Source organism: Equus asinus, chromosome 2 (assembly GCF_041296235.1).
Source record: "Equus asinus isolate D_3611 breed Donkey chromosome 2, EquAss-T2T_v2, whole genome shotgun sequence".
Taxonomy (NCBI): Eukaryota; Metazoa; Chordata; class Mammalia; order Perissodactyla; family Equidae; genus Equus; species Equus asinus.
Genome location: NC_091791.1, coordinates 117447795 through 117519883, shown reverse-complemented (window position 1 = coordinate 117519883; position 72089 = coordinate 117447795). Strand labels below are relative to the sequence as shown.

General features: G+C 35.2%; 1 non-coding gene across 1 annotated transcript; it reads right to left on the bottom strand.

Annotated features, from left to right (window-relative positions):
• Window positions 1-22973: 22973 nt before the first annotated feature.
• LOC123283662 (small nucleolar RNA SNORD109A) lies at window positions 22974-23040 on the bottom strand. Its single transcript, XR_006524338.1, has one exon. It is a non-coding gene; the product is annotated as a small nucleolar RNA SNORD109A (small nucleolar RNA).
• Between the last annotated feature and the right edge of the window lie 49049 nt (window positions 23041-72089).

The window sequence follows — 72089 nt, the reverse complement described above, 5'->3', positions numbered from 1 at the left end:
CTGGCTGCTCTGTGACCTGGATCACTGCTGCTCAGGAGGGGGTGGTGTCCACACACCTAGTTCTACTGCTTCCTGGGGATTCAGTCCACCCACCTTCAGATGTATTGCTGCATGGATCTCTCAGACATCCCATTGTGCTATGTAGGAAATCCTTTGTTGTATAATGAATGTGCATTTAGTTGTGACAGAGAGGAGAGACAAAGGGAACAACTCACTCCACCATGATGCTTTTGTCACTCTTCATTTTCCTTTCAAATTAAAACTAATTTATTTTTGCTTCAAGACTTTGGGAACATTTTCAGAACACCAGGTTACCAGGAAGTTAGCAGAACACAGAATTCAGTGGCCACACATGACAAAGATATGAACTTTCAAAAATTATTTTAAAAGTCACTAAACAAGCAAGCAACAACACACAACAAACAGCAACAACAAATATTAAGGTGGAGGGAGTATCTGATTTCCAGAATGGCCACAGTAAAATACTCAAAATATCCAGTTTCAAAAAAAATCACATAGGCCATTCATAGGAAAAAATTAATTAAAAGAAAATACCTTTGAGGGAGCCCAACCATTAGACTAAGTACACAAATATTTTTAACCAACTGTCTTAAATATATTCAAAGAGCTAAAGGGAACTATAGGCAAATAATTAAAGGAAACCAGGAAATGATGTCTCTCCAAATAGAGACTATCAATAAAGAGATAGATATTATAAAGGAACTAAATAGAAATTCTGGACCTGAAAAGTACAATAAACAAAATAAAAAATTCACTAGATGGATTTGAGATTTGACCAACAGAATAAAGAACAAGTGAACTTGAAAATAGATCAATTGAGATTATCCAGTCCAGCAGACAAAAGAAACTGAACAACGCCTAAGAGACCTGTGTACATCATAAGCAAGTATGATTTACCCCGTGATTGCAAAGGTGGATCAACATACAACAATCAGTCATATAATATACTACATTAATATAATGAAAAGATACATAATACTCAATGCAGAAAATAATTTCACAATATCCAAACCCCTTTCATGATAAAAACACTCACCAAACCAGGAATAGAAGGGAACTTACATAACATAGCAAAGGAAATTTAACAAAAACCCCCAGCCTACATATACTCAATGGTGAAAGACTGGAAGTTATGCCCTTAAGATAAGAAACAAGACAAGGATAACTGACTTTTCATTTCTATTCTACATTGTACTAGAAGTTCTATCTACAACAATTAGGCAAGAAAAAGAAATAAAGATATTCAAATTGGAAAGCAAAAAGTAAAATTATCTCTATTCACAGATGGCATGAAACATTAAAGAATAAAAAAACCTATTACAGATAATAAATGAATTCAGAAAAGTTGCAGACAACTAGATCAGCATGCATTAATCAGTTGTATTTATACAGTGATACATGGAATAAACAATCTGAAAGTGAAATTAATGGGACAATTCCATTTAAACAGTGTCAAACAGGATAAAATACCTAGAAATAAATTTAACCCAGGAGGTACATGATCCAACACTGAATATTACTAAACATTGCTTAAAGAAAGGAAAGACGTAAATAAAGGTAGAGGTACGTTATGGTTATGCATTGGAAGACTTAATATTGTTTAGATAACAATACTACCCAATGTGATCTGTAGATTCAATGTAATTGCTATGAAAATCCCAACTACCATTTTTGCATAAATGGAAAAACCAATTTTGTAATTAATATGGAATCACAATAGACCCTGGATAGGAAAACAATATAGAAAATGACAAACAAACTTGGAGGATACATACTTCCCAATTTCAAAACTTACTGTACAGCTACAGTAATTAAAATAGTGTGGTACTGGCATGAAAATAGACATACTATCAATGGAATAGGATTTAGATCTGAGATAACCCCATCCACCTCTTGTCAATTGATTTTGGACAAGAGTGCCAGACCACTTAATGTCTCTTCAAGAAATGGTGCTGCAACAACTGAATATTCACATGTAAAAGATTGAAATTAGACCTCCTATATCACAGTATATGCAACAATTAACTCAAAATGAATCATCAACCTAAATGTACAGGCTAAAACTATAAAACCCTCAGAAGAAAACAAGAATTCTTCACAACGTTGAATTGGGCAGAAGCACAAGCAACACAAGAAAAACCAAATTGGACTCATCAAAATCTTGTTAAATGAAATAAGCCAGACAGAAAAAGACAAATACTGCATTATTACACTCATATGTGGAAGATAACAAATACATGGATAAAGAGAACAGATTAGTGGTTACCAGAGGGGAAGGGGGTTGAGGAGTGGGTGAAAGGGACAAAGGGGCACATATGTATGGTGATGGATAAAAATTAGACTACTGGGGGTGAGCATGATGAAGTGTATTCAGGAATTGATAAACAATAATGTAAAACTGAAATTATACAATGTTATAAACCATTATAATCCCATTAAAATTACTTAAAAAGTCACAAAAGTGAAAAGACATCCTATAGAATGGGAGAAAATACTTGCAAATCATATATATGATAAGGGTTTAGTGTCCAGAATATATGAAGAACGTATAAATTTTGCAAGAAAAGAACAAACAACCTAATTTTTAAAATGGGTGAAGGACTTGAATAGACATTTCTTCAAATAAGATATACAAATGATCAACAAGCACACTGAAAGATGCTCAACGTCATTAATCATTAGCGAAATGCAAATCAAACCACAATGAGATACCACTTCACACCCACTAGATGACTACAATAAAAAAGTGGAAAGTAGCAAATGTTGGTGATGATATGAAGAAATTGGAACCCTCCTCTATTGCTGGTGGGAATGTAAAGTGATGCAGCCACTGTGGAAAACAGTTTGGCAATTCCTCAATAAACTAAACACAGAATTATCATATGACACAGAATTCCACTAAGTATAAACTAAAAAAAATTGAGAGAGGTATTCAAACATAACTTGCACACAATTGTTTATAACAGCAGTATTCACAATAGTCAATAAGTGGGAAAAACACAAATGCCAATCAAATGATGAATGGATAAAAAAATGTCATGTAGCCATTCCATGAAATATTATTGAGCCATACAAAGAAATAAAGTATTGACACATGCTACAACATGAAGAAATCTCAAAAACATTATGCTAAGTGAGTAAAGTCAGATACAAAGGTCACTTATTAATTCAATTTACATGAAATATCTAGAATAGGTGAATTCATAGAGACAGAAAGCAGCTTAGTGGTTGTCAGGCGCTGGGGCAAGGAGAAATTGGGATTAACTATTTATTATGCCTGGAGTTTCCCTTTTGAGGTGATGAAAATATTTAGGAACTAGACAGAGTTGAGGTTGCACCAAATTGTATATTACTAAATGTAACTGAATTGTACATTTTAACAAGCCTACTTTTATGTTATGTGAATTTTACCTCAATATAAAAAGATAGAGATTGGCAGAGGGGATGAAAAAAACATGATTCAGTAATGTGCTGTCTATGAGAAACTCACTTCAAATATAATGACATGGATAGGTTGAGAGTAAAAGGATGAAAAACATATGTCATGAAAACATTAATTTTTTAAAAAGAGTGGCTATATTAATAAAGTAGATTTCAGAGTAAACAAAAATACAAGAGACAAAAAAGAGACACTATATAATGATAAAAGAATTAATCCATCAGGAAGACATAATTATCCTACATGTGTATGCACAAAACAACAAATTCTCACATGCACGATGCAAAAACTGATAGAACTGAAAGGAGAAATAGACAAACCCAGAATTATAGTTGGGGACTTCACTTTCCACTCTCAGCACTTGATAGAACTACTAGACAAAAATCCACAAAGATGTAGGAGAACTTAGCAGAACCATCAAACAACAAAGTCTAATAACATTTATAAAACAATAGCACAGAACAGTCATTCTTGTCTATTTTCCATGGAATATTCACCAACACAGATTATATCTAGGCCTTTTTAAAAAATTATATCTATAAAATAAATCTCAACAAATTAAAAAGAATTGAAATCATACAGAGTAAGTTCTCTGAACAAAATGGAACCCAAACTATAGGTAAATGACAAAAAGAGACCAGGTAAATGACAAAAAGAGACCAGAAAGTCCATAAAAACTTTGGAAATTAAGCAATACAATTCTAAGTAATCCTTGGGTGAAAGAGAAAGAATCAAAAGAAATTTTTAAGAGACACATAGAACTGAATGAAAATGAAAGTAGAACACACCAAAATATTTGTGATGCAGCTAAGGCAGTGCTGAGATGGAAATTTATAGCACTAAAGGTTTACTTTACATTAGAAAAGACAAAGGTCACAAATCATAATCTTAGTTCCTACTTAAATAAACTAGAAAGAAGAGCAAAATGAACCTAAAGCAATAAGAAAGAAGGAAATAATAAAGAGAAGTAATGAAACTAAGATTTGTTATGCTCCTTCTGGAACCATAGACCAGATCTCACTCTGAGAACATGGGCTTCCAGTTTCAAGACTACTGCCAAGGTAGGGAAGGGAGTGGGGTGAGGGTAACAACATCATAAAGCTTTCCTATTCTTTTAAAGTTGCCTTTTTCTTGATTCAACATCTGCTTCATTGCTGAACCATTTGACTATTTAACAGAATTCTGAAAAAGTTTATTCTGACAAATTTTGCTTTTTTTTTAGTGTTTCTGTGGAGGGACAGGTCCTTGGATGTATCTACTTTGCCATTTCCCTCTCCATTTTTGAAGGATAATCTCATTGGATACAGAATTGTAGGTTGATGGGCTTTTACTTTCAACATTTTAAATATTTCATGCCATTCCCTTATTGCTTGTAAGGTTTCTAAAGTGAAGTACATGTATTTCTTATTTTTGTTTCTCTATTTGTGTTTTTTCTCCTGTGACTGCTTTCAACATTTTCTCTTTGTCTTTGGTTTTGGCAGTTTGAAAATGACATGCCTAGTTGTAGATTTTTTTCTGTGCTACTTATTCTCCTTTATGTTCTCTAAGCTTCCTGCATCTTTGTTTTAGTGTCTATCATTAATTTTGGAAAATTATCTGCCATTTTCACTTCAAATATTTCTTCTCCTTTCTCTTTCTATTCCTACTGGTATTCCCATTATGTATATGTTACACCTTTTGTAATTGTCTACAGTTCTTTGAGATTCTGTTCTGTTTTTAAAATTCTATTTTCTTACTGCATTTCAGTTTGAGAATTTCCTATTGGCATACCTTCAAACCCACTGATTCTTTCTTCACCCTTGTTCAGTCTACTGATGAGTCCATCAAATGCATTCTTCATTTCCATTACAGTGTTTTTTATTTCTAGCATTACCTTTTAAATCTTTCTTAGCATTTTGATCTCTTCACTTACATTACTTATGTGTTCTTGCATTGTAATTTTTGTTCAGACAAAAAATAATATATTGAATAGTAGGATCTGAGATAATAGCTCTTTGTGTGAGGCTTTATGTTGATCTGGTTAGAGGTAATGCTATGTTTAACATTTGCTGTAGCTATAGGTGTCAGAAGCTTCAATATCACCAAGTGTCTTTGTTCTGGTCTCTTCTATTGTTTTTGGGTTTTCCTAGACATTTCTTTTCAAATAGAATCTGTGTCCTGTAACTCTTCCAGTAGTGATCTACTATTATTATACTGGAGGCTGGTTGATGTGGTGGTAAAGTATTAGGGAGGAGAAGTGTTCTGTAAGCTTATGATTAAATCTTCCTGGGCTGTGACTTTCAGAAGAGAGACTTAGCCTATTTTTTTCTTCTCCTATGAGAGACAGGGAGGCAAGATGGGGCTCAGGCCATCCAGTTGCTTTTCCCATATGTCAGACAAAGCTCATGGAGCATACTTTCCCCAGAGGGCAGGCTGCTGCCATGGGGTACAGAATGCTCTGAGAGTATTTAAAAATGGCTACTTTCTCCTAGGCATATTTTGAAATGGTTGCTTTTCACTTCCCCATGACTGAAGCAAGAGGTGGTTTTCCTGCATCTTTAGTGTGAGAACCTAGTGGGGCTCCTGGAAGTAAAGTCCACAAAAATGTGGGAAGCTAACACTCGGCCCTCAGAAGTTTTTAACTCTCCACATAGTCTACACTCCAGTAGTTCATCAATTATTATTTGTGTTCCTACTAGTACAGAAGTTTCCTCTCCTGGCAAGCTGTGATTCTCTGTATTTACTTCTCTCTCCAGCTTTGGAGTGGTGGTTTGCTTTATGACCTCAATTCTCTGGTTAGTCTAAAAAGAGTTATTGATTTTACTTTGTTCATTTTTTTTTCTCATGAGGACTTCCAATCTCTGGACATGTCAGAGCAGAAACTCTAAGTCTGTAGTTTTCTTTTCTTGTGATGTCTTTTGTTTTGGTATCAGGGTAATATGGGCCTTATAGAATGAGCTATGAAATGTTCCTCCCTCGTCTATTTTCTTAGAAGAGTATGTGAAAGATTAATATTAATTCTTTAAACATTTGATAGAGTTCAAAGTTTTTAAATTGTAAATGGCCCATTTTAATTTTTCTGTGGTTTCAGTTTTGGTAGTGTGTTCCTTTCAATGAATTTGTCCATTCCATATAATTTATCTATTTTTTTTGACATTCATTGATTCACAATATTCCTTTATTATTTTTTTTTGTTTCTGTAAGGTGAGCATTGATGTCCCTACTTTCATTTTCTATTTTAGTAACTTGAATATTCTTTCTTTCTTGCTCAGTCTAGCTAATGGTATGCCAATTTTATTGACATTTCCAAAGAACCAACTTTCATTTCATTAATTTTCTCTATTGTTTTTCTTTTCACTGTTTATTTCTACACTACTTTTTATTACTTCTTCCTTTTGCCTATGTTGGATTAAATTTTCTCTTCTTTGTCTGTTTATTATGGTGGAAAGTTAGGCTATTCATGTGAGATCTTTTTAAATATAAGCATTTACTCTTGTAAATTTCCCTTTAATCAATGTTTTAGCTGTATCTACAAAATTTTGGTATGTTGTTTCTTCAATTCCACTCATTTCAAAATACATCTAATTTCTCTTGTGATTTGTTCTTTGGCTCTTTAGGTTTTTAGGAATGTATTATTTAATTTCCACATCATTGCAAATTTCACAAATTTCCTTCTGTTATTGATTTCTAATACATTATCTATGTGGTTGGAGAATATAAGTTGTATGATATCAGTTCTTTTAAATTTATTGAAGTGGGTTTTATGGCTTAACATACGATTATCCTGGAGAATGTTCAACATGCACTTGAGAAGAATGTATATTCTACTATTGTTGGGTAGTGTATTCAACGGATGTCCGTTAGGTGTTGTCTGTTAGGTATTGTTAAGTTTTCTCTTTCCTTCTTGATCTTGCCTTATTGATCTATTCTTTCGTTAAGGCTTTGTGGAGGTATAATTGACAAATAAAAATTTTATATATTTAAGGTTTACAATGTGATGGTTTGATATAAGCACATCTTGTGAAATGATTACCACTAACAAGTGAATTAAAACATCCATCATCTTGTATGGTTACCATTTTTTTTTTTTTTTTGGTGTGGTGAGAACACTTAAGATCTGCTCTCTCAACAAATTTCAAGTATACAGTACAGTATTTTTTTTTTTTACAGCATCACTGCTTCTTTTTTTGTTTTGTCCTCTGCTTTAGCTCCTCAAACCCCCCAGTACACAGTTGTATATCTTAGTTGCAGGTCCTTCTAGTTGTGGGATGTGGGACGCTGCCTCAACGTGGCCTGACGAGTGGTGCCATGTCTGCGCCCAGGATCCGAACCCTGGGCCACCACAGCGGAGCGCACGAACTTAACCACTCGGCCACGGAGCCGGCCCCAGCAGTACAGTATTTTTTTAGTTAAAAAAATTTTTTTTTGAGGAAGATTAGCCCTGAGCTAACATCTGCCAATCCTCATCTTTTTTCTGGGGAAGACTGGCCCTGAGCTACCATCCATGCCCATCTTCCTCTGCTTTATATGTGGGATGCCTACCACAGCTTGGCTTGCCAAGTGGTGCCATGTCTGCACCCAGGATCCGAACCAGTGAACCTTGGGCCACCAAAGCAGAATGGGCTCACTTAACCACTGTGCCACCGGGCTGGCCCCTGTGGTACAGTATTAATTTTAGTCACAATGTTGTACATTAGATTACCAGAACGAATTCATCTCATAACTAGAATTTACTATCTTTTGACCAATATCTGCCCTCCTTCCCCATCCCCTGGTAACCACCATTCCACTCTCTAGTTCTATGTGTTTGACTTTTTTAGATTCTACATATAGGTAAGATCATATAGTATTTGTCTTTCTATGTCTGGCTTTTATCACTTAGCATAATGTCCTCCAGGTTCATCTATGTTGTCACAAATGGAAGGAAATCCTTCCTTTTTATGGCTGAATAATATTCCAATGTACATATATACACCACGTTTTCTTTATTCATTCACCCTTTGACAGACACATAGGTTGTTTCCAGATCTCGGCTCTTGTAAATAATGCTACAATGAACATGGCAGTGCAGCTATCTCTTTGAGATTCTGATTTCAATTCTTTTGGATAGATAACCAGTAGTGGGGTTGCTGGGTCATATGGTTGCTCTATTTTTAATTTTTAGAGGAAACTCCACATTGTTTTCATAATGGCTGTACCAATTTATGTTCCCACTAACAGAGTACAAGCATTACAGTTTCTCCATATCTTTACCAACACCTGTTGTCCTTTGTCTTTTTTATAATAGCCATCAAAACAGGTGTGAGGTGATATCTCATTGTGGTTTGGTTTGCATTTCCCTGATGATTAATGATGTTGAGCACAGTTTAACATACTTGGATATAAAAGGTATATGTATACCCTCTTTGGAAAAAATATCTATTCAGATCCTTTGCCTATTTTTAATTAGATTATTTGTGTTGAGCTGTGTGAGTTCTTTATATATTTTGGATATTAACTTCTTATCAGATATATGTTTTGCAAGTATTTTCTCCCATTCCATACGTTGTCTTTTCACTTTGTTAATTTCTTCCCATGCTGTGCAGAAGCTTTCAGTCTGATGTAGTTCCACTTATAAACTTTTGCTTTTGTTGCCTGTGCTTTTGGTGTCATATCCAAGAAATCATTGCCAAGACCAATATCAAAGAGATTTTTCCCTATGTTTTCTTCTAGGAGTTTTATGGTTTCAAGTTTTATGTTTAAGTCTTTAATCCATTTGAGTTTATTTTTCTATGATTAAGATAAGCATCTAATTTTATTGTTTTACATGTGGATATCCAGTTTTCCCAAAACCATTTATTGAAGATACTATCCTTCCTCCACTGTTTATTCTTGGTGCCCTTGTCATAAATTAGCTGACCGTATATGTATGAGTTTAATTCTGGGCTCGCTATTCTGTTCCATTGGTTGATGTGTCTGTTTTCAAGTCAGTGTCATACTGTTTTGATTATTATAGCTTTGTAATATAGTTTGACAACAGGAAGTGTGATGGCTCCAGCTGGGTTCTTCTTTCTCAAGATTTCTTTGTTTTTTTTGTGGTCTTTTGTGGTTTCATGTAAATTTTAGGATTTTTTTTTCTACTTCTGTGAAAAATGTCATAGGAATTTTGATAAGAATTGCATTGAATTCGTAGATTGCCTTGGATAGTAATGGACATTTTAACAATATTAATTCTTTCAATCCACTGAACATGGATATCTTTCCATTTGTTTAGGTCTCATTCAACTTCTTTCATTAATGTCTTAAAGTTTTCAGTGTATGGATATTTCATCTCCTTGGTTAAATTTATGCCTAAGTATTTTTTGTTGTTGTTGATGCTATTGTAAATGAGAGTTTCCTAATTTCATTTTTTGGATGGTTCATTGTTAGTGTATAAAAATGCAACTGATTTTTGTGCAGTAATATTGTGTCCTTCAACTTTACTGAATTATTTAATAGTTCTAGCAATTTCTTGGTGGATTCTTTAAGATTTTCTATGCAAGATTATGTCATCTGCAAAGAGAAATAATTTAACTACTCCTTTCTAATTTTATTTCTTTTTCTTGCCTAATTACTCTGGGTAGAACTTCCAGTACTATGTTGAATAGAAGTGGTGAAACTGGGCATCCTTGTCTTGTTCCTCATCTAAGAGGAAAAGCTTTCAGCTCTTCCCCATCAAGTACGATGTTAGTTATGGACTTGTCATACATGGCCTTTATTATGTTGAGGTACATGCCTTCTAAACCTAATTTTTTGACAGCTTTTATCATGAATAGATGTTGAATTTTGTCAAGTGATTTTTCTGTGTCTGTTGAGATGATCATATGATTTTTATCTTTTATTTTGTTAATGTGTTATACTACACATTAATTTGTGTATGTTAAACTATCTTTGCATCCCAGGCATAAAGCACATTTCATCATAGTGTATAATGATTTCAATGTCCTGTTGAATTTGGTTTGCTGTTTTTTAAAGAATTTTTGCATCAATTTTCATCAGGGATATTGGCCAGTAATTTTTTTTCTGATAGTGTCCTTATCTGGCCTTGACGTGAGGGTAATGCTGGCCTCATTAAGTGAGTTTGAAAGTCTCTCCTCCTCTTTATTTTTCCTGAAGAGTTTGAGAAAGATTGGCATTAATTCTTTAAGCATTTGGTGGAATTTACCCATGAAGCCATCTGGTCCCAGAATTTTCTCTTTGGGAGGTTTTTAATTAATGATTCAAGATCCTTACTCATAATTGGTCTGTTCAAATTCTCTAATTTCTTCATGATTCAGTTTTGGTAGGTTGCATGTTTCTTGGAATTTATTCATTTTTTCCAGGTTATTCAATTTATTGATGTATAATTGTTCATATTGGTCTCCTATGTTATTTCATATTTCTCTGTTATCAGTTGTAAAATTTCCTTTTTATTTATGATTTTATTTATTTTAGTCTTCTCTTCTTGGTTAGCCTAGATAAATATTTGTCTTTTCTTTAATCTTTTCATAAAACCAACTCCTAATTTTGTTGATTTTTTTCTATTGTCTTTCTAATCTCTATTTCATTCATTTCTGCTCTAATCTTTATTATTTTCTTCCTTCTGCTAACATTGGGTTTAGATGGCCTTTTTGTATTTCCTTGAAGAGTAAAGTTAGGTTGTTCATTTGAGATTTTTTTTTATTAATGTGTTTATTGCTATAAATTTCCATCTTAGAACTGCTTTTGCTTCATCCTATAAATTTTGGCTTGTTGAGTTTCCATTTTTGTTTTTCTCAAGATGCTCTTGATGTTCCTTTTGATTTCTTCTTTGACCCATTGGTTATTCAGCAGTGTTTTATTTAATTTCTACATATTTGTGAATTTTCCAATTTCCTCCTGTTGTTGATTTCTAATTTCAGGCCATTGTGGTTGGAAAAGATACTTGATATAATCTCAATCTTCTTAAATTTGTTAAGACTTCCTTTATTGACCAACATGTGATCCATCCTGGAGAATGTTCCATGTGCACATGAGAAGAATGTATATTCTGGTGCTGTTGGATTAAATGTTCTGTATATGTCTGTCATGTATTTGACCTATGGTGTTGTTCAAGTGTCCTGTTTTCTTATTGATTTTCTGTACAGATGATCTATCCACTGTTGAAAGGGAGGTATTGAAGTCCTCTACTATTATTGGATTGCTGTCTATTTCTCCCTTTATTCCTGTTAATGTTTTCTTAAATAGTTAGGTACTCCAAAGTTGGATGCATATATATTTACAATTATTATATCCTCTTCATGAATTGACCCCTTTATCATTATATAGTGACCTTTGTCTCTGACCAATTTTGACTGAATGTCTGTCTTATCTGATATAAGTATAGCCACTCCTCTCTTTTGGTTATCATTTGAATGGAATTTCTTTTTTCCATCCCTTCACTCTCAGCCTATGAATGTCCTTAAAGTTTAAGCAAGTCTCTGGTAGGCAGCATATAGTTAGTATTGACTTTTAAAAAAATCATTTCAGCCATTCTATGTCTTTTGATTGGAGAATTTAAACCATTTAATTTTGAGTAATTATTGATAGGTAAGGACTTACTCTTGCCATTTTGCTATTTTCTGACAGCTTTATAGTTCTCTTGTTCTTATCTCCCTTTCTTGCTGTCTCCCTTGTGATTTGATTTTTGTGGTGGTATGTTTTTATTTCTATTTATTTTTATGTATCCACTAGGGTTTTTTCTTGTGGTTACCAAGAGACTTACATAAAACATATTATTGCTATAACAATCTATTTTCAGCTGATAAGAACTTACCTTCAATCACATACAAAAACTCCATATTTTTAGTTTTTCTCCCCCCACAGTTTATGCTATTGACGTCATACTTTGCATCTTTTTATATTGTGCATCCATTAAAAAATTATTGTAGCTATAGTTGTTTTAAATTCTGTTATCTTTTAACTCTTAGGCTAGAGTTAAAATGGGTTTATGCAACAACATTACAGTATTAGAGTATTCTCAATTTGAGTATATATTTACCTTTACCAGTCAGTTTTATACTTTTATATGTTTTTATGTTGTTTCTTAATTTCTGCTCATTTCAATTTGAGGAACTGTCTTTTGGCTTTCCTTTTAATGCAGGTTTAGAGGTAATGAACCCTCTCAGCATTTTTTGGTCAGGGATTGTCTTTATCCCTCCTTTATTTATGAAGGAATGTCTTGCTGGGTATAGTATTCTTGACTGGAAGTTTTTTCTTTGAGCACTCTAAATATATCATACCAGTCTCTCCTGGCCTGCCAGGTTTCTGCTAAGAAATTAACTGATCACGTTCTGGGGGTTCCCTTATATGTAATGAGTCACTTTTGTCTTGCTGATTTCAAAATTCTCCCTTTGTCTTTGACTTTTAGCAATTTGATTATAATGTATCTCAGGCTAATCTTGAGTTGATCTTTCTTGGGTTCCTTTGAGCTTCATGTACCTTTATGTCCAAATGTCTCCTAGATTTGGGGAGTGTTTAGCCATTATTTCTTTAAATAAGCTTTCTTCCCCTTTCTCTCTCTCTTCTCCTTCAGGGACTCTAATGATGCATATATTTGTTTGCTTGATGATGTCCCATAATTCACATAGGCTTTCTTCATTCTTTTTTCTTCTTGTTCCTTTTATTGGATAATTTCAAATGATCTGTATTTGAGTTTGCTGATTCTTTTTTCTGCATTATTGAGTCTACTGTTGAAGCTCTCTGTTAAATTTTTCAGTTCTATCATTGTATTCTTCATCTCCATGATTTATTTGTTTTTTTCCCCTGCGGTTTGTATTTCTTTATTAAAATTCTCATTTTGTTCGTGCATCATTTTCTTGATTTTGCTGAGTTGTCTATTGTGTTCTTTTTTAACTCAATGAGCTCCTTCAAGATGATTATTTGGAATTCTTTGTCAGGTAATTCATAGATCTCTATTTCTTTTGGGTCTGTTAGTAGAGCTTTATTGGTTATTTGAGACTGATTGATTGATTGTCTGATTCTTCATTGTTTGTGTAGCCTGCATTCACATCTGCGCATTTGAAAGAGAAAACACCTCTTCCAGTCTTTCCAGACTGTTTTTGGTAGGGAAAGACTTTCTCTTGTAGATTTCCTGAGCTGACCGAATTACCTAGGGAATTTCAGTCAAACTGGGTTAGAGCAAGGTCATGAGACTGTTGCTGGGTCTGCAGTGGTATTTGCAGTTGGTGATCTTGTTACCAGGTGTTCTGGCAGGCATGGATCCTGTCTAGTCCATGGGGTATGAGATTGTCTCCAGGACCTTTTTCATTACAGCTGGCACTGGGAAAAGCATCCAGATTTGGGTCCACAGACGATAGGTCTGCTACCAAGTGTGTGGAGAGGTGTGGCTCACATCAGGTCCCTGGGAAGACTCCTGCTATGTCACTGGGTTGGCAAGACTGGCATTGGACCATGGCTGAGAGGGGCTGAACTGAATCCAAGGGCTGCTTCGAGGTCCACATCTGGGACTGAAGTTTGGAGGACAGACTCTGGAGGTATGAGTCAGGTATCCCTCATCAGTCTCTGGGCAGGATTGCTCCCTGGCCACAGCTGGTAGGGATAGAAGTCAAGTTATAGGACCATTTCAGGATTTGCTGTCAGACCTTAGTCTGTGGGCTTATCTCTAAGGTCATGAGTGGACATGTCTCCTGCTGTCTCTGGGTGGACTGGATTGCTTGAGGACTATAGCAGGGAGCGGCTGGAGCTCAGTTACAGGGCTGTTTCAGTATCTGTTGTTGGATTGAGGTTAGCTATCTTTCCTCCAGGGGCACTAACATGTCTTCCGGTGGGTCCCTAGGCTGACTGGACTGCTTGCAGAGTATGACTAGGAGTATCTGGATCTGAGTCATAGGGCAATTTCAGGATCTGCCATCTGACTGAAGTTGGCTGGCCTGCCTCCAGGGACACTGACAGGTATGTCTCCCAGTGGGTCTCTGGGCTGGCAGGGCTGATCATGGATAGCAGCTGGGAAGGACTGAAGTTGAGTTACAGGGTTGTTTCAGGTCTCCAGGAGTGCAGATGGGTGTGTTCCCGGCTGTTTCCCGTGGCTGGCAGGACTGCTCACAGATGAAGCTAGAAGGAGCTGGAGCCCAGTTATGGGGCCATTCTAGTATCTCGGTGGACATGGATGGGTGTGTCTCCTGCCAGCTCTCTGGGCTGAGAGTACTGCTTGAAGACCATGACTGAGAGAGGCTAGAACTGAGTCATGGGCCACTTCAGAATCCACACCAAGAACCAAGGTCTGTGGGCCAATTACCTGAGGCACAAGCAAGTGTGACTCTTTCCAGGTCCCATGGCATATGGTGCTTCTGGCAGGACCAAGGCCAAATGGGCTTATAGCTGAGTCTACAGGGGAATGGAGCTGTTTTGAGTTCTGTAGCTGGGACTATAGTTGGCAAGTCAACCCCTGGGTATGATCCTGCCTTCTCAAGACAGCTCTCCCTGCTCTTGAACCCCACTGGCATTTCATAATCTCCAACCTGGATCCCAAAGCTCCCACAAAGCCACTTTTGTCTCTGAATGGTGGCCAAATTATTGTTTCAGAGGGAGGATACACATTGTCTTGCTGAAATCACTTTGTTCTTCCATTATTGAAAATTGGGTTTTGAAGTCTCCAACTGTAATAGTTGAATCATCTATTTGTCCTCTCAATTCTAACAGTCTTTGCGTGTTTTCAGCTTTGTTGTTCAGTGTATAGGTTAATAATTATGTCTTTCTTATCAATTGATTATTTATCATTTAAAATGTTCTTTGGCTTTAGCAACAGTTTTTGTTAAAGTCTCTTTCATCTGAGCTGCTCCAACTTTAATTATAGTTTGCATGGTATATCTTTTTTTCACCATTTCATTTTCAACCTATTTGAGTCCTGACTCTAAGGTATACCTCTTCTACACAGCTTATGGTTAATCTTTTTCCCCCTTAATTTGGACAACCTCGTCTTTTGATTGTTTATTCCTTTTACATTTAGTCTAATTACTTATAGGGTAGGGTTTATGACAGCCAATTTGTTATTTGTTGTCTATATGTCTTATGTGGTTTTTTCCTGTATTTCTCCATTATTATTTTTTTTGTTAAATAGATATTTTCCAGAGTACCATTTAAATACTATTATTTATATACATGTGTACAAGACATATATATGTTTTAGTAGTTGCCCTGAGAGTTCAAATTAACATCATAACTTAAACAATCTAGGTTGGATCAATAACAACTTAATTTCAATAGTATATAAAAACTTTGTTCCGATATAGCTCCATTCCTTCCCATCAATTTGTCTTATTGTCATACAAGTTACAACTTTATACATTAAGGACCATAAGCACAAATTTATAATTGAAATTACTTTTTAAATCAAACAAGAGGAAAAAAATGGTTGTAGACAAAACACGTTTATATTTTGTTTTTATATTTATCTATTTAGTTACCTTAACTAGTGCTCTTTATTTCTTCATGTGTATTTGGGTTACTCTCCAGTGTCTTTCTATTTCAGACTGAAGGAGTCCCTTTAGCAGGTCTAATAACAGGTCTAATAATAAAGAAGTCTCTTAGTTTTTATTTGGGAATATTTTAACTTCTCCTCTTTTGAATGATGGTTTTGATGGATATAGAATTCTTGGTTGAGTTTTTTCTTTCATCACTTTGAGTATGTCATCGTCTTCCCTTCTGGCCTGCATAGCTTATGGTGAGAAGTCAATTTTTAAACTTACTGAGGATCACATGTATATGTTGAGCCATTTTTCTCTTCTCTTCAAAATTTTCTCTTTGTGTTTATTTTTCAACATTTTGACTATGATGTGTATAGATGTGGATCTCTTTGAGTTTATCTTATTTGGAGTTTATTACTTTTCTTGGATGTGTAGATTAATGTTTTTCTTCAAATTTGGAAAGTTTTTAGCCACTACTTTTTCAAATATTTCTTTCTCCTTTCTTTCTTCTCTTTCTAGGACTCCAATTTATGAGCATATTGGTATGCTTGATGGTGTCCACAGTTCTCTGTAGCTCAGTTGATTTTTCTTCATTCTTTTTCCTTTTGTTCCTTATGTCAGATAATCTCAACTCACCTATCTTCAGGTTTATTGTTTCTTTCTTCTGCCTGCTCAAATCTACTGTTGGAAGCCCTTTTAAGTAATTTCAATTTTAGTTATTTTAATTTTTAGGCACAGAATTTTTATGTGCTTCTTTCTTATAATTTCTCTCTCTTTATTGATATTCTGTATTTTGTGAGACATCATTATAACACTTCCCATTAATTCTTTAGACATGTTTTAACTTTAGTTTTTGAGTAGCTTTTTGTTCCTTAAAGATTGGCACCTGAGCTAACAAATGTTGCCAATCTTCTTCTTTTTTACTTTTTGCTTTTTCTCTCCAAATCTCCCCAGTACTACATAGTTGTATATTTTAGTTGTGGGTCCTTCTAGTTGTGGCATGTAGGATGCCATCTCAACATGGCCTGATGACCGGTGCCATGTCTGCACCCAGGATTCAAACCAGTGAAACCCTGGTCTGCCAAAGCAGAGTGCACAAACTTAACCACTCAGTCATGGTGCTGGCCCCTGAATAGATTTTTAACAGTTAATTTAATGTCAGTGTCTATTAAGTTGAACATTTGGCCTTCTCAGGGATATTTTCTTTTGACTTCTCCTTTCCTGTGCATGTGCCATACTTTCTTATTTCTTTTCATGTCTTGTAATTCTTTTTTGTTGAAAATTTGACCTTTTATATATGATGTGGCAATTCTAGAAATCAGATTCTCCCCCTTCCAAAAATTTATTGTTGCTACTGTTTGTTGGCATTGCTGTTTGTTTTAAAAATGATTTTCCTAAACTAATTCTATAAAGTCTGTATTCCCAGTAGTATGTGGACACTGAAGACTGCTCAGTTATTCTAGTGGTCAGCTAATCATTGGACCAAGATTTCCCAACCAAGACTCTAATCAGTATGTCTGCTACCCTTTACAAAGAGGCTTTGTGTGTGTGTGTTTGTGTGTGTTGGGGCTCACATTTAGTACTTAGATAGTTTACAATTCTTCCTTAGCTTTCACCTCCTGCTTGTACAGGTCTTCAAGGAAAGCCAGAGGTAACCAATTAGGACCTTATCAGGTATTTCCTGTGCAGGCATACAGCTCTGCACATGTATGTAGACTTGAGGTCAAAAGAATATATTGGAACTTTTCTTGACAAATTAGTATTTCTAGAACAGAGTTACTTGTCTACAGAGGTATTATTTTTATTAAGGAAACAATGAACACTTCAGCTTAAGTTTATTGAAGCTGGTAATATGGCAACCTGATAAGCTTCTGCAAAACAACTTCTCTCTATGGGGATGGCACAGTTTGGGATATGGCAATCTTGACAAACACACAAATTAGAACAGAATAAATAATTTGGCAGGAATTGATTTTCAAGATTTACCACTTAGATTATAGGAGCAAAAAGAAATCAACACCAAAATAACACCTCATATAAACTTGCTTTCACCACAGCCACTGTGGAAAACAGTAGGGAGGTTCCTCAAAAAGTTAAAAATAGACTACCACATGATTCAGCAATTCCACTGCTGGATATTTATTTGAAGAAAACAAAAATAATTTGTATTTTGTTGTTGTTGTTGTTGTTGAGGAAGATTCACCCTGAGCTAACATCTGTTGCCAATCATCCTCTTTTTGCTTGAGGTAAATTCACCTCGAGCTAACATCCATGCCAATCTTCCTCTATTTTGTATGTGAGTCGCTGCTGATGAGTGGTGTAGGTCTATGCCTGGGAATTAAACCTGGGCTGCCAAAATGGAGTTCGCTGAACTTAACCACTGGGCAAAAGGGCTGGCCCCCAAAAACAATAATTTGAAAAGATATATATACCTCATGTTCACAGCAGCATTATTTACAATAGTCAAGATATGGAAGCAACTTAAGTGTCCATCAACAGATGAATGGACAAAGAAGATGTGGTATATATATATACAATGGTATATTACTCAGCCACAAAAAGAATGAAATCTTGCCATTTGTGACAACATGGATAAACCTAGAGAGTGTTATGCTAAGTGAAATAAGTAAGACATAGAAAGATAACTACTATATGATTACATTTATATGTAGAATCTAAAAAACAAAATAAATGAACAAAAAACCAAAACAGAAATAGACTCACAGATACAAAGAACAAACTGGTGGTTGTCAGAAGGGAGGGGGGTGGGGAGACAGACAAAATAGGTGAAGGGGATTAAGATGTATAAACTTACAGTTATAAAATAAATGGGTCATGGGGGTGTGGTGTACAACATGGGGAATATAGTCAATAATATTGTAATAACTTGGTGTGGTGACAGGTGGTGGCTGGATTTATCATGGTGATTATCATAATGTATAAAAATATCGAGTTACTATCTTGTACACCTGAAACTAATATAGTATTGTATGTCAATTAAATTCAATAAAAATTTAATTCATTAAAAAAAACCCTGCTTTCAGCAACTTTGTCTCTCCTCGGTATCCTAAGCAATATTTCTTCACTTTGCAACAATAATATTACTGCCAAGTGCCCATCCACTAATTGCATTCCTAGATCTAACTCTATATTTTCACTCAATCTGCACTTATAGTTCACATCCTTCTTTAATATTCTGTCTCCACTAATATTTAAAAAATAATTTTTCTATTTAGGAACAACAGCTCATATTCCTCTTCCACAAAAAAATTAGCTAAACTCTCTAGATAAAAGAGTCATATCAATGCTATCCTGCCGTATGTGTTTTTCCAATTTTCTCTTAGATCTGCTTAGCCAAACCAAAAGAATTATTAACTACCCTTCAGTCTCTATCCCATCATGCCCATTTTGCCACAGCCTCTCAATATGATTATCATTTTTTTGTATGAAAGTAACTAAATAATGAGTTTACTACATACTGGCCTGGAGAAATGACCTTGGATTTATCTTCACACAGACAGTATACTTAGAAAATATTGACATAAAATAATTGTGCAAAGAGACTTTAACCTGCTATGTTTACTGGGAATGTTTGACCTGTAGGCTCACTGCAGAGTTGGGTAAGCCATGTTTGATATGCAAGTCTGAGTCAACATGACCCTAACCATATATATACAACCACACTGGCAACCAGATGTTGTTTGTCTGTGTCAAGTTCACAAACGCACTCACACACAAACACACATCTAGGCTTCTATCTGAATAAGCCACAAAATGTTCATAGGGTGGTTGGTGCAAAACAAAATTGTGTGCATCAGTAGTTATTAGACCTTTCGATGAGATAATAATAATGTCCATGCTATATATCCCATTCTGCACGCTTTTATAAAGCTAAGTAAACATTATGCTGGATTAAAATTCTTTGTTTCCTGTGTGCTTAATTTACTACTTCAACCTGGGACCATAACTTAGGGCTTTATATTTATTTCCTTATTGGTTCACTCTCAAGCATGCATTACCAGCACTAAGGTCAAAGAAATAAAAAGAAAAACTCATATACCAAATATAAATCTGCTCAAATTATCTGGAAAGAAATACATATAACACAAGAATCTTAAAAATTTCTACTATGGAAGCTATCCTGATTAATTTCTTCATGTTAACACTTTTTTAACTCAATGTAATCAATTTTGCTTTCTCATCATCCTTGCATTCATTATCAGAATATAAATTACTATTATTAATAAAAACTGAAACCTATATGACTTATCCAGACAATGGCTTTTTCAGAACATCTGAATCTTAGTATACAAATTATGCTTTGCAATTAACAATAGTATTTAAGTGATAGGAAATGAAAAGCTGTCCTGGTATGGCTGTCAGTGTTAAATACTACTTTAATGTTTGATTTACCAAAAATGTCTGAGAATACTCTTGACCTAACCTGAAGATATCAATCATTAGGCCCAAAATAATACATTATCAACTAGACAATATTCCTAGGAAATGTATTAGCTAATATTCAGACTATTTTAATGGGATATTTTAAACTTTCTAGTGAAATATAATATATGTGTAGAAAAGTACATCCACTAAAATTGTACAGTTCAATAAATTTGCACTATCCAAATACAGCAACTAATCAACATAGAGATCAAGATACAAATATTGCAAGCATTCCAGAAGCCACCCACGTCTCATAACTTTCCATGACTAACTCATTTTCAGATTGTAGATTAGTAAATATGCAACAGGTATGGATGAAGCAATTTCAAACTGAAACTGGTATGTATAAAACACAGCATGTACAGTGATATAATTACATGCTAATGTAATGATAACTTCAAATTGAATATTTACTAAATTCTACAATACCCTGGGTCATTATAGACATGTAAAATTACTTGAAAGAAATGAAATAAATTCAAAGTATGTTTTTTCATCATATGGAATTAAGTTAGAAATCAGTAATAAGAACCAATAGAAAAAGCCCAACTGCTTGGAAGTTAAGCAATGCCCTTCTAAACAATCCATAATTCAAAAATAAATTAACATGGAAATTAGAAAATATATTTATATGAGTAATTGAAAAATGCCAAACTTGTGCTCATGCAGCTGAAAAGTGCTTACAGGGAAATTTAGAATGAAAATCAATATATTAGACTTGAAGAAGGCTAAAACTGAATTAATTATATTTCATAAGAAGCTAGATAAAGCAAAACAAATCAAACTCCAAAGAGTATAAGGAAAAATTAGTGAGATTAAGAGCAGAAATCAGCAAAATAGAAAGCAGATGTATAGTGGAAAAATACAAAAATCTGTAATTTGAAAAAATTAATATGATCGAAACCCTCCTAGCAGGATTAGTCAAGAATGAGAGATAACACAAAATATTAATATCTAAGACGTGAAAAATAGGAAGAGTATATTATTAACAAACTTACAACAATGAATTTGATGTTTCAAATAAAACGTTCGATTAGCAATAATCTTGAGGAAATGATGCAGTTACAAAGAAAACAAAATGATATAATCCTATTTTTATAAGCTATGAAAAATCAGGTAAAAAATCAAATATATTTTCAGAAGGGGCAGCATTTGGGGAGAAGATGCTGAAGCTGGTCATAAGAGAGGGTTTTATTATGCTAGTCGTATTCCACTTCTATGTCTGAGTCCTGTACTTTTGTAAAGTAATAATTTACTGAATTTTAGTTGTTACTCAGCTCTTTATAATTATCTTTTATGGTTCTAGAGAATAAATATAAATAAATGAACAATATGTAATAAATGAATACAAAAATAAGTACTATTTGATAAGATTTGTGACGGAACTTTGACAAGAAAAAAGTTTACCTATCCTTAGGACATTCCTAGCTCCCAGTAACCCAAAATCTTCAACACGGCTTGCCAAGAAACATATGGACAACTCTTAGTGATGCATATTTCAGGGCTTAGTAAAAAATAATGATGCCATATATGATATTTCTCTCTCTCTCCATTTGATATGTCTAACATAATACCTTTCTTAGCCCAACACAGTATTGAAAATTGAAATATTTTGTGTTTCAAAAGAAATATTGCGAATTTTATCATATAAAAACTTCATGGTCTTAGCGAGATCTGAAAAAATTTCACGTACAACTTATGTTGCAAAAATGAGAAATAACTAATTCATGTCAATCCTTAAAGTTTAAAGTAGAAATAGAAATATAATATAGTGTGACCACAAAGACATTAGGAATCATAGAACCTCTATTCTGAAATCTCAATAATTAAACAGATGAAGAAAATCTGATAATATTTTGGCACATTTGGATTTCACTACAACAATTTTTTGATCCAATATGAAATTGCCAAAAAACTCTCTAAAATTCTACATTTTTCCATCAAAGCAGAAAAGAGTTCAAATGAAAGAAGAAATTATAAGGATTAAATAATGTAGGTAATCTTGGTGAGGGTCTCAATGAGGAAAAGGATACATCATTAAAAATATTCTCAAATGTCTCTGAAAAGATGAACACAGAGACCTTAGGACCTGGCATGGAGCACATGACATATGAATTTCAAAGGATTTTGGTATAGTTACTCACCCCTGTTTTCTGAAGTGGAAGACCTGATTCCAGTTTTCTATCTCAGCAAAACATGGCAGAAAGAAAAGCAAAGACAGAGTCTCAGAAAATATTCAATAGTAAAAATAGCAAAGAACTAGTTGATTTCATTGTCATTATTTAATATAGTCAGGCAGTATTCTCTTCTTGTAGTCCAACATGAATGAGACTTTCAGTACCCATCACAGTTGCTTGTCCCCCTCTTAATTCAATCTTTTTTCATTTCCCGATTCATTGCTGAAGAGCATATTTCTTATGTACAAGCATTTATTTACAACTCTTTGTTCAAAGTGAGCAAAATGAAGCAAGTCTTGGATAACTGATCATATCTAAAGGTGCATACTGCCTTATAATTTAGGACACTAATGCTCTGTTCTGAGACAAAGAAAAAGCATGATAACAGTGGTATTATGTTGTCACTGAGGGGTCAGCAAATAGAGCCAGGCTCTGAGAGTCTTATTTGTACTATTAGAGGGCCACTAGTCTGGACCTCAGATTGACATCTGGAATGAGTCCCTCAGCATCCTCAGACAATTATGCTCATCATTGATCCAGACAAGCACCCTCCCAACAAATAAGCATTTCAATAGCCAGGCTTGTTGTGTGTAGGCTTATCTACTACATTATAAATAAAGAACAGTAAATGTGCAGCAGACATTTATCTAGTACCTGAACAATGGAACTCTTATATATATAGCATGAAAAAAAGATAACCTTGGATTATTGTAATAAAATTAGATAAAATCTACTGGGAAAATTAAAAATCCTTTAATCAACTAAAATTTTAAAGAGTATATGAGGTCGTAAAACTAATACAATATTATTAATACAGTACAAATATAAGTAGAAGCATCTATGTTCTGAATGTTTCAGGTAACGATAAAAAATCAATATTTAGCACATTTGGATTTCACTACAAGTTTATTTTCTTCCTCTGCAAAATGGTGAAAAAGGAAATATGGCAATGATTCCCCAAAATTATTTAGATTACTTGAAAAAGAGATTTTAAAAAGGAAAGAAACAATAATGACGATTCCTTGAACGATGTAGGGACGCTTCAGGAGAAAATATCTATCATAAAAATATTCTTCCTTGAGCATCTGAGAGAATGAACTCACAGACTTTGAAGTATTGATCACTGGTTATAAAATACGTAAGAATTTCCAAGGCACCAGGTTAGCTGCTCACCTTTCTTTCCTGAAAGTAACTTGTTCACTTGAAAGAAGAGTAACTTGTTCTAGCTTTTGACCTGCAGCAAAACATCAGAAAAAATCAAATCAGAACACACAATGCATTAAATTAATTTAAAATAAAGCATAACACTGGTTCCATTTAAATTAATCCTACAAGTATCTCTTGCCACAAACATCACAGTTGCTTGATTATTTGTTATATTTTTCATTTCATTTATTCACTTGTTTCCTCTCTGAATTCTTTACTTTGAAAATAGCCAGCAACCATCTCTACTGAGCTATGCAAATAAGTGATACAGCAGTTATCTCCTGGATGGAAAATTCTAAAGTTGTATTCCATCCAATAAAGACTATGAAAACACCTTGTGATGAGAAAAATACCCTGTGATGTGAAAAATGCAAGGTGCATGGTATGGCTATTTTGAGATTATTGAGGAAGTCATCAATTGAGCCAGTTCTGAAAGTATTATTTGTCTTATTAGAAGGCCACTCAGATGGACCACAGCAACCTCAGATACTTATGCTTACCCTTGATTCACACAGGACCACTACCAACCAATAAACATTCTTCACATCACATTAATGCTCTTAACAATTTACTACTTGCCTTCAGCTTTCAGTGGAAAACAGCACAGGTCGAGATTTGACTTGACTTTAGGGAATCTGGTTATAATGGCAACTCTAGAAGTTTTCCAGGATCATTCTGTCTAGAGTGATATTGCAGTGGAGTAGTTTTCAATGCTGATATATTTACTCCATATCATAGAAACAAAGAATCAGGAGTTAACTTGAAGGTGGGTTGTATCACTTAAAAGATTATTGAAGTATGTTAGGATCTATCTGACAACAGCATACAGTGTGATACTCCTTTCATCTCATTAGTCTATAGTACCTAGCCAGAGAAGATATAGGTTCATGTTGAAACCATAGGATCATTACTCCACACCATTCTCCATTTTATCTGACTAAGAGAAACTTTATTTCAACACATAACACATACAAACCAATTCTATTTCATGAATTCTTGCCTTCATTAACTTGCAAATACTCCCAAGTATCTGGATTTTTTATTAAACTTGTTTCTTATTACTATTTTGCAAAATACATATCCTTTCAGAGCCATGTAAAATCTCTTTAAAAAAGAACGTTTTTGTCATTTTCCTGATCTGGCTGACTTCCTAACATCTGAGTTCTGTTTAATACACTATTACTAGCAAGAACAACAAAAGCTAACAGTAAATAATTGGAAACAAGAAATAGATATAATAAATATGTATGATTAATACATGTAAAATATGAATCACTACATTCATCAAATGAATGAATTATCAATAATTATATTGATTGGATAAAGACTCAAAATACATTAAGAAAGCTGTTAAATTTCAAATCAAAATTTCTCAAGATACCAAGATATCTGAAGAGTTAAGATAATATTTATGATATATAAATATAACATAGACACAGAGAGGAATACAGATGTACTTATAAGGATAAGGAGATGGTATAATATAAAAGCTACTCTTTGGTTCCAGATAAACTTGACTTATGGTGAAATTTGAGTAACTTCTTCTCCCTAGCCACGAGATACTCTCTGAAAACAAAGCAAAACAAAATATAAGCACAGTGCAAATGTGTCCTACTCAAAATGTTGGATGTACAAAAATAAGAATAAGATGGGATAAAGCAAGAAAATATAACCCATAATCCTTAAAACTGACAAACAGATAACTTATATTTTAGAAAGAGTAGAGAAAAATTTAAAAATCTATTCTAAATAATGCATAGGAGGGGCTGGCCCTGTGGCTGACTGGTTAAGTTGGTGCACTCCACTTTGGTGGCCCGGGGTTTTGGCAGTTTGGATCCTGGGCATGGACATGGCACCACTCATCAGGCCATGCTCAGGTGGCGTCCCACATAGCACAACCAGAGGTACTCACAACTAGAATATACAACTATGTACTGGGGGGCTTCAGGGAGAAGAATGAAAAAAAAAAAGAAGATTGGCAACAGTTGTTAGCTGAGGTGCCAATCTTAACAAAAGCAAAAGAATGCAAAGGAAATGATGGTGGGAATGTGTTAATAGATTATAATCTCATAAGAAAAATGGAAAATATAAAAATTAACCCAAATAGGTATTCTAGATATTAAAACTACAATATCTTTAATTGAAAAGACATTAGATGGAGCAAAATGACAGAGAAAGAGATCCCTAGTTCATGTCCTCCCAGACAATGATCTGATGGCCATCCATGGATAAAAGTGCCTTTGTGGGAACTTCTTGGATCCAGTTGGAGACTGACACTCCAGTGAAGCCCAAGACTGAGGAAAGCCACTTTGAGAAGAGTGACCTGTGCCCTGATGGTAGGCTTGCTGAACACCATCCTGACTGCAGACTGAAATCAGTCTCGTCCCCCTATGGATTCAGCTCCAGCCCTGCTTGCTATTGTCCTGCAACCAGCCCCATTCACCAAGGGACCCTGGAGGAGCTACACTAATTTGTAACCCATTTGGTAGCCTGCAAACCTCAGATCTATCTGTGGATAGTGAAGCAGTCCTGTGACCCAGCTCCAGCCCTGCTTTACCACAGTCCAGAGTCATTCTTGTCCACTCAGAGACATGGCAGAAAACATGCCCATTTATGTCTCTGGTAATAGGCCCACTGACCTTAATCCCAGCTGTGGATATTGACACAGCCTGAGACTCAGATCCGCTTCTGCTCTACTGTGGTCCAGAGTCATCCCTGCCTGCCCAGGAGCCCTGTGATGGCTGTTGGTGTCCCTGGTAGCAGGCCCACTGATATCAGTTTTGACTATGGACTCTGAAACTCAGTTCCAGCCTCACTTTGCCACGGTCAGGGGGCCATTCTGCCTCCCCAGGGAATCTGCAAGAAACATGCCATCCAAGTCCCTAGTAAAAGGCCTATCTATAGACTTGACTGTGGATCCAGAAGTAGACCCATGGCCTGGCTCCAGCCCTATTAAACTATCGTCCCTGAGGCAATTCCATCCACCTAGTGAGCTAGCAGGAACCATGCCTGCCTTAGCCCTTGGTAATAGGCCTGCCAACCATGGACACAACTGTGGACTTGGCAGCAGCCACATGACCCAGTTCCAGCTCTGGTCAACTGTGATCCCAAAGGTAGTTCCATTAGTGTGGAGATCCAGCAGGAGAAAGTTTTCACCTGCTGAAACAAGTCTGTAAAGACAGGAAGAAGTTTTTGTTCCTTCAAATGCACAGATATCAGTGCAAGGGTACATAGACCATGAAGAATCAGGCAAACATGAAACCACAAAGGAAACTAATAAAACCCCAGTAACCAACCCCAAAAATATGCAGATATATGAATTGCCTGACAAGGAATTTAGAATCATTGTTTTAAGGAATCTCAGTGATTTACAGAACACAGACAGACAACTCAATGAAATCAGGAAAATAATACATGAACAGAATGAGAAGTTCAGTGGTGATAGACATCATAAAAAAGAATCAAGCAGATATTCTGGGATGGCAGCATCATGGCAGAATGAGTTGTTCCCTTGGTCTCTCCCCTTGAAGTTAGAACTAAACAGACATTCATTAACCAGCAAAGGATTCCCTATACAGCAAAACAGGACACCTGAGAGATCCACACAGCCATACATCTGAAAGGGGTGGACTGGATCCCTAGGAAGCAGTAGAACTAGGTGAGCAGACTCCTCCCCTTCCCCAGTGGCAGCAATCCAGGTCACAGATCCTCACAAAGCAGCTGGTGTGACTATAAGTGGAGGCAGGGGCAGCCCAGCCCATGCATGAACACTTTCAGAGTGGGGAACTGGCCCACAGAAGCACCTACCACACGGCAGCAGCCTCACCTGTGGGAATGTTCCCCACCAAGTGGCAGCAGCTCAAATCCCATGAAGGCACCCTGTCCACCAACTGCAGCAGCTCAGCCAAATTGCCTGCAAGCACAGCGTGGGCCTGCATGGAAGGAAGCACCCCTCCTGCCTAGTGCAGCAAATCAGTCAGTCTCCTGCAGAGCTCAGTGGCCCTGCCTACATGACAGCAACCTGACATCTGAACACAGAGGCCCTGCCTGCTGAGTGCAGAGGCCCCCTGAGGTGAGCACAATTTGCCAAGTGACTGTGGCCAGTCTGTGCAAATGCAGAGCAGCTCTACCAGCACAACTACCAGCAGATGAGGCAGGATCAGAAAACACAGCTCCTGCCTCCCCCAGCAGTGGCAGGTAGAATATGTGACCTGATGCTACCACAAATGCACCAGCAAAGGATCAATTCATCAAACACCATGCAGAACTACAGTAATACTTCAGAACAGAAGAAAAAATGACAAGTCTCCAGAAACCAAACCTGAGATCACGGAAATTTACAATCTAAATGACAAAGAATTAAAATAGCTGTCATGAAGAAACTCAAGTTCCAAGAAAACTGAAAAAGACAGTTCAATGAGCTCAGGAACAACATTAATGAGCAAAAGGAATATTTCATCAAATAGATTGAAGCCCTTAAAAAAAACTCTACAGAAATTCTAGATATGAAGACCATAATTAATGACATAAAAATAATCTAGAAACCATAAAAATAGAGCTGATGTTATGGAGGACAGAATTAGTGAATTAGAAAATAGAAATATAGAATTGCTTCAGGTGGAGGAGGAGAAAGAACTAAGTTTTTGTAAAAAATGAAGAACTTCTTCGAGAAATATCCAACTCAATTAGGAAAAGCAACATAAGGATTATAAGTATTCCAGAGGGAGAAGTGTGGCAGAAAGGTGCAGAGAGCTTGTTCAAAGAAACAATAGATGAGAAATTCCTAAACTTGGGCAAAAAACTGGACTTACAAGTACATGAAGCCAATAGAACTCCTATAGAACTCCTAATTACATCAACAGAAAAAGACCTTCTTCAAGGCATATAGTAGTAAAACTGGCAAAAGACAATGACAAAGAAAAAATATTAAGGGCAGCAAGGCAGAAGAAAATAACCTACAAAGGAACCCCTATCAAGCTTTCAGCATATTTCTCAGCAGAAACTTTATAGGTTAGGAGAAAATGGAATGATATATTCAAAATACTGAAAGACAAAAACTTTCAGACAAGAATACCATATCCAGCAAAACCATCCTTGAGATATCATGGAGAAATAAAACCTTTCCCAGATAAACAAAAGCTGAGGAGTTCATTGCTACTAGATTAGCCTTACAAGAAATGGTGAAGGAAGCCCTCCTACCTGAAACAAAAAGGCAGAGGTTTACAAAGCTTTGAGCAAGGAGCTAAGTAGATGAAATAAAAAAATTTCAGGTCTCTATCAGAACAGGTTAGTAAACATTAGAGAAAAAGGGAAGATAAGCATCCAAAATAACTATGAGCACTTCGATTTTAGCCCATAACACAAAAAGGATAAACTGTGACAATAATAACTCAGAAGGGGAAGAGAAAAAGGATAGAAACTGGTTAGGCTAATGTAGGATCTTTAATGTAGGATCTATGAGATCTTTTTTTTTTTTAAAGATTTTATTTTTTATTTTTTTCCTTTTTCTTCCCAAAGCCCCCTGGTACATAGTTGTATATTCTTCGTTGTGAGTCCTTCTAGTTGTGGCATGTGGGATGCTGCCTCAGCATGGTTTGATGAGCAGTGCTATGTCCGCACCCAGGATTCGAACTGATGAAACACTGGACCACCTGCAGCGGAGCGCGCGAACTTAACCACTTGGCCATGGGGCCAGCCCCACCTATGAGCTCTTTTATACAAACCTCACGGTAACCACTAAACAAAAAATTAGAGCAGAGAGAGAAATAAAGACAAATAAAGAGAAAAATAAGGAGAAAATCATAAATGGGGAGACAACTGAGAAAAGCATCAGAGAAAACCACCAAACTGAAATGGCAGTCAGAAATACAAGGGAAAAGAAACAATGGAAATATAGAACAATTGGAAAACAAGAGACAAAATGGCAGTATTAAGCCCTCAAATGTCAATAATCACTCTAAATGAAAATGGATAGAAATCTCCATTAAAAGACACAGAGTGGTTAGACAGATTAAACAACAAGACACAAAAATATGCTGCCTCCAGGAAACACATCTCAGCTCTAAAAACACACATAGGCTCAGAGTGAAGAGATGAATATATATGCACCTAATACAGGAGTACCAAAGTATATAAACCAACTACTAACAGACCTAAAGGCAGAAATTAGTAATATAATAATAGCAGAAGACATCAACACCCCACTTACATCAAAGGATAGATCATCCAGACAGGAGGTCAACAAGGAAACAGTGGACTTAAATGAAACACTAGACCAGATGGACTTTACATATATATATATATGGAGAGAGAGAGAGAAAGAGAGAGAGAGAGAGAGAGAACATTCCACCCAAAAATAAGAGAATACACAATCTTCTCAAATGTACATGGAGCATTATCAAAGATAGACCATATGTTGGGAAACAAGGCAAGCCTCAATAAATTTAAGAAGATTGAAATCATATCAAGCATTTTTCCAACCATAATGCTATAAAACTAGAAATCAACCACAAGAAAAAAAGCTGGGAAAATGAATAAATACATGGAGACTAAACAACATGCTCCTGAACAACCATAGGATCAATGAAGACATCAAAGGAAAAATTAAAAAATGCATGGAGACAAGTGAAAAGGAAAATACTACATACCAACTCCTATGGGATGCAGTGAAATTATTACTGACGGGGAAATTTATAGCAGTATAGGCCTATATCAGCAAATAAGAAAGATCTCAAACAAATAATCTTAAACTACACCTAACAGAATTAGAAAAAAGAAGAATTAACAAAGCCCCGAGTTATCAGAAGGAGAGAAATAATAAAAATTAAAGCAGAAATAAATAGAGACCCCATTTCCCAAAATAACAGTAGTAAGGACCAATGAAACTAAGAGCTGGTTCTTTGAGAAGATAAATGAAATTGACAACCTTAGCCAGACTTACTAAGAAAAAAGACAGAGGGCTCAACTAAATAGAATTAAAAATGAAAGAGGAGCAGTTACAATGGATAACACAGAAATACAAAGGATTATAAGAGTATAGTATGAAAAACTTTGCTAGCAGATTGGATAACCTAGAAGAAATGGCTGTTGGTGTCCCTGGTAGCAGGCCCACTGATATCAGTCTTGACTATGGACCCTGAAACTCAGTTCCAGCCTCACTTTACCATGGTCAGGCGGCCATTCTGCCTCCCCAGGGAATCTGCAAGAAACATGCCATCCAAGTCCCTAGTAAAAGGCCTATCTACAGACTTGACTGTGGATCCAGAAGTAGACCCATGGCCTGGCTCCGGCCCTATTCAATGGATAAATTCTTAGACTCATACTATCCCCCAAAACTGAATAAAGAAGAAATAGAGAATCTGATTATACGAATCACAAATAAAGAGATTGAAGCAGCATTCAAAAATCTCCAAAAAACCAAAAATCCAGGACCAGATGGCTTCTCTGGAGAATTCTACCAAACATTCAAAGAAGGTCTAATACTTATCCCTCTCAAACTATCTTGAAAAGTTGAAGAAGATGGAATGTTACCTAACTCAGTCTATGAGGCCAATATTAGCCTGATATCAAAACCAGACAAGAACAACCCAAAGAAGGAAAATTATCCCTGATAAACATAGATGCAAAAATCCTCAACAAATATTGGCAAATTGAGTACAGCAATACATTAAAAGGATCATTTACCATGATCAAGTGGAATTTATAGCAGGGAGGCAAGGATGATTTAACATCTGCAAATCAATCGATGTGATGCACCACATGAACAAAATAAGGAATAAAATTCACATGATCATCTCAATAGATGAAGAGAAAGTATTTGACAAGATCCAACATCTATTTATGATAAAAACTGTCAAGAAAATTAGTATAGAAGGAAAGTACCTCAACATAATAAAGGCCATATATGACTAACTCATAGCCAACACCATACTTAATGGTGAAAAACCGAAAGCCCTCCCTCTGAGAACAGGGACAAGACAAGGGTGCCCACTCTCATTACTCTCATTCAACATAGTACTGGAGGTTTTGGACAGACCAATTAGGCAAGAAAAAGATATAAAAGGATCCAAATTGGAAAAGAAGAAGTAAAACTCTCACTGTTTGCAGATGGCATGATTCTCTATATAGAAAATTCTAAAGAATCCACTAGAAAACTGTTAGAGATAATCAACAATTACAGCAAAACTGCAGGGTACAAAATCAACTTAGAAAAAATCAGTTGAGGGGCTGGCCCCGTGGCCAAGTGGTTAAGTTCGCGTGCTCCTCTGCAGGCGGCCCAGTGTTTCGTTGGTTCGAATCCTGGGCGCGGACATGGCACTGCTCATCAAACCATGCTGAGGCAGCGTCCCACATGCCACAACTAGAAGGACCCACAACGAAGAATATACAACTATGTACTGGGGGCCTTTGGGGAGAAAAAGGAAAAAAATTTTAAAAATCTTTTAAAAAAATCAGTTGCATTTCTATACACTAATAACAAACCAGCAGAAAGAGAAGTCAAGAATACAATCTCACTTACAATCACAACAAAAAGAATAGAATATCTGAGGGGCTGGCCCCGTGGCCGAGTGGTTAAGTTTGCGCGCTCCGCTGCAGGTGGCCCAGTGTTTCGTTGGTTCGAATCCTGGGCGCGGACATGGCACTGCTCATCAGACCACACTGAGGCAGCATCCCACATGCCACAACTGGAAGAACCCACAACGAAGAATACACAACTATGTACCGGGGGGCTTTGGGGAGAAAAAGGAAAAAATAAAATCTTTAAAAAAAAAAAAAGAATAGAATATCTGAGAATAAATTTAACCAAGGAAGTGAAAGCTCTAGACAACTAGATCTAGACAAAAGATCTAGACAAGAAAACTATAAGACATTACTGAAAGAAATTGAAGAAGACTTAAAGAAATGGAAAGATATTCTATGCTTATGGATTGGAAGAATAAACATGGTTAAAATGTCCATTTATCTAAAGGAATCTACAGAGTCAATGCAATCCCAATCAGAATCCCAATGACATCCTTCACAGAATTAGAACAAAGAATCCTAAAATTAAATGGAACAACAAAAGACCCCACATAGACAAAGTAATCCCAAGGAAAAAGAACCAAGCTAGTGGCATCACAATCCTTGACTTAAAAATATAGTACAAAGCTAGAGTAATTAAAACAACATGGTACTGGCACAAAAAACAGACACATGGATTAATGGAACATAATTGATAGCCCAGAAGTAAAGCCACACATTATGGACTGCTAATTTTTGACAAAGAAGCCAAGGATGTACAATAGAGAAGGGAAAGTCTCTTCAATAAATGGTGTTGGGAAAACTAGACTGCCACACACAAAAGAATGAAACTAGATCATTATCTTACACCATATGCAAAAATTAACTCGAAATGGATTAAAGACTTGAACGTAAGACCTGAAACCATAAAACTCCTAGAAGAAAATATAGCCAGTACACTCTGATATCAGACTTAGTCACAACTTTTCAAATACCACATCTACTCAGGCAAGGGAAACAAAACAAAAAATAAATAAATGGGACTACAACAGACTAAAAGCTTCTTCAGGGCAAAGGAAACTATGAACAAAACGAAGAAACAATCCACCAAGTGGGAGAAAATATTTGTAAAGCATATATCTGACAAGGGGTTAATCTCCAAAATATACAAAGAACTCATAGAACTTCACAACAATAAGAGGAACAACCTGATCAAAAAATGGGCAGAGGATATGAACAGCCATTTTTCCAAAGAAGATATACAGATGGCCAACCACACATGAAAAGATGTTCAGCATCACTATTAGGGAAATGTAAATCAAAAGTACAATGTGATATCACCTTGCATCTGTGAGAATGACTACAATTAACAGGACAAAAAATAACATATGTTGGAGAGGATGTGAAGAAAAGGCAACACTCATACACTGCTGATGGGAATGCAAACTGGTGCAGCCCCTATGGAAAACAGTATGGAGATTTCTCAAAAAATTAAAAATAGAAATACCATATGATCCAGCTATCCCACCAATAGGTGTTTATCCAAAGAACATGACATCAGCAACATAAAGAGATTTATGGATCCCTATATTAATCACAGCATTATTCACAATAGCTAAGACATGGATGTACCCATGAACTGATGAATGGATAAAGAAGATGTGATATATATACATACAATGGAATACTATTCAGCTATAAAAACCCCCCAAATTGTCCCATTTACAACAACATGGACGGACCTTGAGGGTATTATGTTAAGTGAAATAAGCCAGACAGAGAAAGACAAACACCATATGATTTCACTCATATTAGGAGGATAAACACATGCATAAGGAGAACAGATTAGTGGTTACCAGAGGAGAAGGGGTTGGGGTGATGGGCGAAAGGAGTAAAGGAGCATATGTGTATAGTGACACACAAAAACTAGACTACTGGTCATAAGCACAATGCAGTCTTTACAGAAACTGATATGTATAATAATGTACACCTGAAATTACATAGTGTTACAAACCAATATGACCTCAATAAAATAACTAAAAAAAAAAAAAGCAAAGAGATTCTGGACCTAAAGAATACCATGAATGAAATGAAAAATTCAATATGGAGCTTCAATAACAGACTTGACCAAGAAGATATTAGAATCAGTGAAGTTAAGGACAAGTTATTTGAAATTATTAGTCAGAGGAGAGAAAAAAGAAAAATGAATAAAAAAGTGAAAAAATCTATTATATATATGGGAGACTATTTCAGTTCCTTTGGGTTGCTATAAAAAATACCATAGACTGGGTAGCTTATAAATAATAGAACTTTATTTCTCACATTTTGGGAGCCTAGGAAGTCCAAGATCAGGGCCTCAGTAGATTTGATACCAAGTGACATTCCTATTCCAAAAGACAGAAATATTATAGAAAAAAGTAGTGACAATTCTCAAGTCCAAAACCTAATATGGCAAAAAAAATTAAATGTTAAGGCTCAAGAATAAATATGTGATTTGATGCTCTGCCCTCCAGGCTCACTGTGCCTCTAGTTCCTCCTTCTAGACATACTGGGGCAGGGATTGGGCCTCCAAGGCTCTGGTTGAGATTGCCCCCAAAGCATTGGGCAGCCCTGTCAACACGACTTTGCTGGGCAGAGCCCTTGCCACAGGTCTCGTGGGTTGGAGTCACGTGCTTGTGACTCTCCCAGGCTGGAATCATATGCTAGAGACTCTACTGGTTTGGGGTTGCACACTGCACTAGGGCCCTCTGGAGCCACATCTGAGGCAGCTGAGGAATGCAATGATGGAGTGTGGAGAGTAGAACTGCTGTTGTGAGACAGTGCCAGGTACCTGGAAGAAGACCCTTCTTTAAAATAATTCTGTGCCCAGGTCCCCACACTCTGGGCCTGTAACAGGAGAGGCAGTCCTGATGACTTCATGGTCATCCTTCCATCATCTTGGACAATAAGCCTTGGCTTCTGTTTAGGTGACTGATTAATCTCCCCATTGTCTTGATGAATAGCTCATAGCATCTGTTGAGAAGGCAGAACCATAATAATTTCTTTATCAAATTTGACCACACCTGTGTATTCTCTCCCAAACAGGCTTTCTTATTTTTTCCAATATGGATAGGCCAAGAATATTCTAATTTTTAAAGTTCTGCTTCCTTTTGGATTAACAATTCCTTCTTTAAGTCATTTCTTTCTTCTTGTATTTCACTTTAGCAGTTAGGAGGAACCAGACTGCAACTTCAATGCTTTCCTTAGATGTTTCTTCATTAGATGAAATATCCAATTTCATCACTTGCAAGTTCTTCCTTACACAAAACACAAGGAAACAAACACAATTCAGCCAAATTATTTGCCACTTTATAACAAGGATCACCTTTCCTCCAGTTTCTGATAGCATATTCCTCATTTATACCTGAGACCTCATCAGAACGGCTTTGAGTGTCCATATTTCTAACAGCATTCTCCTCAGGAATACTTAGGTATTCTCTAAGGATTTTGAAACTTTCTTACAGTTCTCCTAATTTCTTTCTGGGCTCTCAGCAGGATCACCCTTAACAGTCTATTTATGGCAATGTAAGCCTATTCTAGCATGCACTGCAAAACCCTTCCAGTCTCTACCCATTACCCTGTCCCAAAGCTCCTTTCATATTTTTAGGTTTTTGTTATAGCAGCATCTCTATGTCTCAGTACCAATTTTATATGTCAGTCCATTTGGGTTTCTATAACAAGAATACAATAGACTGAGTAGCTTATAATCAACAGAAAAACTTATTTCTCACATTTCAGGAGACTGGGAAGTCCAAGGTCATGGCACCAGTAGATTTAGTGTCTGATAAGGACCCACTTCCTCACTGATGTCCATCTTCTAACTGTAATCTCACAAGGCAGAAAGGACAAAGCACATATCTGGGGCCTCTATTATAAGGACAGTAATCTCATTCATGAGGGCCCCACCCTCATGACCTAATAACAATCCAAAGGTGCCATATCCTAAACCATTACTTTGGGGGTTAAGATTTCATCATAATGACTTTTGAGAGAACACAAACATTCAGTCAATAGCTGACTCCATTAAATGACCTAATTTATGCATTATGGGAGTCCCAGAAGGAGAAGAGAGGGAGATAGGGGCAGAAAGCTTAATTACAGAAATAATGGCTGAAAATTTCCCAAATCTTGGGAGAGATATGGATATCTACATTCATGAAGAATGAACATCCCCAAATAGGATCAACTCAAAGAAAACTACAAGACACATTATAATAAAATTACAAAAGTAAAAGGCAGAGAGAGAATTTTAAGAGCTGAAAGAGAAAAGGGACTCATCACGTATAATGGAAACTCCATAAGGTGATTAGCTGATTTCTCAGCAAAAACCTTACAGGCCAGGAGAGAGTAGAATGACATATTTAAAGTCCTGAAAGAAAAAACTGCCAACCAAGAATACTATGCCTGGAAAAACTCTTCAGAAATGACGGAGAGATAAAGACTTTTTTTTGACAAACAAAAGCTTAAAGTTCTTCAATACTAGACCTGCCATACACAAAATGCTAAAGGGATTTCTTTAAGTTGAAATGAGAGGATATTAATCAGTAACATGAAAACATAACAATATAAAACTCGCTGGTAAAGGTAAGTATATAGTCAAATTCAGAATATTCTAATTCTGCAATGGTGGTTTGTAAATCACTTTAACTCTAGTATAAAAGTTAAAAGACAAAAGTATTAAAAATAACTATAGACACAATAATTTGGTAATGGATATGCAATATAAAAAATATAGCTTCCAGTTCAAAATGGTGACATAGGAAGACCCTGAACTCACCTCCCATGAACACATCAAATCTGTAACTATATATGAAATAATTTCCTCTGAAAACAAAACCCTAAAAACTGGAGGACAAACACCTCCACATCAGGAAAATAAGAAGAAAACACATCAAAGTGCATAAGAAAGTTTGAGGCACAGTCTTGCCATAAACACCATGCCTGGTGCAGCAACCTGCAATCAAGAGGGAACTCAAAACCCAGAGTTTCTCTCTGAGGAGCAAAACATTTGCACCCACATTAGGCATCCCAACTTTTAAGAGCAGCACCTGACAGATGAGCCCCCCAAAACATCTGGCCTTGAAAATCAATGGGTCTCATGCTCACAAGAATCGTGTCACTGCAGCAAACTGAGAAATGGCTCTTAAAGTACTAGCACACAGACTCCTCTGCACCAGGGCCCAATGCAGAAGCTGCCTTTTGAAAAATACGCAGACTTTATGTAAAAAAATAGACTCATCTGCTAATTTTAAAGCATTTGTCTGAGGAACAAGGGCTTGCTGGGAAACTCTCTGGGTACATAGGTTGGTGGGTACCAACTTCCTGCTCTCCCTTTGCCTTGATAAAGCATATGAATGCATTTATTATATGGTGAGCACCATATTCTTTTTTTTTCTTTTCCAGTGAGTGCCATCTTTATGCTTTAGCCAGCAGGTGCCATCTTCCATGCTCTCGCTCTGCCTTGCTAAAACTAGCAGGTGCTTTTTTCTTCTTCTTTTTTTTTTAAAGATTTTATTTTTTCCTTTTTCTCCCCAAAGCCCCCTGGTACATAGTTGTGTATTCTTCATTGTGGGTCCTTCTAGTTGTGGCATGTGGGATGCTGCCTCAGTGTGGTTTGATGAGCAGTGCCATGTCCGTGCCCAGGATTCAAACCAACGAAACACTGGACCGCCTGCAGCAGAGCGCATGAACTTAACCACTCGGCCACGGGGCCAGCCTAGCTTTTTTCTTCTTTTTATTTCTCTTCTTTTTCTTCTTTTATATTCTTTTTATTTCTCTTTTAAAATTTTCCTTGTTTATCTTTTCTTTTCTATTTTCAAAGGGTGCCATCTTTGCACTCCTCTTCTGCCTTGCTTAAGACAGTGGGAACCATCTTTGTGCTCTCCCTCTGCCATTCTCCAGAGAGCCAGTGTCTCCTGGAAGGGAGCTTCTACACAAGTCTGGAGCCCCATGTTCCATATCTGAATACTGGTATTTGTGGTTGCCACCAAGGAGATGATTCTTGATCTCCTAGCTCTGGAGGCCAGAGGGGCTTATGTTTCTGTATCCTATGGGACTGTAACAATTGAAGAGCCAGTTCTCAGCAGACCACCACTCCAGGGACATTGCACAAATAGCAGACTAAAACACACCCCCAGTCTTTCTGTCAAAGAGGCCTATTTGCTTGTTCAGGAACTTTGCCTGAGGGGCAGGCTTCTGGTTTGGCACATTTATAGGGTCCTATGGAGGTGCTATGAGGAAATGGAGGCTGATGGACACAATCTTTGTGCTCTCCCTCTTCCTCTCTCCAGCTCACTGGTATTTTCCAGAAACGAGCTTATACCCTTGTATGGTGCCCTGATTTTTACAGCTGCTGCTGGGGGATACCTCTATATTCCCTGGCTCTGATGGCCAGTGGATCTTATGTTCAATGAGTCCCACAGAACTATAACCAATGGAGAAAGAGCTCTTAAACAGCTACCATCCCCAGGGCACAGCAAGAGGCAACAGACCCAGAAACTCAGCAGTCTTTCTGTGAAAGAGGCCTATTACTTTATCATTATAACTGCAGTCTTAAGGGCAGGCTTCTAATTAAACATACATCTAAAGGCTGACTATAACCTTTCCTGAGACCTTGGAGAGTGGGCACTGTCTTCATGCTCTCCACCAACACACTTGAGAACACTGGCATCTCTTGAAGGGGAGCTTATATACCTGTTTTTATGTCTGGAACCCTGGTTTTTGCAGCTGCCACCCAAAGGATACCCCTTGATTGCCTGGCTTTGGTGGCCAGGGAGGCTTGTGTTCCTGGGTCCCATGAAACTGTAACAATTGTAGAGACAGTTCTTAGCAGGCTACCACATCCAGGGCACCGCACAGACACTAGACTGAAACACTCCCCTAGGCTTTCTGTGAAAGAGGCTTACTTGCTTGTCCCAGAGTTTGACCATAGAAGCAGGCTTCAGGATTGGCACACATCTAAGGGCTACAGACGTGCTCTCAGGGAATACAGGCTGGGAAATTCCTCTAGGTGCTCTCATCTGCCTTGTTACAGTACATTGGTATATCCAAGAAAGGAGATTATACACTCATCTGGAGCCCTTTGTTTTGAAACTGCTAACTGGGAGACACCTCTGTATTGCCAGACTATGGTGGCCAGTGAGGCTTATGCTCAAGGTCCCACAGGACTGTATATATTGCACTCTTTAAAAGCTGCTTCGTGAGGATCTGGCTTCCAATCAGCCTGATTTTAGGTGCTGACTGAAATACTCCCCTTTGGGACACTGACAGGTTTTGGCACAACCTCAACAACTGGAAGCTATGAAAAATAAAATAGTCTACTTGGATAATCTCAAAGGTTTGAAAGACAATCAAGAGCTAGGGTAGGGTTGAACAATAGAGTTCATCACCTACACAAGGCCAACACTTCAAGACTGGGAGAGGTGGCTGCTTCATCTAATGCATAGAAACCAAGACAGAGAGTCAAGAAAAATGAAGAAACAAAGGGATATGTTCCAAATGAAAGAACAAGACAAAATCTCAGGAAAAAACCTTAATAAAATGGAGATAAATAATTTGCCTAATAAAGAGTTTAAAGTGATGGCCATAAAGATGCTCAATGAACTCAGGAGAAGATGAAAACTTCAATGAAGAGTTAGAAAATATAAGAAAGTACCAAAAAGGAGTCACAGAGTTGAAGAACATAACAACTGAAAAATACTTTAGAGGGATTTGACAGCTGACTAGATGAAGCAAAGGAAAGAATCAGTGAACTCAAAGACAGAGCAGAGGAACTCAATCAATCAGAGCAGCAAAAAGAAAAAAGAATGAAAAAAAGATAGCTTAAAGGACTTATGAGACAATGTCAAGAAGGCTAACATTCACATTATAGGATCCCACAAGGAGAAAAGAGAAAGAAAGGGCCAGAAAACTTACTTGAGAAATAATGGCTGAAAACTTTCCTAACCTGGGGAAGGAAACAGACATCCAGGTCAAGGAAGGCAAGAAAGTTCCAAATAAGATGAATCCAAAGAGGTTCACATCAAGACATATTATAATTAAAATGTAAAAAGTTAAAGACAAGGAGAGAATCTTCAAATCAGCAAGAGAAAAACAAGTTGTTGTGTACAAGGGAACCCCTATGAGACTATCAGCTGATTGTTCAGCAGAAATTTTGCAGGCCAGAAGGGAGTGGCACAATATCTTCAAAGTGCTAAAAGGAAAACCTTCCAACCAAGAATATTGTACCTGGTAAAGTTATCATTCAGAATTGAAGGAGAGACAGAGTTTTCCAGACAAGGAAAAGCTAAAGGAGTTTATCACCACTAAACAAGCCTTACAGGAAGTGTTAAAGAAACTTTTTCAAACTGAAAACAAAAGGTACTAATTAGTAACAAGAAAACATATTAAAGTAAATCTCACTGGTAAATGTAAATATATGTTAAAGGTAGTGGATTAATCACTTATAAAGCTGGTATGAAGATTAAAGGACAAAAGTAGTAAAAATAATTGGAACTACAATAATTAGTTGAGATACAAAAGATAAAAAGATGTAAAATACAACATTAAAAACATAAAATATGGGGAGGGAAAGTAAAAATATAGAGCTTTAGAATGTCTTCAAACTTAAGTTATCAACTCAACATATTCTTTATAAAGATAAGTTGTTTGTGTAAGCCACATGGCAACTACAAAACAAAAACCTACAGTAGATACACAAATGATAATGAGAAAGTAATCTAAGCATACCACTAAAAAAAGTAATCAAACTACAAAGGAAGAGAGCAAGAGAAGAAGAAAGGAACAGAGGAACAACAAAGAATCCAGAAAACAATTAACAAAATGGCAATAAGTACACACCTATCAATAATTACTTTATATGTAAGTAGACTAGATTCTCCAATCAAAACAGATAGAGTGGCTCAATGGATAAAAAAAAAAAGAGACCCATTTATAGGTTGGCTACAAAAGACTAACTTCAGACATAAAGACACACACAGACTGAAAGTAAAAGGATAGAAAAAGATATTCCATGCAAATGGAAAGCAAAAGAAGCTGGGGTAGCTATACTTATGTCGGACAAAATAGGCTTTAAAACATAGACTCTAATAAGAGACAATGAAGGACATTACAAAATGATAAAGAGGCCAATCAAATAAGAATATATAACATTTGTAAATATTTATGCACCCAAAATAGGAGCACCTAGATATGTAAAGCAAATATTAACAGACCTAAAGGGAAAATTAGACAGCAATACAGTAGTAGTAGGAGACTTTAGTACTCTATTTACATCAATGGATAGATCATCCAGACAGGAAATCAATAAGGAAATGTTGGTTTTAAATGAAATGTTAGATGAGATAGACTTAACAAATACAAACAGAACATTCCACCCAAAAGCAACAGAATATCCACTCTTCTGAAGTGTACATACAATATTGTCCAGGACAGATCATATGTTAGGTCACATAACAAGTCTTAACTAATTTATGAAGACTGAAATTATATCAAGCATCTTTCCTGACCACAATGGTATGACACTAGAAATTATTTACAAGAAGAAAACTTGAAAATTCACATACATGTGGAGATTAAAAACCATGCCACTGAACAACCAGTGTGGCAGAAAAGAAATCAAAAGAGAAATTAAAAAATAACTTGGGACAAATGAAAATGTAAATACAACATATCAAAACTTATGAGATGCAGCAAAAATAGTTCTAAGAGGGAAGCTTATAGCAATAAGTGCTTATCTCAAGAAAAAAGCAGTTCTAAGAGGGAAGTTTGTAGCGATAAATGCTTACATCAAGAAACAAGAAAAATCTCAAATAAACAACCTAAATTTACACCTCAAGAAACTATAAAAAGAAGAACAAACAAAGCCCAAAGTTAGTAGAGAGAGGAAAACAACAAAGATCAGATCAGAAATAAATAAAATAGAGGCTAAAAAGACAATTTAAAAAGATCAATGAAATCGAGAGCTGCTTCTTTGAAAAGATAAACAAAATTGACAAACTTTTAGCTAGACTACCAAGAAAAAAAGACAGTACCCAAATAAATAAAATCAGAAATGCAAGAGAAGATGTTACAACTAATACCACCAAAATACAAAGAATCATAGTAGACTATTACAAACAATTATATGCCAACAAATTGGACAACCTAGAAGAAATGGGTAAATTCCTAGAAACACAAACTTCTCAAGTCTGAATTATGAAGAAATAGAAACTGAACAGACTGATTACTAGTAATAAGGTTGAATCAGTAATCAAAAACTATCCAACAAACAAAAGCCCAGTGCCACATGGCTTCACTGGTAAATTCAACCAACCATTCAAAGAATTAATACGAATCCTTTTGATATTCGCCAAAAAAATAGAATAGGAAGGAACAATTCCAAACTCATTTTACAAGGCCAGCATTACCCTGGCCACACAACGTCACCACAAGAAAAGTCAATGTTCCTGACATAGATGCAAAAATTCTCAACAAAATATTAGCAAACTAAATTCAACAATAACTTAAAAGGATTATATGCCATGATCAAATGGAATTTATTCCAGGTATGCAAGGATGTTGCAACATCTGCAAATCAATCAATGTCACCACATTGACAAAATGAAGCATAAAAATCATATGATTATCTCACTAGATACAGAAAATGAATTTGACAAAAGTTAACATACATTAACAATAAAAACTCTCAATGAAGTAGGTATAGAGGAAATGTATCTTAATATAATAAAGGCCATATATGATAAATCCACAGGGAGCATCATATTAAATGGTGAAAAGCTGAAAGTTTTCCCTCTAAGATCAGTAACAAGATAAGGATGCCCACTCTTGTCACTTTTATTCAATATAGTACTGAAAGTCCTAGGTCAAGCAATTAGGCAAGAAAAAGAAGTAAAAGGCATCTAAATTGGAAAGAAAGAAATAAAACTATCACTATTTGCAGATGCTCAGACATTATATATAGGAAAGCTTACAAACTTCAGCAAAAATGTTAGAAATAAATGAATTCACTAAAGTTGCAAAATATGAAATCAACACACGGAAATCGTTTGCATTTCTATACATTAATAAAAAACTATATGTAAGAGAAATTAAGAAAATAATCTCATTTACAATAGCATCAAAAAGAGTAAAATACAAGGGCTGGCCTGGTGGTGCAGCAGTTCAGTTCACACATTCCACTTTGGCCGCTTGGGGTTTGCCAATTTAGATCCTGGGTGCAGACCTATGCACCACTTGTCAAGCCATGCTGTGGCAGGCATCCCACATATAAAGCAGAGGAAGATGGGCATGGATGTTAGCTCAGGGCCAGTCTTCCTCAGCAAAAAGAAGAGGATTGTCAGCAGATGTTAGCTCATGGCTAATCTTCCAAAAAAAAAAAAAAGTAAAATACCTAGGCGTAAATTTAACCAAGGAGGTGAAAAACCTCTACATGGAAAACTGTAAGACATTAATGAAAGGAATTGAAGAAGATGCAAATAAGTCGAAAGATATTCTATGCTGAAGGATTGGAAGAATTAATATCATTAAAATGTCCATACTATCAAAGTAATCTACAGATGATTCAATGCAAACCCTATCAAAATTCTAATGACACTTTTTCAGAGAAATAGAATGAACCATCCCACAAAAGACCTTTGTTAGCCAAAGCAATCCTGAGAAAGAAGAACAAAGCTTGAGGCATCATGTTCCCTGATTTCAAACTATATTAAAAAGCTAGAGTAATCAAAATAGTATGGTGTTGACATAAAAGTAGACACATAGATCAATGGAACAGAATAGAAAGCCCAGAAATAAACTTATGCATATATAGTCAATAATCTATGACACAATGGAACAGAATAGAAAGCCCAGAAATAAACTTATGCATATATAGTCAATAATCTATGACAAAGGAGCCAAGAATATGCAATGGGGAAAGGACAGGTTCTTCAATAAATGGTGCTGGGAAATGTAAAAGAATGAAGTAGACTGATATTTTACACAATATGCATTATTAATTCAAAATGGATTAAAGATTTGAATATAAAATCTGAAACCATAAAACTCCTAGAAGAAAACAGGCAGTAAGATCCTCAACATTGGTCTTGGTGATAATTTTCTTGAGTTTGACACCAAAAGCAAAGGCAACAAAAGCAAAAATAAACAAGTGAGATTACATCAAGCTAAAAAGCTTCTGCACAGTAAAAGAAGCATAAACAAAATAAAAAGACAACCTATTGAATGAGATAAAATATTTGCAAATCATATATCTGATAAGGGGTTAATATCCAAAATATGTAAACAACTCATAGAACTCAATAGCAAGAAAACAACTCAATTAAAAAATGAGTGGAAGATCTGAATAGATACTTTTCCAAAGAAGACATACAGATGGCCACCAGGTACATGAAAAGATGCTCAACATCACTAATCAACAGGAAAATGCAAATCAAAACCACAGTGAGATATTACTTCACTCCTGTTAGGATGGCTATCATAAAAAAGACAAGAGATAAAAAAGTGTTGGCAATGGTGTGACAAAAGGAAACCCTTGTGCACTTGTTAGCATAAGTGTAAGTTGGTGCAGACACTATGGAAAACAGTATGGAGGTTCCTCAAAAATTAAAAATAGAAGTGCCATATGATCCAGCAATTCCACTTCTGGGTATTTTTTCAAAGAAAATGAAAATATTAACTTGAAAAGATATATGCACCCACCATGTTCATTGCAGGACTATTTACAGTAGCCAACATATGGAAACAACATGAGTGGCCATCAACAAATGAATGGATGAAAAATGTGGTGTGTATACATATATATATATATATATATATATATACATAATGCAATATTATTAGCTATAAAAAACTAAAATCTTGCCATTTGAGACAACATGGATGGGCTCTGAGGGCATTATGGTAGATAAAATAAGTCAGACAGAGAAAGACAAATACTGTATGATCTCTCTTATACATGGCATCTAAGAAAACCAAACTTATAGATACAGAGAACAGACTGCAGTTGCCATAGGCAAGTGATGTGGGGCTGAAATAAGTAAAGGGAGTCAAAAGGTACAAACTTCCAGTTATAAAATAAAAAGTCATGGGTATTTAAGGTACAGCTTGGAGACTATAATTAACAATACTGTATTGCATATTTTAAAGTTCTCAATACAAGGAAAATTCTGTAGCTATGTATGGTGACAGGTGTTAACTAGACTTGTGGTGATTGTTTCAAAATATATACCAATATTGAATCACTATGTTGTACACATTAAACTAATATAATGTATGTAAATTATGCCTCGATAAAAAATGTAGATTGTGATGTCAATAACATAAAATGTACATGTATAAAGAAATAAGTGTGTAGAGGTTTTTAATGTGATTGAAGTTGTTATCAGCTTAAAATAGACTCATAAGTATAACAGGTTTTATATAAGCCTCATGGTAACCACAAGAAAAAACTTCTAGTAGATACACAAAAGATAATGACAAATAAAAAATCATACCTTTATAAAAAAAATCATATCACAAATGAAAAGAGCAAGAGAAAAGAAGGAAAAAAAGAAAAAATAGAAAAAATGACAAAATGGTAAGAGTATGTTCTTACCTATCAATAATTACTTCAAGTGCAAATGGATTATATTCTCCAATCAAATGTCGTACAGTGCCAGAATGCTTAAAAAACAAAAATCCTTCAATATGATGTCTGCAAGAGATTCAGTTTAGGCTGAAAATGGAGGGATAAAAAAAAGCTCTTCCATGCAAGTGGTAACCAAAGAGATTAGGGGTGGCTGCACTTATATCAGACAAAATAGACTTTAATCTAAAAACTGTCATAAAATAGAAGAAGTTCATTATAAATGATAAAATGGTCACTTCAAGAGGAAGATTTAATAGTTATAAATATACATATACCCAACATCAGAGCATATAAATATATAAAGTAAACATTTACAGATCTAAAGGGAGAAATAAATAACAATAATAGTAGGAGACTTCAATATCCCACTCTTTATAATGGATAGACCATCTATACAGAAAATCAATAAGGAAACAGCAAAGCTGAACAACACCATAGACCAGATGGACCTAACAGACTTATACAGAACTTTCCACTCAACAGCAGAATGCATTCTTCTCAAGTGCACACAGAACATTCTCCATATTACATCACAAAAAAATCTTAACAGATTCAAGAAGATGGAAATCATTCCAAGTATCTTGTGTGATCAAAATGGAATAAAATTATAAATCAGTGGCAGTAAGAAAATGAGAAAATTAATAAATATGTGAAAAGTGAACAACACATACTTTAACAATCATTGGGCCAAAGAGGAAATAAAAAGAAAATTTAAAAAATGTTTTGAGATGAATGAAAATGAATACACAACATACCAAAGATTATGGTATAGCAAAAGCAGTAATAAGAAGGAAGTTTATAGCAATAAATGCCTAAATTAAAAGAGAATAAAGATATCAAACAATCTAACTTTATGAACTCAGGAACTAGAAGAAGAAAAGCAACCTAAGCCCAAAGTTGGCAGAATAAATAAAATACTAATTAGAACACAAATAAATCAAGTCAAAGATAGAAAAACAGTAGGAAAAAAATCAACAGAACTGAGTTGGTTTTTTGAAAAAATAAATAAATCAATAAACCCTTAGCTAGACAAGAAAAAAAGAGAAGACAAATAAACAATATCAGAAAAGAAAGAGGAGGCATTACAATGGATGCCTTAAAAATAAAAAGAATCATTAGAGAGTATTATGAAAAGCAAATTGGATAACCTGGAAGAAGTGGTTAAATTCCTAGAAACACGCAAACTGCCGAAACGGAATCAAGAAGCCGTAGAAAGCCAAAACAGACAAAGAGTAAGGAGATTGAATTACTAATCAAAAATTTCCCAACAAGAGGAGCCGAGGGCCAGATTGATTCACAGGTGAATTCTTCCAAACATTCAAAGAAGAATTAATACAAACCTTTCTTAAATTATTCCAAAAAGAGAAGAAGAGGGAATACTTCCAAACTTCCTTTTTGAGGCTAGCATCATCCTGCTACCAGAGCCAAAGACATCAAAAGGAAAGAAAACTACAGGCCAATATCTCTGATGAATATAGATGTAAAAATCCTGAATAAAATAATAGCAAATAAAATTCAAAAGCACATTAAAAGGATTATACACCAGGACCAAGAGACATTTATCCCGGGGATGCAAGGATTGTTCAATACATGCAAATCAATGTGATGTATCACATTAACAAAAGTGAAAGTAAAAACACACCTGATCATCTCAATAGACACAGAAATAGCTTTTGACAAAGTTCAACATTCATTCATGATTAAAATTTTCAAGAAAACATATATAGAAGAGACTTACCTCAATACAATAAAGGCCATATTTGAGAAGCCGACATCTAGCATCATAAATAATCAATGAAAAACTAAAACTTTTCCCTTTAAGATCCAGGATGCTCATTTCCACCACCTGTATTCTATGTAATACTGAAAGTCACAGCCAGAGCATTTAGACAAGGAAAAGAAAGGAGACATTTAAATTGGAAAGGAAGAAGTAAAATTATCTGTTCGCAGATATGTCATATATATATAAAAATCCTAAATACTAAACCAAAAAGAAAATTTTTAAAACTAGTAAATGAATTCAATAAAGCTGCAGTATACAAAGTCAGAACACAAAAATCTGTCCTGTTCCTGCACATCAACAATGAACTATCTGAAAAAGAAATTAAGAAAACAACCTCATTTAGAATGTCATCAAAAACAAAATACTTAGGAAGAAACGTAACTGAAAGGTGAAAGCCTGTACACTGAAAATTATAAAATATTGATGAAGGAAATTACGAAGACACAGGAAATAGAAATAGAGCCTGTGTTCATAGATTGGAAGAATTAAAATGCCAAAACTACCCAAAATGATGTAAAGATTCAGTGCAATCTTTACAAAATCCCAATGGCATTTTTTACAGAAATAGAAAAAAACAATCCTGGAATTTCATGCACAAAAAATATAAAAGATTTTATTGCTGTTATTTTTCTGTTGTTTGTTCTAGACAAAAAACAGTAAAATGCCACACTGTCATTTTGGAAGTTAAGCACAGAAACTTTAAACTCTCTTTAACAAGTAGTATGTTTGTGGGGCTGGGCCAGTGGGGTAGTGGTTAAGTTCACATGCTCCACCTCAGCTGTCTGGGGTTCACTGGTTTGGATCCTGTGTGTGGACCTAGCACTGCTTGTCAAGCCATGCTGAGGTATCATCCCACATAGAAGAACTAGAACGCCCTAAAAGTAAGATATACAATCATGTACTGAGGCTTTGGGGAGGGAAAAAAATAAAAGTAAGATTGGCAAAAGATGTTAGCTCAGGGCCAATCTTCCCCAGCAAAAAAAAAAAAAGCCTGTCAGCATCTTGAGATAGTAAGCTAAATATGTTGGGATTCAAAAAATAATAACAAATAATATATTTGCTTCACAAAAAAATCCTAAAACTTAGATGGAACCACAAAAGACCTGAATAGCCAAAGCAATCTTTAGCAAGAAGAACAAAGCTGAAGGCAACAAATTCTTGATTTTACAATATGCTACAAAGTTACAGTAATACAATCAATGTGATACGTCCTATCCATGAAAGTGGAATATCTCTCCATTTATTTAGTTCTTTGATTTTGTTCAGCAGAGTTTTGTAGTTTTTCTCATATAGATCTTGTACACATTTTATTAGATTTATACCTAAGTAGTTCTTTTTTGTATTCTCATGTAAATGATTTTGTGTTTTTACTTTCAAATTCCACTTATTCATTGCTAGCATATAGGAAAGTGATTGACCTTTGTATATTAATCTTGTATCCAGAAAACTTTTTATAATTGCTTATTAGTTAAAGGGTTTTTTTTGTTGATTCTTACAGATTTTGTACATAGACAGCCATGTTATCTGTGAACAATGTCAGTTTTATTTCTTCCTTCACAATCTATATACCTTTTGTTTCCATTTCTTGCCTTATTGCATTAGCTATAACATCCAGCATAACGTTGAAAAGCAGTAGTTAGAGGGGACATCCTTATCTTGTACCTGATCTTATTCGGAAAGATTCAAGTATCTCACCATTAAGATGTGAACTATAGGTATTTTATAAATATTCTTTATCAAGTTGAGGAAGTTCCCCTCTATTCTTAGTTTTCTGAGTTTTTTTTTATCATGAACAGGTGTTGTATTTTGTCAAATGCTATTGATATGATCATGTAAATTTTCTTCTTTTGTATGTTGATTTGATGGATTACATTAGTTGATTTTTGAATGTTGAACTAACCTTGCATACCTGAGATAAATCCAACTTGGTGATGATGTATAATTCTTTTATACATTGTTGGATTCAATTAACTAATATTTTGTTGAGGATTTTTGCATGTATTAAGAGATATTGATCTGTAGGGTTTTTTTTCTTTGTCTGATTTCGATATTAGGTTATTGCTGCCCTAACAGAATAAATTAGAAATGATTTCCTCTGCTTCTATCCTCTGAAAGGGATTGTAGAGAATTAGTATAATTTCTTCCTTAAATGTTTGAACTCACCAGTAAACCTATCTGGTTATGGTGCTTTCTGTTTTGGAAGGTTATTAATTATTGATTCAATTTCTTTAATAGGTATATGTCTACTCAGATTGTCTATTTCTTCTTGCTTGAATTTTGGCAGATTGTGTCTTTCAAGGAATTGGTTCATTACATCTAGACTATGAAAATTGTTGGCATAGAGTTGTTCATAGTATTCCTTTATTATCCTTTTCATGTCCGTGTGATCTGTAGTGATATCCCTCTTTCGTTTCTGATATAAATAATTTGTTTTCTCTCTTTCTTTTCTTAGCCTGGTTAGAGGATTGTTGATTTTATTGATCTTTTTAAAGAACAAGCTTTTGGTTTCATTGAATTTCTCTTGATTTCCTGTTTTCAATTTCACTGAATTATGCTCTAATTCTTATTATTTCTTTTCTTCTATTTACTTTGCATTTAACTTGCTCCTTTTTCTAGTTTCCTAAGGTGGGAGCTTACATAGTTGATTTTAGATCTTTCTTCCTTCGTAATATATGCATTCAATGGTATAAATCTCCCTCTAAGCACCAATTTTGCTTCATCCCACATATTTTGATAAGTTGTGTTTTCATTTTTATTTAGTTCAAAATATTTTAAAATTTCTCTTGAGATTTCTTCTTTGGTTTATATGTTATTTAGAAGCATGTTATTTAATCTCCACATATTTTGGGATTTTCCAGCTATCTTTCCATTATTGATTTTAATTCTATTGTAGTCTCAGGGTAGACATTGCATAATTTGTACTCTTAAGTTTGTCAAGGTGTGTTTTATAGTTCAAAAGGTGGTCTATCTTTCGAACGTTCAGGTGAGCTTAAGGATGTGTATTTTGCTGTTTTTGGATGAAGTAGTCCATAGAAGTTGATTATATCCAGTTGATTGATGATGTTGTCGAGTTCAACTACATCCTTACTGATTTTCTGCTTGCTAGATCTGTCCATTTTTGATATAGGAGTGTTCAAGTCTCCTACTGTGATAGTGGATTCATCTATCTCATCACAGTTATATTAGTTTCTCCTCACATAGTTTGAAGCTTCATTGTTATCATATACACATCAAGAATTATGTTTTTCGAACTGACACATTTTTCATTATATAATGCCTTCCTTTACCCCTGATAACTTTCCTTGCTTTGAAGAAAGATATGTCTAATCTTTCTTTCTTTTGTTGTGTTATCATGATATATATTTTTTCTATTCACTTACTTTTAATCTATGTGTGTCTTTATATTTAAAACATGTTTCTTATAGATGACATACAGTTAGGTCTTGTTTTTTATCCACTCTGACAATCTGTGCTTTAATTGATGTATTTAGACTGCTGACATTCAAAGTGATTATTGATAGAGTTGGATTAATATCTACCATATTTGTTATTTTCTATTTGTTGCCCTTGTTCTTTATTTCTAGTTTTCTCTTCCACTCTTTTTCTGTCTTTTATTATTTTAATTGAGGATATTATATAATTATATTTTTTCTCCTCCTTTAGTATATCTGTTATTCTTCTTTTAAAACTTTTTTAGTGGTTTCTCTAGAGTTTGTAATATATATTTACAACTAAACCAACTCCATGATCGAATAACATTACACCACTTCACAGGTAGTATGAGTACCTTATAATAACAAAATAATCCTAATTCCTCTCTCTTATCCCTTGTAACATTGTGGCCATTCATTTCACTTATATACAAACATGCAAGAGCATATATATATTTATGTATACATATATTATATATACATAGGCATACCTAAGAGAATACATTATTATTTTTAATAAACTATTATCTGTTAGGTTAGTTAAGAATAAGAAAAACAAAAATTTCTATTTTGACTTCACTTATTACTTCTTCAAGGGTCTTCCTTTCTCTATGTAATTGTGAATTTCTCATCTATATCCTCTTCCTTCTCTCTAAAGAACTCCTTTTGACATTCATAGGAAGGTATGGCTACTAACAATAAATTCCCTCTGTTTTTGTTTGTGTGAGAGAATCTTTGTTTCTTTTCCATTTTTGAAGAATAATTTCACAGGGTAGAGGATTCTAGGTTGGTGGTATTTCTTCTTTCAACACTTTATTTCATTCCACTCTCTTCTTACTTGCATGATTTTTGATGAGAAAGTCAGATGAAATTCTTACTTTTGTTCCTCTATAGGTAAGGTGTTTTTCTCCTCTGAATTCTTTCACAATTTTCTCTTTATTTTTGATTTTCTGTGGTATAAAAGTAATATGCTTACGTGTAGTGGGTTTTTTCTTTTTGGCATTTTCCTTGTTTGGTGTTCTCTGAGCTTCCTGGATCTATAGTTTGGTGACTGATATTAATTTGGGGACATTCTCAATCATTATTGATTCAAATAATTTTTCTGTTTCTTTCTGTCTTTCTTCTCCTTCTAGTATTCCCATTACATATATGTTATGCAGTTTGTAGTTGTCCCACTGTCCTTGCATATTCTGGGTACTTTTCAGTCTTCGCTCTCTTTGCTTTCCGTGTTCAAAGATTCTATTGCTCTATCTTCCAGTTCAGAGATTGTTACCTCAGCTGTGTACAGTCTACTAGTAAGCCCATCAAAGCATTCTTTATTTCTTTTCTTTCAGTTATACCTTTTATTAAGATGTACCCAGGTGTGTGTTTGTATTTAAATGGTTACCTTACTTAGGGCTTCCAGAGTTCCTTAACTCTAAATTTATATCTTTCAACAAATTTAAAAAGTTTCAGTCATTATATCTTTATTTTTTCTCTCCCATTTGCTAACTCACTCTTTTGGGATTTCAATTGTTAAACTTATTGATATTGTCCCATCAGTCACTAAAAGTATGTTTATTTTGTTTAAAATATTTTCTTTCCTATTTGTTCTTCTGGTTGAACATTTTGTATTGATTATCTGTAAGTTTACAGATTCTTTCTTTTGTCAAGTCCAATATGTTAGTAATCCCATCCAGTGGATTTTTTATTTCAGATATTGTATTACACAGTTCTAAAATTTTCATTTTGTTCTTTTTAATCATTTCTATTTACTTATGATGTTTCCTATTTTTATTTATTATAATTAAATTTTCATATATTTCCTTAATCATAGTTTTAATTGTGACTTCAAAATCTGTCTGCTGATTGTAATATTTGTCATCTCAGTTTGATTGCTATTGACTGCCTTATCTCTTAAATATTCATTCGCTTTTTGTATTCTAATGTCCAGTAAATTTGGGTTGTATTGTGTACATTTTAATGGGCATAGTTGAGATTTTGGTTTTGGTTATTTTTCTTTGGTGAGTATTATTGCTATTATTTTTTAGCAATCTGTTAATTAGGCTGGCCTCAGGTGCAAATTCTGTCTCACCAAATGTGGGAAGTCAATTCGTTTACTTCTAGCTGAGTTTCTTGAGATCTACCTGTGTATATATAATCTACGTATATTACAACACGAGTGAAGATTGCATACATAATTTGAGAACCCTATTTTCAGCTTTCTCCTTTAATTTTACATGTGTTTGGATGAGTAAATCCCTCGATTTTTCAAGCTAGTATGCCTGTGTTTTCTGTTTCATTTTTAGTCAATTTATGGAACTAATGTGAGTGGTCCTCAAACAAAAAGTTGTAAAAATGGGAAACTCACTCACTGTGTCATTCCTCTGTAAGACTCAGACACAGTTTCTGCCTGATTCTTCTTTTTCTCCAGTTCCTCTAGAAAATTAGTTTTCAGAGGACATTATGATTATGGCAACATGAGAGGATCCTTTTGCCTCTCCTTTAATTACTGTGAATAAAATGTCCATAACCCAACAAAGGCTACACTACAACATACACCAGGATTCCAGAAAGATCCACACATCAGTACATACAAAAGTGTCCGAATTGGAGCACATAGAGGAGGGTAAACAGGGGAACAGCAGAGGCAGAGCCTAGGATCCTAGATCCTGGACACAGCAGCTCAGTGGGCCAAACCCAGCCCCAGAGAACTCAATGGACAGCAGCAGAGATGTGCATGTGACTCCAGCCAGTCAGCTGCAGCAGAACCTGCAGTGATGACAAGCAGAGCAGTAGCAGACACAAAGCCCCATGATTCCGGGCCCCCCAACTTCGGCTTAGAGCCTTGTAGCAACAGCAGAGGTGTCCATAGAACGTCGACATCCCAACTGCAGCAGCATCTATCACCACAATGTAACAGGAAACAGCAGAGATGGTACTCTAATGTACTGATCTACCTCCCCAATCTCTCTCCACCCTCACCACAGTGATGGAACTTCCAAATCAGGTGATCCAAGACATAGCTAGGCATCAGCCATCTCTATGCACTTAGTGGCAAAGCTAGTGATTGCAGCAACAGCAAGGCATCAGTGACTCCCAGAAGCACAAGTGGTGACACCCCAAACAGAGGCAGTGAAGGGTGGAACATGCAGATCTTCAAACATAGCTAGAGGCAGCTCAGGTAAGAGATACCAAAAACTAATGCTATAGCACCACTACTAAAAAACGAAAGAAAAGCTTCTAATCTCAAAGCAATTGAAAAGCTTAAATTAAAACAAATTTACGCCTAAATTAAAAAAACATGTTTGCTACAGCAAATGCACCTGCAGAGGAATAACTCAGCAAGCTCCTTGAAAAGCCATGGCATCATGGCATTACAAAAAGAAAACAATTCTCCATAAACAAAACATAAAGTCATGGAAGATTGAGATCTAACTGATAAAGAATTTAAAATAGCTATCAGGAAAAACTCAATGATCTACAAGAAAACTCAGAAAAGTAGTTCAGTGAGATTAGGAATAAAATCAATGAACAGAAGGAAGACTTTATCAGAGACTGAAACTCTAAAACAAGCCAAGCAGAAATTCTGGAGCTGAAGAACTCAATAAATGAGATGAAGAATATATTAGGAAGCATTGGAAATAGAGTAGATAATACAGAAGAGAGAATTAGTGAGTTCAAAGATGGAAACAGAAAAAGGATGCAGATAGAAGAGGAGAGATAAATAAGACTTACAAAAATGTAGAAAGTCCATGAGAATTCCCTGACTCCATTATAAAGGGCAACATAAGGGTAATGGGTATCCCAGAAGGAGAAGACAGCTGGAAGAGAACATAGAGCTTATTCAAAGAAATAATAGCTGAGAACTTCCCAAACCTGAGGAGGTAATTGGATATACAAATTCATGAAGCTAATAGAACATCTAATTATCTCAATGCAAAAAGACCTTCTTTGAGACACATGATAATAAAACTGTAAAAATCAATGACAGAGAAAGAATAGTAAACGTAGCCAGAGAGAAAAAGAAAATAACATACAAGGGGATCCCCATTAAGTTATCAGCAGATTTCTCAGCAGAAATCCTACAGGCCAGGAGAGAGTGGAGGGCCCTATTCAAAATACTAAAAGATAAAAACTGGTGGCCAAGAATACTCTATCCAGCAAAGTTATCTTTCAGATACAAAGGAGAAATAAAGACTATCCCAGACAAATAAAAGCTGAACGAGTTCACTGCCACTAGACCTGCCTTACAAGAAATGGTGAAAGGAGCCCTCCTACCTAAAATTAAAAGGCAAAGGTAAAAAATGCTTTGGGCAAGGTAATAAATAGATAGAATGAGAAAATTTCAAATCTTTATCAGAATAGGATAGTATACATTTAATTATAACATAAAGATTAAAGGAAAAGAAAGCAATAATAATACCTATAAACACTTCAATTTGGTAATGAACTCACAACGCAAAAAGGGATAATTTGTGACAACAAAAACATAGAAGAGAAAAAGGATGCAACCTACATAGGTAAATTAAGATGAGGCTATTAGCAGATAAAGGGCTATCTTATCTGTGAGTTTTTAAACAAACTATATGGTAACAACAACAACAAAAATTCAGAATAGAGTCATAAAACATAAAAAAGAGGAAACTAAGAAACACATAACAGAAAGCCACCAAACTGAAATTGCAGACAGGAGCACAAAGAAAAAGAAACAATGGAAATATAGAGCAATGAGAAACCAAGAGATAAATGGCAGTATTAAGTACTCAAATATCAATATTTATCCTGAATGTAAATGGATTAAATCTACTGATAAAAAAGTACAAAGTAGATGGATGAATTAAAAAATAAGGCCCAACAATATGCTGCCTCCAAGAGATTCATCTCAGCTTTAAATACAAACATAGGTTCAAAGTGAAGGGACGGAAGATAATACTCTAAGAAAATGGCAACCAAAAAACATGAGTGTAGCCATATTTATATCAGACAAAATAGACTTCAAGTCAAAAAAGATAACAAAAGACAAATATGGACATTATATAATGATAAAAGGGACAATCCATCAAAAAGACATAACATTTATTACTATATACACACCTAACATAGGAGTACCAATGTATACCAAGCAATTATAACAAACCTAAAGGGAGAAATTGACAGAAACACAATAATAGCAGGAGACTTTACTACCCCATTAGCATCAATGGATAGAACTTTCATACAGAAAGTCAACAAGGAAACATCAGTCTTTAATGAAACATTAGACTAGATGAAATTAATATATATATAACAGTCCATCCCAAAGCAAGAGAATATAGATTCTTCTCAAGTGCACACAGAACGCTTTCAAAGACAGACAGTATTCTAGGAAACAGAATAAGTCTCAATAAATTTAAGAAGACTGAAACTACATCAAGCATCTTTTCTGAACACAATGGTATGAAACTAGAAATCAAATACAAGAAGAAACCTGGAAACATCATAAATATGTGCTGACTAAACAATATGCTACTGAAAAACTATTGGATCAGTGAAGAAATAAAAAATTACCTGGAGACAAATGAAAATGAAAACACAACATAAAATCTATGAAATTAGCAAACATTGTACTAAGAGGAAATTTTATAGCAGAAGAAATAAAAAAGAAATTTAGAGTAAACAATCTAACATTATACCTAAAGGAACTAGGAAAAAAAAGAACAAATGAAGCCCAAAATCAGTAGAAGGAAGGAAATGACACAAATCAGAGTGGAAATAAATGAAATCAAGACTAAGATGACACTAGAAAGGATAAAGAAAACTAAGAACTGATTCTTTGAAAAGATAAAATTGAAAAATGTTTAGCAAACTTACCAAGAAAAAACAGATATGGCTCAAATAAGTAAAATCAGAAATAAAAGAGAAATTACAAAAAATATCACGGAGACAAAAAGGATTCTAAGAAAATACTATAGGAAGCTATATGCCAACAAATTGGATAACCTAGAAAAAATGGATAAATTCTTGGAATCATACACCCTTCTAAACTGAATCAAGAATAAGATTTAAATAGTAATCAAAAATCTTCCCTAAAACAAAAGTCCAGATTAGATGACTTCTCTGATGAAGTCTACTAAACATTCAAGGAAGGTCTAATACCTATCCTTCTCAAATTCTCCCAAAAAGGTGAAGATAAGAGGATGCTTTCTAAGTCATTTTATGTGGCCAACATTACCCTGATACCAAAACCAGACAAAGGTGACACCAAAAAAGAAAATTACATGCAAATATCACGGATGAATATAGACCCAAAAATCCTTAACAAAATAGTATCAATATGAATAGAACAATACGTTAAAAGGATCATATACTATGATCAAGTGGGATTTATTCCAGGGATGCAAGGGTGGTTTAACAGTCACAAATCAATTAATGTGACACACCATATTAACAAAATGAAGAATAAAAATTACACTATTATCTCAGTAGATACAGAGAAAGCATTTAACAATATTCAGGATACATTTATGATGAAAAGTCTCAATAAAATGTCTATAGAATGAAAATACTTCAACATAATAAAGGCCATGTATGACAAACACACAGCTAACATCATACTCAATGGTGGAAAACCAAAAGCTATCCCTTTAAGAACAGGAACAAGACAAGGATGACCACTCTTGCCACCCTTAGTCAACATAGTATTGGAAGTCCTAGCCAGAGAAATTAGACAAGATAAAGGAATAAAATATACACAAATTAGAAAGAAAGAAGTAAAAGTATCACCATCTGTAGATGACAATTGTATATATAGAAATCCCTAAAGAATCCACCAAAAACCTATTAGATATAATAAATGAATACAGGAAATTTGCAGGGTACAAAATCAACATACAAACATCATTTGCCTTTTTATACTCAAACAATGAACTAACAAAAAGAAACAATCAAGGATACAGTTCCATTTATAATCACAACAGCAACAAATACCTAGGAAAAAACTTAACCAAGGAGATGAAGACCTGCACACTAAAAACTATATGACACTGTTGAAAGAAATTGAAGAAGATACAAAGAAATGGAAAGATATTCCATGCTCATGGATTGGAAGAATTAACATAATTAAAATGTCCATATTACCTAAAGCAATCTACAGATTCAATGCAATCCCTATCAAAATCCCAAGGACAATTTTTGCAGAAATATAACAAAGAATTCGAAAATTTGTATGTAACAACGAAAGACCCACAATTACCAAAGCAATCCTGGGAATAAAGAACACTCCCTGATTTCAAAACATATTACAGAGTTATAGTAATCAAAACAGCATGGTACTGCATAAAAATACACACATAGATCAATGGAACAGAATTGAGAGCCCAGAAATAAACCCACACGTCTAAGGACACCTAATTTTTAAAATTTCTTTTAATTAAGTTCATAATATTTTACCTCAACATGAGATTTCAGTTGTACATTATTTCAGTCACCACATAAATGTTCCCCTTAACCCCCTGTGCCCATCCCCCACCCCCTTCCTCTGCTAACCATTGAGCTGTTTTCTTTGCCCATGTGTTTGTTCATATTCCACATACGAGTGAAATCATCTGGTGTTTGTCTTTCTCAGTCTGGCTTAGTTTGCTTAGCATAATTCCCTCCAAGTCCTTCCATGTTGTTGCAAAGGGATGAATTTGTCTTTTTTATGTCTGAGTAGTGTTCCGTTGTATATATATACCACATCTTCCTTATCCAATCATCAGTCAATGGGCACTTGTATTGTTTCCACGTCTTGGCTATTGTGAATAGTGCTAAAACGAACATAGGGCTGCATATGTTACTTTGGATTGTTGATTTCAAGTTGTTTGGGTAGATACCCAGTAGTGGGATAGCTGGGTTGTATGGTAGTTCTATTGTTAGATTTTTGATGAATCTCCATACTGTTTTCCACAGTGGCTGCACCAGTTTGCATTCCCACCAGCAGTGTATGAGGGTTCCCTTTTCTCCACACCCTCTCCAACATTTCTTATTTTTAGTCTTAGGGATTATAGATATTTTAACAGTTGTAAGGTGGATTCTTAGTGTAGTTTTGATTTGCATTTCCCTGATGATTAGTGTTGGTGAACATCTTTTCATGTGTTTATTGCTCATCTGTATATCTTCTTTGGAAAAATGTCTGTTCATATACTCTGCCCACTTTTTGATTGGGCTCTTTGTTTTGTTATTGTGAAGTTGTGTGAGTTCCTTATGTATTATGGAGATTAACCCCTTGTCAGATATATGATTTGCAAATATTTTCTTCCAATTGGTGTGTCGTCTCTTTGTTTTGATTCTAGTTTCTTTTGACTTGCAGAAGCTCTTTAGTCTGATGAACTCACACTTTTTAATTTTTTCTTTTATTTCCCTTTCCTGAGAAGACACGGTATTCTAAAAGATCTTTTTAGCTTGATGTGCGAGAGTGTACTACCTATATTATCTTCCAGGAGTTTTATGGTTTCAGGACTTATCTTCAAGTCTTTGATCCATTTTGAGTTTATTTTTGTGTATTACGTGTGTATTACCTTCATTTTTTGCATTGAAGAGGCTATCTTTTCTCCATTGTATGTTCTTGGCACCTTTGTCAAAGACTAGCTGTCCATAAATGTGGGGTTTTATTTCTGGGCTTTCAGTTCTGTTCCATTGATCAGTGTGTCTGTTTTTGTACCAGTGCCATGCCATTTTGATCACTATGGCTTTGTAGTACTTTTTTTTTTAAAGATTGGCACCTGAGCTAACAACTGTTGCCAATCTTTTTCTTCTTTCTTTTGTTTTGCTTTTTCTTCCCAAATCCCCCAGTGCATAGTTGTATATTTTAGTTGTGGGTCCTTCTAGTTGTGGCATGTGGGATGCCATCTCAACATGGCCTGATGAGCAGTGCCATGTCTGTGCCCAGGATGTGAATTGGCAAAACCCTGGGCCACTGAAGCAGAGCACGAGATCTTAACCACTTGGCCATGGGGCCGGCCCCCTGTAGTACATTTTAAAGTCAGGGATTGTGATTCCTCCAATTTTGCTCTTTTTTCTCAGGATTGCCTTAGCAATCCAGGGTCTTTTTTTGCCCCATATGAATTTTAGGGTTCTTTGTTCTATTTCCATGAAGAACATCATTGGGATTCTGATTTGGACTGTATTGAATCTGTAGATTGCTTTGGGTAGTATGGACATTTTAGCTATGTTTATTCTTCCAATCCATGTGCATGGAATCTCTTTCCATCTCTTTATGTCATTATCAATTTCTTTCAGTAATGCCTTATGGTTTTCATTGTATAAGTCCTTCACCTCCTTGGTTAAATTTATTCCTAGGTACTTTATAATTTTAGTTACGATTGTAAATGCAATTGTATTCTTGAGTTCTCCTTCTGTAAGTTCATTATTAGAGTATACAAAAGAGAATGATTTTTGTAAGTTGATTTTGTACCCTGTAACTTTACTGTAGTTGTTAATTATTTCTATTAGTTTTCCTATGGAGCTTTTGGGGTTTTCTATATATAAGATCATGTCATCTGCAAAGAGTGAGAGTTTCACTTCTTCACTCCCTATTTGGATTACTTTTGTTCCTTTCTATTGACTAATTGCTCTGGCCAAAACCTACAGTACTATGTTGAATAAGAGTGGTGATGGGCATGCTTGTCTTGTTCCTGTTCTCAGGGTGATGGAGTTCAGTTTTTGCCCATTGAGTATGATGTTGGCTGTGGGTGTGTCATATATATGGCCTTTATTATGTTGAGGTAATTCCCTTCTGTCCCCATTTTGGTAAGAGTTTTTATCATAAATGGCTGTTGGATCTTGTCAAATGCTTTCTCTGCATCTATTGAGATGATCATGTGATTTTTATTCCTCACTTTGTTGATGTGGCATATCACGTTGATTGATTTGCGGATATTGAACCATCCCTGTGTCCCTGGTATGAATCCCACTTGATCAGGATGTATGATCCTTTGGATCTATTGCTGAATTTGGGTTGCCAAAATCTTGTTAAGGATTTTTGCATCTACGTTCATCAGCAATATTGGTCTGTAGTTCTCCTTTTTCTGTGTTGTCCTTGTCAGGCTTTGGTATCAGACTGATGTTGGCCCCATCAAATGTGTTAGGAAGTGTTCCATCTTCTATAATATTTTGGAATAGCTTCAGAAGGATAGGTATTAAATTATCTCTGAAAGTTTGGTGGAATCCCCCAGGAAAGCCATCTGGTCCTGGGACTTTGTTCTTTGGGATCCTTTTGGTTACTGTTTCAATCTCTTTCCTTGTGATTGGTCTATTCAGATTATCTGTTTCTTCTTGATTCAGCATTGGGAGGTTGTAACATTCTAAGAATTTATTCATTTCCTCTGGATTATCAAATTGTTGGCATACAGTTTTTCATAGTATTCTCTTATAATCCATTGTATTTCCGTGGTGTCTGTTGTTATTCCTCCTCTTTCATTTCTAATTCTGTTTATCTGAGCTTTCTGTCTTTTTTTCTTTGTAAGTCTGGCTAGGGGTTTGTCAATTTTATTTATCTTCTCAAAGAACCAGCTCTTTGTTTCACTGATCCTTTCTATGGTCTTTTTTGTTTCAATAGCATTTATTTCTGCTCTGATTTTTATTATTTCTCTCCTTTTGCTGATTTGGGGCTTTGTTTGTTCTTCTTTTTCTAATTCAGTTAGGTGTAATTTGAGATTGCTTATTTGGGATTTTTCTTGTTTGTTAAGGTGTGCCTGCATTGTGATGAATTTCCCTCTTAATATGGCGTTTGCTGCATCCCGTATGAGTTGGTATGGTATGTTATCATTTTCATTTGTCTCCAGATATTTTTTGATTGCTTCTTTAATTTCTTCAATGATACATTGCGTTTTCAATAGCATATTGTTTAGTGTCCACATCTTTGTCCCTTTCTCAGCTTTTTTCTTGTAATTAATTTGTAGCTTTATAGCATTGTGATGGGAAAAGATGCTTGTTATTATTTCAATGTTCTTAAATTTATTGAGGCTTGCCTTGTTTCCCAACATATGGTCTATCCTTGAGAGTGTTTTGTGCACACTCGAGAAAAATGTGTATTCTGATGTTTTTGGATGGAGTGTTCTATATATGTCTATTAAGTCCACCTGCTTTAACTTTTCATTTAATTCCAATGTTTCTTTGTTGATTTTCTGTCTGGATATCTATCCATTGATGTGAGTGGAGTGTTGAGGTCCCCTACTAGTACTGTGTTATTATTAATATCTTCTTTTAGATTTGTTAATATTTGCTTTATGAACTTTGCTGTTCCTGTGTTGGATGCTTAGATATTTATGTGTTATTTCTTCTCAATGAAGTGTCCCTTTGATCATTATATACTGCCCCTCTTTCTCTCTGTTTACCTGTCTTATCTTGAAGTCTACTTTGTCTAAGTTTTGTGACACCTGTTTTCTTTTGTTTGCCATTAGCTTGGAGTATTGTCTTCCATTCTTTCACTCGGAGCATGTGTTTGTCATTGGAGCTGAGATGTGTTTCCTGGAGGCAGCATATTCTTGGGTCTTGTTCTTTAATCGATCTCACCACTCTGTGTCTTTTTATTTGAGAATTCAATCCATTTACACTAAGGGTGATTATTGATGTATGAGGGCTTAATGGTATCATTTTATAACCTATTTTCTGGTTTTCCTGCATTTCCTTTTTTCTCGTCCTGTGTGTTTTGGTCTACCCATTGAATTATGTAAGTTTTTGTGACGCGTTTCTTTGTTTTCTCCCTACTTATTATTTGTGTCTCTGTTCTTCTTTTTTGTTTAATTGTTACTCTGAGGTTTGAATTCAGAATCTTGTATATAAGATAGTCCATTTTATGATGGCCTCTTATTTCCTTAGTCTAAACTGATTCAGTCCCTTTCCTCTTCTCCTCCTAAGTTGTTGTTCTCGCATATTATTCCATCTTGTGTTGTGAGTTTGTGGTTAAAATGACAGGATTATCTTTGTTTTGGGTGTTTTCTTTCCCTTTAGTTTAAAGCTATACTTGAGTTTTTGCTTCTTATCCTGATTCTGTCTACTTATTTATCTCCTTACTCTGTGTTTTGTGACGCTTTCTCCCTTTTGTTCCAATATGAGGGCCTTCTTGAGGATTTCTTGTGGGGGGAGCGTCTCACGGCTATGAACTCCCTCAGCTTTTATTTTCTGGGAAAGTTTTTATTTCTCTCTCATATCTGAAGGATATTTTTGCTGGATAGAGTATTCTTGGCTGAAAATTTTTGTCTTTTAATCATTGGAATATGTCATTCCATTCTCTTCTAGCCTGTAAGGTTTCTGGAGAGAAATCCACTGGAAGCCTGATAGGGGTTCCTTTGTAGGTTATTTTCTTCTGCCTTGCTGCCCTGAGTATTCTTTCTTTGTCCTTCATTTTTGCCAGTTTTACTACTATAGACCTTGCAATAGGCCTTTTTACATTGACATCTCTAGGAGATCTGGAAGCCTCCTCATCACAGATTTTCCTCTCTTTCCCTAGGTTTGGGAAGTTCTCTGCTATAATTTCTTTGAACATGCTTTCTGCTCCATTCTCCTTTTTGAATACCTATAATTCTTATGTTTAATTTCCTAATTGACTCAGATATTTCTCAGAGAATTTCTTCATTTCTTTTTAGTCTTAGTTCTCTCTCCTCTTCTGTCTAGAGCATTTCAACATGCCTATCTTTGATTATGCTGATATGATCCTCTAAGATGTCCCCTCAAGCATTCAGGGAATCCATATTTTGTTTTATCTCTTCCACTGTGTCTTGCATCTCTAATATTTCTGATTGATTCTCCTTTATAATTTCAATCTCTCTTGTGAAGTAGCTCCTGAACTCTTTAAATTGTTTCTCTACATTCTCTTTGACCTTGTTGAGTTTTTTGATGATAGATATTTTGAATTCATTGTCATGTAGATTATATATTTCTGTGTCTGCCAGACTGAATTCTGGTTTCTTGTCATTTTCTCTCTGGTCTGGAGATTTGATATAGTTTTTGATAGTGCTAGAGCAGGTGGATCAGATCTTACACATCCTGATAATGTTTGGTTGCCGTTACTGCTTATTGCCACTGGGTGGGGGTCAGGAGCTGCCTATTCTGAGCCCTCTGCCTTCAGCCTAGATCCCAGACAGTGGAGCAGATGCAGGGTGGATGGGGAGATGGGGGCTTTCTCCTGTGTGCTCTCCAGGCTTTCTCGCTCTACTCTCACTCTCTGGTCTCCTGGTGTGTTGGCATGATGAGGCCACCCCATGCAAAATCTCTCACTCTGGTAAAGGTTTTCCCTCTAGGCTGCACATGCCCTCAGGGGTTCTTGATGTTCCCACAAATGAACTTCCCCCCCACCCCATTCCTTCCCTCATGGAGCCTCCTGTGGTTGCAGATCACAATCTCTAGGAGAGGGAGTGAAGTTCTCTCTTACCCCGTTCTATCTCCTCTGAAGGGGGCTGCAGCCTCTCTGCCCTCTGTCATATGGCTGTGTGTCTCTCTGATGTTTTTGTGTTGTGTTAGGATGTCCTCTGTTGGAGTATGGATGCTTTTTGTTGTATGTTGGAGGGGAGAGAGTCCTGGGCAAGTTCACTCCACCATGCTGCTGACATCACTTTCAACAGCTAATTTTTTATAAAGGAGCCAAGAACAAACAATGGAAATGAGTCTCTTCACTAAATATTGTTGAGAAAACAGGACAGCCACATGCAAAAGACAGAAAGTAGACCACTATCTTATACCATACACAAAAATTAACTCAAAATGGATTAAAGACTTGAATTAAAAATATGAAACCAAAAAACTCCTCAAGATAAGATAGGCAGTACACTCTTTGAAATTGATCTCCAAAATCTTTTTTTCTTTTTCTTTTTTTAAATTTTTTCCCTTTTCTCCCAAAGCCACCTGGTACAGAGTTGTGTATATATTTTTTCAGTTGTGTGTCATTCTGTTTGTGGCATGTGGGGTGCCACCTCAGCATGGCCTCATGAGCAGTGCCATGTCCATGCCCAGGATTCAAACTGGGAAAACCTTGGGCCACCGATGCACAGCATGCAAACTTAACCAATTGGTCACGTAGCTGGCCCCCTCCAGTATCTTTTTGCATATTGTGCTTCTTCATATGAGGGAAATAAAAGAAAAAATAAACAAAAGGAACTACATCAAAGTAAAAAGCTTCTGCACAGCAAAGAAAACCATTAACAAAACAAAATGACAACCTATCAACCAGGAGAAGATATTTGCAAATCATATGTCCAATAAGGGGTTAATATACAAAATATATAACGAACTCATACAACTGAATGCCAAGAAAAACCCAAACAACCTGATTAAGAAATGGGCAGGGGATCTGAACAGACATTTTTCCAAAGAAGATATCCAGATGGCCAACAGATACATGAAAAGATGTCTAATATCACTATTAGGGAAATGCAAGTTAAAATCACTATGAGATATCATCTCACACCCATCAGAATGGTGATTATTAAAAATGAAAGAGAAAAAGCAAAAAAAAAAGAGGGGTCAGCCCCATAGCCAAGTAGTTAAGTTTGTGTGCTCTGCTTTGGCAGCCCAGGGTTTCTCTGGTTCAGATCTTGGGTGCAGACATAGCACACCTCATTGGGCCATGCTGAGGCAGTGTCCCACATGCCACAACTAGAAGGACCCACAACTAGAATGTACAACTATGTACTTGTGGGTTTTGGGGAGAAAAAGCCAAAAAAAAAAAAAAGGATTGGCAACAGTTGTTAGCTCAGGTGCAAATCTTAAAAAAAAAATGCAAGAAATAACCAGTGTTGTAGAGGATGTGGAGAAAGGAAACCCTGATACACTGCTGGTGGGAATGTAAACTGGTACAACCACGATGGAAAACACTTTGGAGATTCCTCAAAAAATTAAAAATAGAACTACCATATGAACCAGCTATTCCACTTCTGGGCATTTATTCAAAGAACACAAAAACACTAAATCAAAAAGATATATGCACCCCTACATTCATTGCAGTATGATTCATGATAGCCAAGACTTGGAAACAACCTAAATGCCCATCAATAGAGGAATGGATAAAGAAGATGTGGTATATATATTCAATGAAATACTATTCAGCCATAAAAACGATGAAATTTTGCCATTTGTGACAACCTTGAGAGTATTACGCTAAGCAAAATAAGTCAGATGGAGAAAGACAAATAACTTATGATTCCAAGTACTGAAAGCAGACTTTCCTATGTTTTCTGTTTCTCTTCTAATAGAAGCCTTACTGTTTTAAATTTCACATTTAATTTATTTCCAATATTAATTTAGTATACAGCTTGATAGGGGTCACAATTTACTTTTTTAACCCATATGGATATCGAATTGACACTGCATCATTTATTGAAACAAATATTTCCTCTCTGAAGTTGCAGTGGCAACTTGGTTGTAAATTATGACTCTAGAGATGTGGATCTATTTCTGCTTTGATATTTCTTTATTAATCTATTTCTCATTGCACCAGTGTAAGAATGTCTTAATTATTATATCTTCATAATAAATCTTGAGATCTTGTAGTTTTTGTCCTCCTCACTTTTTTCTTTGTGATTGCATAAGATACTTTGGGTTTTTGCATTTATAAATTTATTTTTAAAACTAATTATCAATTAAAACATCTCTGTGGGGTTTTAAATAGATATTTTAACAATTGTGAGTCAACTCTATTTATATTGTATGTACTTCCATTTCTAGTTTTCTTTAATTTCTCTCAGCAATGGTACTTTCAGTGTAGAGATCTTCCAGCACTTTTATTAGATTTTTTCCTAGTTATATGACCTTTTAGGTGACATTATAAATAGAACTTTCTTAAATTTAAATTTTAATAGCTATTATAGAGAAATAAAAATTATTTTTGTAATTTTATCTTATAAACAGAGACATTTAATTCCCTTATTCTTAATAGATTGAACATTTTTTGAGATTTTACAAAGACTTAAGTTGAATGTAACTATAGAATTTTCTCTTCTTTTCTGATCATTATGGTTTTTCAAAAAAATACTGATTTTCTTGACTTAATGCATTGGCAAACACAATGTAGTAAAACATTGAATATATAAGTGTCAATGGGTAAATTTGACTAGTTCTTTACCTCAAGGGAAAGGCAGTCAATATTTCATCATTAAAATTGATATTAATATAGCAACATTATATCGAACTGAAACCACAATATCTCTGACATATGTCTGTAATCAAATTGTCAACTCACAAACAGAAGATGAAGGGATGGAAAAAGATGCTCTATGCAAATGGCAAAGAAAAGAAAGCTGGGGTAGCAGTACTTGTATCAGACAAAATAGATTTTAGAATAAAAACTGTAACAAGAGACAGAGAAGGGTACTACACAATGATAAAGGGAATGATCCAAGAAGAGGATATAACACTTGTAAATATCTATGCACCCAATATAGGAACACCTAAATATATAAAGCAACTATTAACAGACATCAAAAGAGAAATAGTAACACATAATAGTAGGGGACTTTAACACTCCATTTACCCCAAGGGATGGATCATCTAAAGAGAACATGCCAAACACTACATGCCAAAATCTATGGGATACATCAAAAGAGGTACTAAGAAGGAAGTTAATAGCAACACAGGCCTACCTCAACAAACAAGAAAAATCCCAAATAAACAATCTAACAGTGCACCTAAAGGAACTGGAAAAAGAAGAACAAAGCAAAAAATCAGTAGAAAGAAGGAAAAGATAAAAATCAGAGCAGAAAAAAATGAAATAGAGATGAAAAATCAATGAAACCAAAAGTCAGTTCTTTGAAATGATAAACAAAATTGACAAACCTTTAGCTAGATTCACCAAGAAAAGAAGAGAGAATGTTCAAATAAATAAAATCAGAAATGAAAGAGGAGAAATTACAACAGACACTTCAGAGATAAAAAAAGATTATAAGAGAATATTATGCAAAGCTATATGCCAACAAATTGGATAATCTAGTAGAAATGGACAAATTATTAGAATCATACTTTTCCAAATAGAATCAAGAATAAATAGAGAATTTGAATAGACCAATCACCAGTAAGGAGATCAAAACTGGAATCAAAAACATCCCAAAAATAAAAGTACAGGACCAGATGGTGTCCCTGGTGAATTCTACCAAACATTCAAAGAAGACTTAATACCTATCCTTCTCAAACTATTCCAAAACAGGAGGGGAAGGTCCTAAGTCATTCTAGGAAGCAAACATTACCCTGATACCAAAAACAGACAAGGACAACACACAAAAAAGGAAATTACAGGCCAGTACCACTGATGAACATTGATGCAAAAATCCTCAACAAAATACTAGAAATAGAATGCAACAATACATTAAGAAGATCATAATCATGATCAAGTAGGACTTATTTCAGTGAGGCAGGGATGGTTCCACATCCACAAATCAATCAACATGATACACCACATTAACAAAATGAAGAATAAAAATCACATGATCATCTCAATAGATGCAGAGAAAGCATTTGGCAAGATACAGCATCCATTTATGATTAAAAAAAACTGAATAAAATGGGTTAGAAGGAAAGTATCTCAACATAATAAAGGCCATCTATGACAACCCACAGCTAATATCAAAAACTGAAAGCTGTCCCTCTAAGAACAGGAACCAAAGATGCCCACTTTCACCAGTTTTATTTAACCTAGTATTGGAAGTCTTAGCCAGAGCAATCAGGCAGGAAAAAGAAATAAAAGGGATCCGAATTGGAAAGGAAGAAGTGAAATTGTCACTATTTGCAGGTGACATGGTTTTATAGATAGAAAATCCTAAAGAATCCACTAAAAACTTTTAGAAATAATAAATGAATATTGTCAAGTTGCAGGATACAAAAGCATCATACAAAATCAGTTGTGTTTCTATACACTAACAACGAAGTAGGAGAAAGAGAAATTAAGAATATAATTCCATTTACAACTGCAACAAAAAAATAAAATACTCAGGAATAAACTTAATAAAGAGGTGAAAGATCTGTACACTGGAAAGTAGAAGACACTGTTGAGAGAAATTGAAGAAGACACAAAGAAATGGAGAGGTATTTCGTGCTTTTTGACTGGAAAAATTAACATAGTTAAAATGTCTATACTTCCTAAAGCAATCTATGGATTCAATGTAGTCATTATCAATGTTCCAACAACGGTTTTTGGGGAAATAGAACAAAGAACCCTAAAATTTATATGGAACAACAAAAGACCCCGAATAGCCAAAGGATTCCCGAGAAAAAAGAGCAAAGCTGGAGGTATCAAGCTCCCTGATTTCAAATATATTACAAAGCTATAGTACCCAAAACAGTATGGTACTGGCAGAAAAACAGACACACAGATCAATGAAACAGAACAGAGCACCCAGAAATAAACCCACAAATCTATGGACAGAGAACTTTCAACAATGGAGCCAAGAACACCCAATGGAGAAAGGGAAGTCTCTTCAATAAATGGTGTTGGGAAAACTGGACAGCCACATGCAAAATAATGAAAGTAGACAATTATCTTAGACCAAACACAAAATTAACTCAAAATGGATTAAATACTTGAATGTATGACCTGGAACCATGAAACTTCTAGAAGAAAACATAGACAGTATGCTCTTTGACATCGGTTTTAGCAAAATATTTTCAAGTACCATGTCTGATCGGGCAAGAGATAAAATAGGAAATAAACAAATGGAATTATATCAAACTAAAGAGCTTTTTCACAGCAAAGGAAACCACCAACAAAAGGTAAAGACAACCTAACAACTAATAGAAGATATTTGCAAGCCACATATCTCATAAGGTGTTAATATCCAAAATATATAAAGAACTCATACAACTCAACACCAAAAACCTAACCACCCAATTAAAAAATGGCCAAAAGACCTGAAAAGACATTTTTCCAAAGAAGATATACAGATGGCCAACAGGCACATGAAAAGATGTTCAACATCATTAACAATCAGGAAAATGCAAATCAAAACTACAATGAGATATCACCTCTCTCCCTTCAGAATGGCTATCATTAGTAAGACAGGGAAAAAATGTGTTGGAGAGGATGTGGAGAGAAGGGAACCCTCATACACTTCTGGTGGGAGTGCACACTGCTGCAACCACTGTGGAAAACAATATGGAGATTCCTCAAAAAATCAAAAATAGATCCACTATATGATCCAGCTATTCCACTGTTGGGTATTTATCCAAAGAACATGAAAACACTAATCCATAAAGATATATACACCCCTATGTTCATTGCAGCATTATTCACAGTAGCCAAGACTTGGAAGCAATTTAGGTGCCCATTAAAGGACGAATGGATAAATAAGATGTTGAAGGCATTATGTTAAGTGAAATAAGTCAGAGAGAGATCTCAGTCATAAGTAGACGATAAAAACAACGACAAACAAACACACAGAAACAGAGATTGGATTGGTGATTACCAGAGGGGAAGGGTGGAGGGAGGAGAGCAAAAGGCGTGATTAGGCACAGGTGTGTGGTGATAGATTGTAATTAGTCTTTGGGTGGTGAACATGTTGTAATCTACACAGAAATTGAAATATATAATGATGTACATCTGAAATTTATATAAAGTTATAAACCACTGTTACTGCAATAAAAGAACCTAAAAAATTTGTCAAAGTAAAAGACAGATAATTTGGGAAGCAGCAAGAGAAAGCAACTCATCAGGTAGAAGGGAGCCCCTATAAGACTACCAATGGATTTCTCAGGAGAAAACTTACATGCCAGAAGGAAGTGAGATTGTATATTCAAAGTGCTGAAAAAAATTGCTAATAAGAAATACTTTATCCAATGAAACTGTGCTTCAGAAATGGAGAGGTAAATACTTTCTCAGACAAACAAAAACTGAGACAGTTCATCACCACTATACCTGATTTATAGGAAATGTTAAAGGGAGTTCTCTGAGTTGAAATGAATGGATAGTAAACTGCAACATGAATGCTTATGAAATAATAATTTTCACTGGTAAAGTTAAATATGTAGGTAAATATGGAATCCTATAATACTGTAATGGTGATAGTCAAATAACTTAATATTAGTATAAAAATTAAAAAAGAAAAGTATTAAAAATAACTATAGCTATACAGATTTGTTAATAGGTACAGAATATAAAAAGATGTAAATTGTAACATCAAAACATAAATTTAATTGGAGGGAGAAGTAAAAGTGTAGAGTTATTGTATGTAATTGAAGGTAAGATATCATCAGCTCCAAATAGACTGTTATAAGTATCAGTAGTTTTCTGTAAGCCTCATGGTAACTATAAAGAAAATATGTATAGAAAATACACAAAAGAAAAAGAGAAAAGGAATCAAATAATTCAGTACAAAAGAAATCAATGAATTACAAAGGAAGACAGCAAGAGAGGAAAAGAGGGACCAAAAACCTAAAAGAAAGACAGAAAAAAATGAACAAAATGGCAATAGTAAGTCCATTCTATTAGCAATTACTTAAAATGTAAATGGATTAAATTTCCCCAGTCAAAAGGCATTGAGTGAATGAATGGATATATACAATAAGACCCAAACATATGCTGTCTACAAGAGACTCACTTTAGGCTTAAGGATTCAAGCTTAAATTGTAGAGATGGACAAATACATTGCATGGAAATGGTAAACAAAATAGAGCAGGGGAGGCAACTCATATCAAGTAAAATAGACTTAAACTAACAAACTGTGACAAGAGACAAAGAAGGACATTATAATCATAAAATGACCAATTCATCAGGAAGATAAAATTTATATATAATTTGTATATGAATTGCATAAATTCAGAGCACCAGAACATAAAATAAATATTGACAGAACTGAAAGAAGAAATAGACAGTAATACAACAATAGTAGACTTAAATATCCCACTCTCATCAACGGATAGAACATGCAGACAGAAAATCAATAAGGAAACAATGGACTTGAAGAACATTATAGATCAAAAGGACCTAACAGACATATACAGAACATTCCACCAATAGCATCAGAATATACATTCTTCTCAAGGACACACAGAATATTCTTCAGGATAGCTCACGAAACAATTCTTAACAA